This window comes from Moschus berezovskii, chromosome 5, assembly GCF_049115385.1.
Source record: "Moschus berezovskii isolate FMDL1 chromosome 5, NW_MosBer_1.0, whole genome shotgun sequence".
Classification (NCBI taxonomy): Eukaryota; Metazoa; Chordata; class Mammalia; order Artiodactyla; family Moschidae; genus Moschus; species Moschus berezovskii.
This window is the reverse complement of record NC_142464.1, coordinates 125,971,650-126,038,754: the sequence shown is the minus strand read 5'-3', so window position 1 is coordinate 126,038,754 and position 67,105 is coordinate 125,971,650. Positions and strand designations below refer to the sequence as shown.

The 67,105-nt window shown below is 61.2% G+C and overlaps 3 protein-coding genes across 10 annotated transcripts; 1 reads left to right on the top strand and 2 right to left on the bottom strand.

Moving 5' to 3' along the window:
* Positions 1-16,693: 16,693 nt before the first annotated feature.
* Positions 16,694-30,720, bottom strand: SLBP (stem-loop histone mRNA binding protein). Of its 2 annotated transcripts, none has more exons than XM_055434819.2 (8): positions 30,352-30,712; positions 30,117-30,233; positions 24,830-24,934; positions 22,308-22,367; positions 21,883-22,020; positions 21,229-21,378; positions 19,730-19,811; positions 16,694-17,620 (listed from the first exon to the last, which is right to left on the bottom strand). In XM_055434819.2, exons 1-8 carry the CDS (start codon positions 30,621-30,623, stop codon positions 17,504-17,506), a joined length of 1,041 nt encoding a protein of 346 aa, XP_055290794.1. In that variant the 5' UTR covers positions 30,624-30,712; the 3' UTR covers positions 16,694-17,503. The 2 variants fall into 2 exon arrangements, with proteins under 2 accessions (XP_055290794.1, XP_055290795.1); XM_055434820.2 differs by having other exon boundaries at positions 17,598-17,737; positions 30,352-30,720.
* Positions 30,721-32,558: 1,838 nt separating this feature from the next.
* Positions 32,559-38,822, bottom strand: TMEM129 (transmembrane protein 129, E3 ubiquitin ligase). 3 transcript variants are annotated; one of them, XM_088836627.1, is made up of 4 exons: positions 38,684-38,822; positions 34,833-35,307; positions 34,207-34,366; positions 32,559-34,074 (listed from the first exon to the last, which is right to left on the bottom strand). In XM_088836627.1, the coding sequence occupies exons 1-4, from the start codon at positions 38,799-38,801 to the stop codon at positions 33,826-33,828; spliced, it is 1,002 nt and encodes a 333-aa protein (XP_088692753.1). In that variant the 5' UTR covers positions 38,802-38,822; the 3' UTR covers positions 32,559-33,825. The 3 variants fall into 3 exon arrangements, with proteins under 3 accessions (XP_088692753.1, XP_055290760.2, XP_088692752.1); XM_055434785.2 differs by lacking the exon at positions 38,684-38,822 and adding an exon at positions 36,690-37,065; XM_088836626.1 differs by lacking the exon at positions 38,684-38,822 and having other exon boundaries at positions 34,833-36,560.
* Positions 37,224-46,938, top strand: TACC3 (transforming acidic coiled-coil containing protein 3). Of its 5 annotated transcripts, none has more exons than XM_088836625.1 (16): positions 37,231-37,597; positions 39,115-39,277; positions 39,446-39,588; positions 40,943-41,833; positions 42,343-42,409; positions 42,532-42,685; positions 43,824-43,876; positions 44,103-44,191; positions 44,281-44,485; positions 44,644-44,748; positions 45,091-45,167; positions 45,253-45,296; positions 45,591-45,730; positions 46,271-46,377; positions 46,472-46,592; positions 46,717-46,938. In XM_088836625.1, exons 2-16 carry the CDS (start codon positions 39,116-39,118, stop codon positions 46,780-46,782), a joined length of 2,424 nt encoding a protein of 807 aa, XP_088692751.1. In that variant the 5' UTR covers positions 37,231-37,597; position 39,115; the 3' UTR covers positions 46,783-46,938. The 5 variants fall into 5 exon arrangements, with proteins under 5 accessions (XP_088692750.1, XP_088692748.1, XP_088692751.1 ...); XM_055434784.2 differs by having other exon boundaries at positions 37,232-37,597; positions 45,591-45,751; XM_088836624.1 differs by lacking the exons at positions 46,271-46,377; positions 46,472-46,592; positions 46,717-46,938 and having other exon boundaries at positions 37,224-37,597; positions 44,284-44,485; positions 45,591-46,137.
* Positions 46,939-67,105: the final 20,167 nt, after the last annotated feature.

Below are 67,105 nucleotides of genomic sequence, written 5' to 3'. Positions count from 1 at the left end.
CCACCACATAAGCCAGCTGCAAGGCAAGCGTGGCCGCTCACGGGACAGATGACACGTGGGACACGGGGTTCCTGCCAGAACATAGGACCTGGATTTACCTGTGAGAAAAATCAGACAAACCTGATGAGGCAAACTGAGCACAGGGACAGGTAGTGATCAGCAGGGTCAGAGCCGGGAAAGATGGACATTGGGGGCCCACCCCGCCGACCACCCTGGGGGACGCCGGTCCTGGGTCAGAAGGAGGGCTCCGGGGACCACGTCCGACTATGTGTCAGAAAGCAGTCAGAGCCTGCACCTCGGGTCCCGATCCGACCTTGTGCTGCGCCGGACATGGACATGGACGCCAGGAGCCACGCGGGACATGGATGTGGGAGCCACGGGGGACATGGATGCTGGAGCCACACAGCCCAAAGGCGGCACACGTGGAGGGGTCCTCCACCACCACAGACGTGCAGGGAAAGGCAGCCACTCGGCGTGTCTGGGCAAACATGTCTCCTGGGGCGGTCGGGCGTCACCCAGGGTGCAGCAGCCACAGGCAAAGCCAGGGATGCCTGGTGGGGTACAGCGGCACTCCGGGCATCGGGGTACCCCTCAGCACTGGGCGAAGAGCACGGCCTTCCTGATGACGCTCTCACTGTCCTGTCGGGAAGGAACGCGTGCCACCCAGGGTTACCAACACGCGGACTCAAATCCCCACCCCTGGGCCACCCCCAGGAAGCGCCACGACAAGGTGGGGTTAGGACGGTTCTGGAGGCCCAGCCGTCGGCAGGGTTGGCTCCCGCTGGGGGCGGCAGGGAGACAGTGCTGGGGGAGGCCGGCGGTGCTGGCGGCCCTGGCTGGGCCGGCATCATGCCCGCCTCCGCCCCCTCCTCCCACGGCCTCCCCTGGGTCCTGTATCTCTGCGTCTCTCACCCCAGTGACCGGGCTGAGGTCCCCCCTAATCCAGCGTGACTGCCTTTTAGTCCACATCTCAGTTACACCTGAAAGGACCCCGTTTCCAAATGAGGTGCTGGGGGGCGGGGCCTCAGGGGTCAGAGGTCAGGGTTTACCTGAGTAACTTTTTGTGGGGACACAGTTTGGCCCATGAGGCCGAGTCAGTTCCCCTCACAAGAAAACCAGCAAGCAGGATGGAACGTCACAGTGCATGATCCCTGCACACCCCTGCCCACTGTCAGTGTGCTCAGCGGGGCTGCAGCAGCTCAGAGCCCTGGCCCTGGGGGACGCATGCTCTCATTGGGAACAGGCCAGCTGATGGCAGACGCGGAGATGGGAGGGTCAGGAAGCCCGGAGATCCCAGAGTGCCCCCTTGACCAGGGGCACCCTTCCCCCACCAGGCACACCCACAGCAGAGGACGCACCCTCAAGGACAGTCTCCACTTCTCCTACAGTGAGAAACCCAAGCTCATGTCCCCACTTCCAAAGGCCCTGGTCCATCCTTGCAACCAAACCAGGGACTCAGCGGCCCACCTCCCGCCTGCCCTCTCCCTGCCCGCCACCCCAGTGAGCCTGGGTGACTGCAGCCCCTGAGCTGACCCTTCCAGTCCATCAGCAGCCCCAAGCCGGCCTCAACCGGAAGCAGCCACAAGGCTCCAACCCCAGAGCACCCCACATGGCCGCAGGACAGAGGCCAAAATACTCGGGCTTGCCCCCTCTGCCCACCCTGTCCCCAGTTGCACCCTGGCCATGCCGGCATGCTCCAGGCCCAGGGGTGACACACACACAGCAGGGGCTCCACAGGCCGCGCCACGCACGGGCCCGACTGGCCAGGAGGCCCTCTCGGCAGGCCGCTCTGGCCCCTCAGCCTCGGGACTCCACCCACAAGGGACCAGAGTGGGCTCTGCTCTGCCGTTCCATTTCAGCTGGTGAACAGAGTCAGACAGTGTTTGCAAAGTGCTACGGGGGTGTCTACGCAGGAGGGCACGGCAGCCCACCCCAGTGCTCTTGCCTGGAGAATCCCAGGGACGGGGGAGCCTGGTGGGCTGCCGTCTGTGGGGTCACACAGAGACGGACACGACTGAGTGACTCAGCACACAGGGGACAGCAGCACTGACGCCAGGAACGTGGACTGGGGCAAACTCCAGGAGCTGGTGGGGGACAGGGAGGCCTGGCGTGCTGCAGTCCATGGGGTCGCAAAGAGCTGGACGTGACTGGGCAGCTGAACGACAGCATGTGAGTGTCTAGGGCAGCTGTGACAAGGTGCCACATGCTGGGGGCTTAAATGACAGATGCTTACTGTCTCCCGCTCCGGAGGCCAGGCTTCCTAAAGGCGCCGAGGAGAGGCTGCTCCAGGCTGTGCAGCTCCCGGCAGCTCCTTGGCTCGTGTGTGTCCAACCCTCCCCACCCCCTGCCTTTCATTAGGGTACAGGTCATCCTGGATTAGGGGCCACCCTCCTCCAGTGTGAAGGCACTTTAATGCATTCGGCACACAAGCCTATTCCCAAGACACTGGGTTTAGGATTTCACCACAACTCAGCCGACGACAAGCCAAGCCTGTCTTATCACCCCACACATCGTTTCAAAGACCAGCACTGCCGCAATCCTGTGACGCGGGGCTGGGCGCCTGGCCCGCAGCTCCGCCCTGGCCTCTGCTGCGTCCACAGCGAACGGCCCCACACACGGCTCTTCCTGGCTGTTTCTGACTTGGGGAGCATCAGGGCTGAGGTCTTGACACCATGGCCCCCTACCCCGCCTCCCCACCTCCCCACCTCCAAGCTCTACCAAATCCTTGTTATCACGACATCATGTAAATCATGACATCACTATAAATCATGTCCCCAGCAGAGCCACATGGGGAGTCTGTTTCCCAAAGTTTATAACTGCCTCCTTTTCCTCCTATGCAAACTTTCTACACAAGGCAAACTCTTCCCCCAAACTCCCCCAAAGAATTATAAACTTGACAAGCAAGCTTGGGATTTCCCTGGCAGCCCAGGGGTTAAGACCCTGTGCTTCCAACACAAGGTTCAAGCCGGAGTCAGGTGCTAAGATTCCACGAGCCACAGGGCATAGTCAAAAAGTCGGCATTAAAATAAAAAAAGGCATCATTTGGTCAGACACCAGGCTGGCCGTCAGCCCTCATGCTCCTGGGCCCGCGGCCTCAGCTCAGGTCCGGGCGCTGCCAGCTGGGCCCTGGGCCGCGCACGCCTCGTGCTTCCTGGGCGCCCGCTGCCCCTGCTCGCCTCCCTGGGTGCCCGCCGGCCTTCCGCATCTCCCAGGGTCAGGAGATGTGCATGGGCCTCGGGCAGGCTCTTCTCAACCAGGAACCCGAGCCACTGGGGCCTCTGAGGTCCACCCGGGGTCACTGCTGAGCCCTTCCTGCACCCCCTACTCCCGTTTCTGGAACAGCCGGTGCTCTGGTTGGGCGCCTGGCCTGGCCTGGGCCTCCCTGCCTGTCCGTCTCTGACTCCCTTTTTGCTGCTGCTGTTTCCACGATTGTCCATCGACCTCATCTTCCACGCCTTCCAATGGCACGTCTATTCCTGCTCCCAGGCTAAACACCAGGGCCCCACCTAACTGAGCACCGCGCACCTCCATCTGCCCAGCACAACGCTTCCCTCTAACCACTCTCTTCCAGTCCCTGCTGTCCTGTCTGGTGTCCTCAGCCTCCTCTGCTCAGCTTCCGGCCAGAGGGGTCCCCTGTGCCGGTCACCTGGCTCCCCATTCACACTGGGAGGAATGTGCGCGGCGTCTCCACCGCGGGCCGCCCGGCATTCAGGGAGGTCAGCAACAGGTGGATCCGAGTGGACAGCAGGCTACAGACAGGGGGCAAGGGGGACGGGGCACCAGACATGCAGGCCCCCTCCAGCCCTTAAGCTGGACCCCGGCCTTGGCTGCAACCCTGACACTAGGCCCGAGGCTGGGCTCCAGACAGATCGCTCCAGCTCCCCAGCTGGCTCCTGAAGCCTGAAACGGGGAGGAAAACGTCCAGGACCTGCTTGGTCCATTGTGTCAGTCAGAGCAGGGAGGCCAGAGCCCAACCACATCGGACCCAAAAGCGTTGGTCCCGGGGTTTTCACGGAAGAGACAGTACTAAGGCCCTGGTGCCCCAGGCCCAGCAGCGCACCCCCAGTTCCTGTTCCCCGAGCAGTCGCCAGCCCACGGCCAGCAGCCAGTGCCTCCTCCAGCATCTCTGAGCTTCTACTTTGTTTTCTCTCCAAGAGTGCTCAAGTGAAACTTGGAACCCGGCTGGACCTGAGTCTCTTTTACTCCTAAAGGTTTTATTTATTTACGGTATGCTGACTGTGATGGGTCTTCAATGCAGCGTGTGGGCTTCCCGTTGGGGAGCACGGGCTCCAGAGTGGAGGCTCAGTACCTGTGGCTTAGCCGTCCCTCTGCACATGAGATCCCCGTTCCCTGACCTGGGATCAAACCCGCGGCCCCTGGATTGGAAGGTGGATTCTTCCCCACTGGACGAGCAGGGAAGTCTCCCCGTTCTTGAGCTGCTCTCCTTGCCTCCCCAGAAGAGGGAGCAGAAGGCCCCCTGGACCGGTGGGGAACACGGCGACTTTTAGGAGCCGCAGAGGCCTGGTTCCTTTAGGAACACACCCCAGGGGCGTCACTCAGGGGGTGGCCACAGTCACAGAGAGGCCAGCAGCCCTGCTGTCCACGTCTCCCCAGTCCTGGAGCCAGGAGGTCCCTGAGGGGGTGCTCAGACCTGCCCCCAGGTGGCCAAGCTGCCCAATGAGAACCAGTGCGCTGCTCCCAATTCTGGGCCCTGAAACCCTGAGTGGTAACAAATGATGCTTGCTGTTTGAATCCACCAGTTTTGAGGTGAATTTGTTGTGCTGCCATAGAAACCAAAGCAGTGACACTTAGCGACGTGAACAGAGCCAAGCGTCCCCCTTGTGCTGCGAGAGCCAGTCCGTCGCGACTCATGTGTCACCCGGGGGCTGGGAAGGAAAGGGGAGCGTCCTCATGTTCCCTACAAGCCATACAGAGAAGCTGCTGCAGCTGCCGAGATCACCTGACGTCAACGGTTTGGCACCTTCCTTAACGGGGCACTTTCAGTGCCAGGCTCGTGACAACAAAGGAAGACAAATCTCGCCTGCCCTAACGAACCAGCCTCTTGCTAATGTGAAAACCCGCCACTGGAGGGTTTGGACAACGGGAGCTTTAGAGTTGCCCAGAAACCATGTTTGAACTGTGACCTTTGCAAGAAAACAAGAAAAAACTCACATCTTAAAAAGAAGACTGTGGTCGTTAGCTCTCTGCTAGAGTGTGCAGAGAACACAGGCTGGAGAAGGACCACACCCAGGAAGCTCGCTCTGGGAAAGGATATGAGGTGGACTCTGCTCAGCTGGACAGGAGATCCAGGGTCAGACCCACTGGCCCACTCAGAGCTGGGCTCTCCCAGGCCGGTGACTTCATTCCGGGGAAGAACCAGCCCCATCACGAGGCTGCAAGGAATCCAGCAAGGGAACCGGCAGGAAAATGCTGGGCCCACAGCACAGACGTTATGACCACTTATAACAAATACTCCAAAGATTGTCCAAGTCCACGTTCCTTTGAAAAATATTACAGCAGAAAAATCAAAAGGTTTATATAAAAATTTTAATTTGCTTTTTTAAAAAAAAAAGCCAATTGTGAATGTTTGAAATCCACCTGTAAAAAAAAACAAAAGCTGACAGTTGCACTGATTCCTTTATCCACCAGCAAACAGGCCTCCTATGAGCCTGCTCCCTGTGCACACAGCTGCGCATGAGCAGATGGCAGGTCCTGATGCGCCCACTTAAAAAGGAAAAAAAAAAACCTAACGATGGCTCCTTCCCAGTGACACATTCCCAGGGGCTCCCGGAACAGTCTCCTCTCTGTGGTCCCCAAATCCAAAGTACGCCAAGACAACGTAGGGATCCACCCAAAGGGCAAACCATTCACACCACACGTGGCCGCTCCACCCCACGGAGATCCTGAGAAGGGCTCTGCAGAGCACGGCAGGGGGACACAGCGCCAGAGCCAAGGTCTCAGTTCACTGGGCAGTGAACCACAGGAGGAGACGGGCGTAAAGATAGGCCACTGTTCCTAAACAAGTGTATTTCAATTGCAATTGGGGGTGGAATATTCTAGAATGTCAAAATCAAGCTGTTTTCCTGCCTTTTACTGGCAGTGGGCAAGTCTGTGCTTCTCTGCCCAGACCTGCTTCAATGAGGACACACTCCAGATGGTCAGAGGAAGAAGCCGCATCTAAAAGCTCAATTAAATTTCTTAAATGCTGTGAAGCTGAAGCCATTCTTGAAGTCAAAGTAACTTCTCTTGCAAAGCTCACAACACTGAGAGATCATCATAAACTCAACTAAGTCCTGAGTAACACAGTTAAAAAGAAAAGTAAAATTGTGGGCACTTAAGAAGAGGTAGCCCATGATCAAAGGCAGACAACTGGTCAGCTGAACACAGACTGACACTTCAGACCTGCGAGCGTACTGAGAGCAAGGGGGAAATGAAGTCAAAATTAAGAAAAGCACCGTGCCCCTAACACACGCCTGCACTCCCAGGAAAAGTCCTAAAGACCTTTAGAACCCTCGCTCTTGCCAGAGAAAGTGGCGTGGGAATCCACCTCCAGTCAGTCGCCTTCCACAGGTCCCCGGGAGGGTCTGGCCTCCCCGGTCCAGCAGGCCCACCTTTGGGCCCCCATAAGGCACAGTTGATTGCGTCCAACTTCCTGCTTCTCTCGCTGCCAGAGGACAGGCATGGGAGGGGCCCCGACAGCCACTCTGGCAGTGGGTCTGGGCGCTGGGAAGAGGCAGCTTGCAAGGGTGGCACCCAAAGTCGCTTTGGCGAGTGGCAGGGCACCCCAGGCGGGGCCCTTTACAGTCGAACGGCTGGCGGACTGCACGGGGCCCGCAGGCTCTTGGGGCGCCGGACTCCTGGGCAGCAGGGGTCCCAGGGCACAGGAGCCCCAAGGCTGCTGGGGTGCGCGGAGATCCCAGGGTGTGCAGAGCTCTCGGGGCACAAGGATCCCAAGATCTGTGGGGCGCAGGGGGCCCCAGGGTGAGCGAGGTCTTGAGGTGCAGGGGGCCTGGGGCTTGGGGGGTCCTGGGGCACACAAGCCCCAAGGCCAGGGACTCCTGGAGTCCACGGAGATCCCAGGGTGCGCAGAGCTTTCAGGACACAAGGGTCCCGAGATCTGTGGGGCGCAGGAGGCCCCAGGGTGAGCGAGGTCTTGGGGTGCAGGGGGTCCTGGGGTTGGGGGTCCCGGGGTCCGCGGAAACGCGCGGCACCGACGCGGGCGGACGCGCCCCGGGCCGGGCGGCGCGGAGCTGAAGGAACGGGCACCGTCCGGCCCAGGCTCACGCGCGGTCCCGCGCCAGCGCTCCCGGGCCACGCGGAGCCCGGCGCCTGCGGGCGGGAGAAGGGCTGCAGGCTCCGGCCCTCAGGCCGCGTTCTTCCCTCAAAGGAAGCGGCGCCTGAGCGCCCACGGGACCAGAGCCCGCGGCCTCGCTGCTGAGAGCTCCTGGGGGCGGGGCCTCCGCTCGGGTGGGCGGGGCCATGGGAGGGCGTGCTCTGTGGGCGGGGTTTGTGGGCTAGGGCGTGCTCGGTGGGCGGGGGCCGTGGGAGGGCGTGCTCGGTGGGCGGGGCCATTGGAGGGCGTGTTCTGTGGGCGGGGCCTGCGCAGCCCCGGGCGCGTTTCCGCGGCCAGCCGGCGAACGGCGCTTGCGCAGCCCCGGCCCCTTCTGCAGAGTCGGAGCCCCACCAGCCTACGAGGCTGCGAGCGGTGGGTGTCGGTCCCCCTGCCGGACCGCGAGGCCCGCCAGTGACGGCGACCTGAGGCGGCGCGGGGCACGCTTGGCTCGGGGTCGGCGATCTGTCCAGCGCGAAGGGCCTGGTCCCGCTGGCGGCCCGGCCGGCTGTTCGCGGTCCCCGCTGGCCGGGAGAGCTGGCCCGCCGTCACCGCTCTCCCTGCCCTGCCTGAGGCTGGCTGCGTGGCCTTGGGCAGGCCTCCTGCTCTCTCGGGTCTCTCCGCGGCTCCGCCCTGTGGGATCGGTAGGGCGGCGGAGGCCCCCAGGCCGTGGTCCAAGGCTCCTGGCCAGAGAGAAGGCTGGGCACTCGTCTATCTGAACCCAGTGGCAGCTATGGTCGGACCTCGGAGGGGTCTCCAGATAAGGCTGGCGGTCAGCCCCTTAGAAGGGGCCCTGCTCCACCTCTAGCCTTCCATCCTGGGGGGCGGCTGGGATTCTGACCCAGGCCCACAGGCCCACTGTACCCAGCAGCAGACAGGGCTCTGGCACCCCAACTCAGGAGCAGCTCTGAGGCCGGGAGTCTGCGTGAAAGTGAAAGTCACTCAGTCGTGTCCGACTCTTTGCGACCCATGGACTGTATAGAGTCCATGGAATTCTCCAGGCCAGAAGACTGGAGTGGGTAGCCTTTCCCTTCTCCAGGGGTCTTCCCAACCTGGGGATCAAACCCAGGTCTCCCGCATTGCGGGCGGATTCTTTACCAGCTGAACCGCAAGGGAAGTCCATTTGTTTCAAATGAAATGGCTCACTAAAAGAGTGCAGACAGGAGAAGGCTCCTCCCCCAGGAGAGGGGTCGCTGGGCCTGGAGAGGCTTTAGGGACCGTTTGGTCCAGAGGCCTCCCATCTGAGTTCCCAGACTCTGAGCTTCCTGCGGGTAGTGAGAAGGGGTCTGATGGGAAAGAGCCCCCTTCCACCTGTGTGCTGACTTGGCCTGGGGGCAGGGAGAAATTGAAGAGGGGGCTCCAGCTGACCAGGCCCCTCTGTGGGCCCTGGGGCCAGACGATGCGTGACGGGGATGGGGTGGAGGCTCTTTCAGATAAGACCAGGGGGATGGATGCGATGGGGGACAGGCACTGTGATGCAGGTGCCCAGGCTGTCCACAGCAGGCCGGCAAAGCTGCAATTGTCCACACCACCGTCCTCTAATCCGAGTCAGACAGTGCTGGCCAGGTTCCCCAGGACCAGTAGCTCTGTGATCCAGGCCACAGCAAGACACAGACCCCCTGGGGGTACCTGTGCAGAGGAGGGAAGCTGGGTCTTCCCTCAAATGACCACCTCAAGTCACCAAGATCCCACTTCACAGCATAGAAACCCAGAGGAGGTTATGAAACTCAAGCTGGAGGTGGGTCTGGAAACATGCCACTCGGAGCCAGGGTCCAAGTCCTCCTCGGGCCCAGCACCAGCCTTGACAGCCTCCAGGGCCAGGTGGGAGGTGGGTGGTGGTCTGGATGCCCTGGGCTCAGCAAGCCCAGCATCACTTCCAGGTGCCGCTTGTGCCCTTGGGCACCTGGCAGCCTGGGACCTCTCTCCAGGACACACTGCCCTTTGAGCTAAGGGCTCCAGTCAGAAAGTGCCCTGTGCTCCAGGGGGGTGGGCCTGGGAACTTGGGGACCAAAGTTGTGGGGCAGTGCTCTTGGGGAAAGATCCTTCCTCCAGGGCAGGAGGGTTCACAGGCTGGTGGGTTAGAGCCGTCCCAGTGGATAGGCAGTGGGGGTGACCACCCGGGGAACAGCGCGAGCCTGGACTTGGTCTGGATCCCACCAGGCAGCCCGCAAGGCTCTGCTAGGGCCGGTGAGGCCCAGGGCGCAGGGCTGAGGGCTGAGATCACGGCTGAGGGGGACCACAGAGCCCCTGGGGAGCCCAGCCGGGGGAGCCTGCCTCATGATGACCAGCTGAACCATTAGGTGAGGGTGCGGAGACAGGTCTGCCAGGGTCTCGGGCAGGAGTGGACTCCCATCTGGGAGGAGCTCTGCTCATGGAGGTGGCTTCAGGCTGGCCTGCATGTTAACACGGCACCTGGGGAAGCATGGAGCCAGTGTCTGAGGGGGCCTCTGCTGCTTCAACCAGGGTGCACTGGTCACCCCCAGCAACCCAGGGCAGCACCCCAGACCCCTCAGGACATGGCCCACCTGCCCCGAATGGGAGGCCCCCCGTCACCGCTCGAGGCTGTTGTAAAGGTGACTGTCCATGTCAGCTCGCTGGGTCACTGGGTGCCCAGACATTTGGCCAAACACTGTGCCCTTAGGATTGCTGGGAGCGTGTTTTTACATGACAGTGACGTTCAAATGGGTGGACTTTAGGCACAGTCAAGCCAGCGCACACGTGCACACACACAGGCACGCACACACACCCCCCACACACACAGGCACACTCCCCTCCTCACCCAAGTGCACTGTTGGCTCTGGGATCAGTTTGTCTGGGAACCCTGGCCAGCAGAGTGGGTTTGTCACAACCAGGCTCCTCCCACACTTTGCTCTGCCTGTTCAGCAGAAGGCTTTACCTCCTGCTACGAGGCAGCTGCCCAGCTCCCCTCATCCCCTCTGCATTCCAGCCATAGGCAAGTGGAGGGCACCCCTTCCCTTCAGGGCAGAACTTGAAGTGGGTCATAGGTCACTGGGCTGGACTGAGTCACACGGCCACAGCTACTGAGGAAATGTGGCCTTGAGCTAAAAATTCAGTCGCCTGGGCAGAAAGAGAAGGCTGAGCAACGGGACGTGTTCTAGACAGGACGGTGGCCCGTGTTCTACATGGGGACAACAAGCTGCATCCTAGACAGGGACGGCAGGCCACGGTCTAGACGGGGCTGCCCACCAGCACTGGCTCACAAGGAAGCCGCGGTCACCCAGCCTTCGTGGTGGCAGTCCCAGCACTCAGGCTAGTCTGAGGCCTTGAGTCAAGGACCAGGAAGGAGGACACCCCACCCCCACCCGGCGTTGGCCGTCCTGAGGCTGTGACCACAGGGCCAGGCTGCCCGCTGCCTGCCACCTGGAGGGGTGCCTGCCTGGGCGACGGTGACCCCGGACCACAGAGCCTGGCCTGGGAGACCCGCAGCCTCACCTCCTCTCCTTGAAGCCTTCAGAGGGGTTCAGGGTCTCCCGGCCTGCACACTGTCTCGTCCTCCGCTACGGGCGCATCCCAGAATGCAGGAGGAGTGATGGTTGCAGCCGTGCTGATCTGAATGCTGGAGCAGCCCAGCAGGAGGAGCAGGCCCGCACGTCCCGACCCTGGGGGTTTGCTCCAAAAAGTCAAAATAAAAAATATGTAAAAAACAAAAACAAAATATTTAAAGGTATGATAGTCTAATATGGTTTCTGATATAATGTGCTTTTTTCAAGATGCCCAAAGGATCCCTTTTTTCTTTTAAAGTCCAGTCATTTCAGCAGAGGTGTCTCCTGTTGGTCACTCTGAGCCAACACACCCAGGAGCATGGCATGCCCTTCCAGGATGTTTCAGCTCTCTCGTGTTCCAGGAAAACTGTCACGAGCACTCACCACCCCAGGGAAATGTCTTGCAGAGCCCCAGCGCAGGGTCGTGACCAGCGATCTGTCTGCACTGTGGGTGTCTTGGGGCCTGGCGCTGCCTGCAGCAGGACCTCTGCCGTCCTCCAGGAGCGTTTGCACGCGGTGTCCTCGTGAACAGGCCTTCTCTGGGAGCACCGTGCTGGTTCCAGGGGTAGCTGTTGGGTTTGAGGGGTGTCTGAGTACTTTCCAGAGCAGCTGCACCATCTCCCCGCCACCAGCCCTCCGACCGTCCCCCGCGCTGACCTCAGGTATCTATGGCTGATTGATTTTTAGCCGGCTCCCGCCGAGGGCAGCCAGCCGGTTGCACTGGGCATCTTCCCACGCGCTCCACTGCCACCCGCGTGGTCTCCAGTGCGATGCCTGCCTCCCTCACCCCGGCCTGTCCTCCAGTTGTACTGCTCCTCACTGTGAGTTTGGGGAGTCTCTGCCCATGAGGTCCCGTCGTTCATCCTCCTGAGGTCCCGTCGTTCATCCTCATGAGGTCCCGTTTAACCATTTTCCCTTTAGTGGAGCGTGCTCTTGGTGTCCAGCCTACGCACTGCCTGGGCCTAGAAACCTGATTTCAATAAGTTCTATACTTTTGTACTTCACGCTTCAGTCTGAGATCCATTTTCCCCCCCATTATTTGATTGTGCCGGGCATGCAGGATCTTAGTTCCCTGACCAGGGATTGAACCCAGAGGAACTGCACTGGGAGAGAGGAGTCTTAGCCAGTGGACCGCTAAGGAAGTCCTGGGGCCTGTTTCAAGCTGACTTCTGTGTAATGGCAGCTGAGATGCCAGCAGATGTCCAGCTGCCCTGCCAGGGCCTCTCACAGTGGGGTTTGCCTGTGGTTCCAACAGCCCCGCTTCTTGTGGGCAGGCTGGACGGCAACTTGCTCCTGCCCAACCGGAGTGACAGGCCATCAGCGACAGGCCCCCACCATGCCACGTCCACTCACTCTGGTGAAGCCAGTCCACCCTGTGAGGGGCAAGGGCGGCCTCTGGACCGTGATGCCCCCTGACCACAGCCGTGGGCGTGGCTCCTCCCCAATCGAGCCTTCGGATGACATCCCAGCCGAGGGGCAAGGACCCAACTAAGCCGTGAAAGCCAGGGACGGTAAATACCATCTGTTAAGCCAGCCAGCCTGTGGCAACTTGTCCCACAGCAGCTGTCCCAGCCTCACACACCGGCTTGTGTCGGTGGCAGGGCCCCGCTCGGCACTCCCGCCTGAAGGAGGGAAGGCGGTTTCTCCGCCCTTCTCCTAAAGCACACAGTGAGCTCGCTGATGGGCGTCACACCCGGAAACCCCTGGAAACCGCACTGGCCGCATGCCTCTCACGGGCTTGGTGCTCACTCAGCGGAGCAGCAAGCACTGGGCTCCAGGGGCACCCCCTCCCCGGGCAGGCTGGCCATGTCTCAGCCTCTGGGAGGCAGCTTTTTGCCTGTGTGGCAGGCACCCACTTCCTAAAGGTCTGCATTGTTGCTTTCATTCGAGGACCACCCTGCCCTACCCGTTGGTGAGGGTTAATGGATGTGGAGCTTTTGCCGACATCTTCAGTGGGGCCCTCAGCCACCACAACAGCTGCTGTCACATAAAGTCCCAGCGTGCTCTTTCTCTGTGATCCTCAGGGCTGGCCTGTCCACGGGGACACAGTGCGGCGCTGGCACCGACGCAGGGCCGCGTTCCACGTGCTGCATGTCGACGCGCCTGCAAGTGCCAGGCGGCAAGCTCTGCGGACCCCGCACAGTCAGTGCCTTCTGGGAGGTCGGCCATAAGGCCACAGTGCCAGTCTGTGCTGCCGGTACCCTGCAGAGGGTTTTCCAGGAAAACTTCACAGGCATCTCTGAAGTGTGAGTTTTACAAAGTGGGTTAGACTCCAGTAAAACCATATTTTTTTACATAAAAATTACCTATTTTTATGTAATTGCAAAGCAAACATTGACAAGAAAGCAACAAAAGCCTGAAACAAAACAAATCCTCAAGACGCTGTTTTTATTTTTTTTTAATTTGGCTGTGTTGGGTCTCAGTTGTGGCATGTGGGATCTAGTTCTCCAATGAAGGACTGAACCCAGGCCACCTGCATTGGGAGCTCAGTCTTAACCACTGGACCACCAGGGAAGTCCCCAAGATTCTTCCTTTTCTTAAAAAAATAATGTTTTATTAATGTGTTTATTTCTTTGTTGCTGCTCAGGCCCTTCTCTAGTTGCACTGAGCAGGCGCTGCCCTCCCACTGCGGTGCGCAGGCTTCTCACTGCTGTGGCTCTTCCTGTTGCTAGGTCTCGGGGGCTTCAGCAGCTGTGGCTCCCAGGCTCCAGAGCTCAGGCTCAGCATGTGGCTCCTGGGCTCCAGAGCTCAGGCTCAGCTGCTGTGGCTCTCGGGTTCCAGAGCTCAGGCTCAGCAACTGTGGCTCCCGGGCTCCAGAGCTCAGGCTCAGCAGCTGTGGCTCCCGGGCTCCAGAGCTCAGGCTCAGCAGCTGTGGCTCCCGGGCTCCAGAGCTCAGGCTCAGCAGCTGTGACTCTCCGACTCCAGAGCACAGGCTCAGCAGCTGTGGCTCCCGGGCTCCAGAGCTCAGGCTCAGCAGCTGTGACTCTCCGACTCCAGAGCACAGGCTCAGCAGCTGTGGCTCCCGGGCTCCAGAGCTCAGGCTCAGCAGCTGTGACTCTCCGACTCCAGAGCACAGGCTCAGCAGCTGTGGCTCCCGGGCTCCAGAGCTCAGGCTCAGCAGCTGTGACTCTCCAACTCCAGAGCACAGGCTCAGCAGCTGTGGCTCCCGGGCTCCAGAGCACAGGCTCAGCAGCTGTGGCTCCCGGGCTCCAGAGCTCAGGCTCAGCAGCTATGGCTCTCGGGCTGCAGAGCACAGGCTCAGCAGCTATGGCTCTCCGGTTCCAGAGCACAGGCTCAGCAGCTATGGCTCTCGGGCTGCAGAGCACAGGCTCAGCAGCTGTGGCTCCCGGGCTCCAGAGCTCAGGCTCAGCAGCTATGGCTCTCGGGCTCCAGAGCACAGGCTCAGCAGCTGTGGCTCCCGGGCTCCAGAGCTCAGGCTCAGCAGCTATGGCTCTCAGGCTCCAGAGCACAGGCTCAGCAGCTATGGCTCTCAGGGTCTCAGTAGCTGTAGCTCTCAGGGTTAGCTGCTCCCCAGCATGTGGGATCTTCCCAGACCAGAGATTGAACCAGTGTCTCCTGCATTGGCAGGCAGATTTCCTCACCACTAAGCCAAGAGAGAAGCCCCACTTCAAGATTCTTAAACATAAAATATACAGACTGGTGATCAAAAAGGCACACACCCTCCCCTACCCAGGTTCCAAGAAAGCCGCTAACGTCCAGGTCCTCCCCGTTCACCTATTGCCATCATGTGACTTCACCCAGGAGGACTTTCGAGTGGGCCTGCCTGGGACGAAAACGCTCCTGTAACCCCTCCGTTACCCAGAAGAGCCACCGCACGGTGGAAGCACAGCCTTCGGCTCAGGCAGGCTGCTGAGTCACGTGGGAGGGGCGATCAGCTTCTTCCTCCCAGGGAGGCAGAGGGTCAGCAACTTGATGGCAGGGTCCCGACGGGCCAGCAGAAAAAGACGACGTCCTGGTGCAGGAGCGGCACGGGCTGGGGATGACAACCCCGATAAGCCGACCACGGCTATACACAGGAGACAGGAAAATGAATCTCCGCTGGCGACAAGATCACAATCAGCCTGGCACGGTGAAGAATTAATCATGCTGGCCAAACGTAATTGAGTTCTGACACCTCTGGGTTCGAAGTACAAGAGTCAAGAATAAAGACCAGTCAGTCCCAGCCGATCGGTTACTTGTTACACTCACATGGAAAGACCAGATCATGTTAGCAGCACTAACAGGCAGGAACTAAAGTCTGAAGACAGATCTCCTTGGTGCTTAAAAACATTCTAAAAATATAGATGTGACACCAAAGCAGTAGCTGGGGTGACTCTTCTAGAACCTGAGTCAGGTATCATGCCTCCTGCCCCAGACCCCCACCCCAGACCACACCCCTCACCCTCTGCTCCAGCCAGCCTGCCTCCTTCACCCCACTTACAGCCAGCACAATCCATGCTACAGCCACAGATTGTTTACAGTCCTCCCAAGGCCCCCAAGTCTCCCTCACCGTCAGCACCAGCCCGAAGTCCTGGTTCCCGTCGTGGAAACAGGCTCTGACGGACAGACCCCTAAATCCAGGCCCCAAGGTAAAAGTCCTCAGGGTCTGAAGACACCTGAGCGAGACAACTTACCTGCACTCTGTCCCCAGGCCCCGCCACAAACACCCCGACGTGCGATGGGCCGAGCCTGGGCTCACTGCTGCAACCACTCCCGTCTGGGGGACCGCAGAGGGGGCACGCAGAGGGGGCACGCGGGAGGGCTCCTCGGGGACAGGGTCCTGTGCATCTCAGATGGGAAGGCTCTCCACCTCCACAGTCCTGACAGCCTGCTCTGCCTTACTAAGGACCTCCCTCCGCTGGCTCTGGGGAAGGTGGGAGGGACCAGGAAGGGCCCGCCCCCAGCTAGACTGTGCCCCCCGTCCCCCAGGAGCCAGGGAAGCAGGCGCACCTCCACAGCTCTGCCTAGAAACCCCATCCAGCCCATTGGTCAGTGCTTCCCACGCCCCTGTTCACAGGGCTGCCAGCGGTCACTACGGAGCAGGGGTCCGCTTTGCTAGAGTTTCCAGTGCCCCCACCCCTTCCAGGCGCTAAGGCACCCCCAACCTGCGCCACCGGCCGAGCCCCTTGTGAGCACGGACAGTCTGGTCACCGCCCTCCCGCCTCTGGGCCTCTCTGCTGGCCGCACCCTGGGGCCAATGCTCCCGGCTCCCGCAGCACACCTGGCTCCCAGGGCACTCAGGCGTCTCCCAACCTCCACCCTGCCTCGCGGCCCTCCTGCCCTGTGACCTAATGCCACGTTCACTCTGTCCCCAAAAACCTGAGTGCAGGCTTAGAGCGCCTGTGTCCCCCCGTCCATGAGGCTGCTGGACAGTGCGAGGTCCGCACACCTGACGAGACCAGGAAGGGCTTCTGTTCCCCGCAAAGCACTTGGAACCCAGTGGGGAGAGCCCACCCCTTGCTTAAAGGGAGCTCAGTGTCACTTCCAAGGAGGTGGGCACAGCTGCAGGCAGAGCTGCGGGCTGCAGAGACGCAAGGTGGGCGGGGGGCCCCTCGGGCTGCAGGGTGGATTGTACAGCCCTGGTCCCCAGACACAGAAAGGCCCTGGCCTCCTAGTGCCCGCTGGGTACACACTCCCTTCAGGAGCGGACTGGGGCTGAGAGAAGTGCCTGGCTGGCTCCACACCCAAGGTCTAGACCTGGCTTCAGCGTGACCAGGACCCCAGGGCAGAGCTGCAGCCAACTAAAATGAGGTCATTCACCGCCTCCCTGTCCACCCTCCCCATGCACGCGCCCAGGACCGAGGCTGACGTGGCTCCTCCCAGCACAGGCAGCAGCCAGTCTGTCTGGCAACACGGTAAGTCAGTTAAAGAAGGTTCTTTTTATTTTTGCAATGTCATTCCATACAAAAGCAAGAGAAACATAACAGTCTTAAGTTTACAACTGAATATAGGAACAGAAAATCTGTACACATTATCATTTACAGCCATTTTACAAAGTGAATTAACTGATTATAAAAAAAAATTATAATCCCTCTGCTGCCTTAACTTTTGGAGTACTGTAGGTAGAAGGCCCACTTGGCGCTATTTACAAGTACCAAGTTAAGACTGTGTAACTTACACAAAATCCATTAACTTATCAGCTCAGTTTAATATCTTTGACTATTCAGTGCTCTGTATGAGGAAAAATCCCAGCTTGATATGCTGACAAACAGCCAGAAACCTAACGCTTTCCATAGAGATAGTAAAGGAGCCAATTACGAGAACACTCATTCAGATACTAGTAAAGAAAGTCGATGCTAGACTGGTCCCAAGAACCCACAGTTAAACCCAAACCAGCCACCTGAAGAGTAGCAAGTTCACAACTACAAATGTTTACCAGGTAACATTACATTACCTGTGGAAAACCAGTTACAGTACACTTTCCAAGATAACGGATGCTGGAGATTAAGGATTAAAGTTGTTGCAAGACTGCTTCAAGTTAAATTTTCCTCGAATTTAGTTCCATTTACAATTTAAAACATGCAAAGTACATTCCCTATACATAAAATTAACATTTCTTAAGAAAACGGGGCGAGAACAACACTTCACCAAGAGACCGCAAGCTATGAACAGGAACCTCCAGTTACAAACGAGGATGCATGCTGGGCAGCCGGCCTCCAGGTGGCGCCGGTTAGCTCATGGCCGAGAAGTCTCTCAGGGGCTCGGTCAAACAGGCCTCCAAATCAAACTCGTCCTCCGCCTGGCGGTCCACGTGCCTGACTTTGGTGGGGGTGCTGCAGAACATGTCCTGGAAGACAGAAGCACAGTCTCAGCGGCCCTGGGGCACTGGACTTGCTGCTGGAGGGCGCTGAGCAGGGCCGCTCAACCTCTGGGGACTCAGACTCCCCAGGAATGCAGGAAACTCCTGGGAGAGAATACAGAAGTTAGTTAACATCCGCAGATAATGTCAAACTTTAGCTGACCTCTCAGATTCCCGCCCCATGAGGCCTGAGCCGCAGCCGCTCAAGGCACCGGGGGCTGCAATGGGAGCCGCGATGTGGAGGAGCCGCAACGCCAAGGCTCAGAAGCACCGCCAAGAGCCTGAAACCAGATGGGATCCCCCTCAGCTCCGGCCCGACGCGGCCTCACTCCACCCCAAAACAGGGGCTCAACCTGAATCTAAGCTAAGGGCCCAACGTGACAACACCCCACTGAGGAGCCTGAACCCCTCTAAGAAGCCGTCTTGTAGGGGAAAGCAGGAAAACTAAACTACAGGGAATTAAAGAGATGGGGCTATTAAACATGTAATGCTTGATTAAACTCCAGTCAAAAGAGAGAAAAAGCCCTGTGGAAAGCGTGTTACTGGGACCAACAGGCAGCCTGAACAGCCTGCTTACGAGGCAGTGGTATTCTAGCAAGTGGCCTTTTGTGCACAGCAGTGACACTGCAGGCCTCTGTGCTCAGCTGAGCAGCTCTCCCCCTGGCTCCCGCTCCCGCGGGTGACCTGCCAGCTCACCTGCTCCCACCCAGCCTGCTCTCTCACCTCCCACATCCTCCACCTCTGCGTTGCCTCTCCCTGGAGGCCCAGGACCCCTGCCTCTATCTGCACGGCTGCCCCTCCAACCTGTCTGATCACAAGCGCACGATCAGAATCCGTTTGCTGAGCTGGGACAAGGGTCACTCTTAATCCAGATCAAGGACACCACTTGCTGAGATTGTCCGGCATGGGTTTCTCTGTAGTCCTGCCGGCATCTGAATACCCACTAAACTGGGACCCTCCTGTGGTTAAATACCCTGTTTTCATTTGACAAGTTTCCAGGTTACTAGTCCTCAAAAGCATTTGTGGTAACTGTATTCCTTATCAGTTATCTGTCACTCTTCTATGCTGGCGTTTATGTCACTTCTAACACCTCACAATCACAGAGGAGGCGGGGTGCAGGTGGCCCCCGTGACGGGAAGGACAGGTATCTGTCTACCAGGGTGACAGGCGGCAGGCAAGGAAAGGCAGCTGTGCACTGTGAGTTTACCTGCTCCTCAGCTGTTCACAGTACAGACTGGTCTTATATAAAGCCTGAATTTTTCAAGAAAACATTTACTTCTTCTAGTTTTTAACCTGGTTTTCCATTCAGTGGGCAGGATATTTATACATGTAAGTACTGGAGCAGGCTCCGAATAACAAGTGAGAGCTCAAGTCACTCAGTCGTGTCTTGACTTTTTGAGACCTGACAGACTACAGCCCATCAGGCTCCTCTGTCCATGGGATTTCCCAGGCAAGAACACTAGAGTGCGTGGCCATTTCCTCCTCCAGGGGATCTTCCCAACCCAGGGATGGAGCTTGCATTGCAGGCAGACTCTTCACTGCCGAGCCTCTGGGGAAGCCCCTGTGGTAACAAAGGTGCCTCTGCTGTGAAGTGCTGTTGTGTGTGTGGCCTGTACACATGCAGAGAAAAACTCGCACGCAACCAGTAACCACAGATTTAGAGGCGAAGGGTTCTGGACACCACGTTTCATCTTTCAAGGTTTTTTTTTTCCTACCCCAAAACATGTACTTTTTAAAAATTGGCAAATGTGGGGAAACCCCTAGGCCCAAAGCATCTCTTCACTTATGACAACTAGCCAGTGATCCTATACCAGCAATTCACCAGCACAAACTTTATAGCCTAAATACCAGAACCAGAAAAGACCTTTTACTTTTAAATGAACATGGTGGTATCGATTAGTCAGACTAAACCAAAAATCTAAAATAAGGATCCATCAAATCTGACATTTCAATAAAGTCAGAGACAGAGGTAGGGACCCATTCTTCCAAGCATCAGGATCAAATTTCAGCCTAAGTTTCAGTTTACAAACGGGCACGTGTTACAAACAATCAATCTGAAACACTGGTGTGGAGACACGCCCAGGGAAAGGTACTTACGAAGTTGTCCTGAGAGCTCGTCTGGGACTCAGAGCTGCTTTCTGCAGACTCAGTCTCCATCTCCCCGAGGTCCACAGGATGTCTGTGCAGTGAACACATGTGCGTCAGTCACCACGCAAGGGGACCAGGAGGCGCACGGTGCAGGCGGGCACGCCAGGCCGGCTCAGACGCTGCCAGTGCCACACCGCCACGCGTGGTCCCTGCGCCTCCTCCGCCCCGAGGAGGGGATGCCCCCCACTCCTCCCCGTCCTCCGCCCTCCCCGAGGAACGCAAGCAGCAGCCACTCGGGCACAATGCCACCATGCTCAGAGCACACAACGAGCTGCCCACTCCTGCGCGTGGCCAAGTGTCTGGACACGCCCATAAGCATCCCTCTAAGCAGAGTGACAGTAAAGCCCAGTTTGGGGGGACAGACACTGACAAACCAAACTACACATCACTGCTCCTTTTCCAATCTCCTGCTCACAGAGAGAACGGGACAACAGTGACAACTGGAAAGAAACCAGGCTACGACTGTGAAGGTGAGGCCAACTTCATAAAGATGTGTATTAGACATCGTTTCAAGCCTGACAGTTTCTAATAAACGTTCCCGGCTCAGTCAGAGCAGGGAGCTGAGAGAACCACAGACCGGCCTCCATCTCCCCACCCAGCCGGCATCCGAGCCACAGGGCAGAAGCTCAACCTGAGACCTTTTCCACTGGACAGAGTTTAAAAACAAAAACTTTCTATAGGCAAAAAAAAAAAAGAAAACCTTTTACTTTCCCGTTGCTGCTCAGTCACTAAATTGTATCTCACCCTTCTGCAACCCTGTGGGCTGAAACACCAGGCTCCTCTGTCCGTGGGGTTCTCCAGGCAAGAATACTGGAGTTCTTCCTTCTCCAGGGATCTTCCCGACCCAGGGACGGAACCTCCATCTCCTGCACCGGCAGGCAGACTCTCCATCACTGAGCCACCTGGGAAGCCCCTCTTTACTGGAGTGTAGTTGCTTTACGGGCTTGTTAGTCTCCACCATCCAGCAAAGTGAATCAACTGTGCAGGGTGCCTGCTTGCTGCTGTTTAGTCCCTAAGTCACGTCTGACTCTTTGTGACCCCGCCAGGCTCCTCTGTCCATGGGATTTCCCAGGCAATACTGGAGTGGGTTGCCATTTCCTTTTCCAGATCTTCCAAACCCAGGGATCAAGCCCGAGTCTCTTGCAAGCAGATTCCATACCACTGAGCTCCCTAACTCAACATAAACTACTCAAGTTTTTAAAAATGTTTTATCTTAAAAAAACAAACAAAACCCCATGTACCTTTACTAAGATCAGTCTGTTGTAGCTACAAACAGTAAGTTCAACCCAGGAAGCACATCCCTCCCTCCAGCCCCTCCCGGAGCCCACACCAGTGGCTTCAGACACTAGCAGAGAAAAAACAGACACGATACAGGATGACCTGCCACACAGCACCAGAGCCGCTGCCATCACCACAGACAGGGAGGACAGACTCCAACAGAGACGTACATTTCTTGCAAATCACATCCTTCTTCAGCTGGGGGATCCCAAAAATGCAGAGCCACCTTCCAGAGTCTGATCTGCTGGTCCCACGACCGCCGACTGTACTTCTTGAATTTGTTGGGGGTTTTGGGATGAACGCCAGGCTGTCGAAGGTGCCTGCAGGGAGAAAGGGACGATCCCGGCGCACATGCAGACCCACGTGTGAACACGAGCTAAACAGTGCTACCTCGCCGACTGCTCTCCCCTTGCAATCCACGCTCCCGCAAGGGACACCTGCGTTCAGTCCAGCAGCTCCCATGCTCCGTAAAGCCCCCTGTGCAGGGAGTGGGAAGCATGCTGCTGACACAGCCTGGGAAAGGCTCATGGTCTTCTCTAGCAAAAGCTTTACAATCTGTAACCTGAACTTACCTTTCCCTGTCATGTACTTTAATAGTCTCACAGTTATAAGACAGCTATGGTCCCTAACAAACGTTACCTAACATTCTAAATTATGAAAATGTTACTTGTGTTCGTGTCCTTGGTTTCACAGTCACCAACATATTCTTATGTGAGTGCCTGAAAGTCATTACTAATACAGCTCTTAGCAGGTGAGCTACACCCAGAACCAGATTCACCGCCTACTAACGACCTGGCCAGCCCACGCTGGGGGCGCAGGACTACCTGGGGACTTCTTTAATGTAGCGGTCGTAGGCAATGGTGTTCTTCCCATAGTTGATCTGCTTCTGTCTCCGCATCAGGACACTTTCATCCGTCTCCAAGTCGGCTGGCAATGCGGACACAGACTCCTTCGAATCCGAACTGAACAAAATGAAATTAACACAGCAAACCTCACAAATATGACTGCTGCCTAAGAAACTGTGTAAGCAGTGATAGAGCCCCTGCCCCCTGGATCTGCAAGCTGCATGAGCTCCAGACAGCCTGGAATCTCTGGAGATTTAGTACAGGATGCGCATTTCAAATCGGTGAAGACCAGAAAACACAGGAAACACTGAGGAGTCAGTATTCCACATTCACATGTTCACCTTATTTTTCATGAGTAAGTCACAGGGTTATTAATTAGAAAAAAATGATTGCACAGTATTTACCTTCCTGATGATGACTTTCTCTCTCTTCCAAAGTCATTGATGAGGAGTTTCCTTTTATATCTGAAAGCAAAGGAAATAAATGCTGCTGTTTCTACAAAGGTACAGAAATCAACACAATGTTTCTAGAGCTACAAAGCTTCTCTGAGGGTGCAGTCTGGTGCGTGGATGAAGTAACAGTCACAGTAAGGCGGCCGCTTTTCCTTTCAGCCTCCCTCGATCACCATTCTCTGGTGAGAAGATAAAGGCTACTTGCCAAGACCACACACGATACTTAAAGCAACCAGCTCTGAAAGAAAACTGCTGCTGCCAGTTAAACAGTGAGACCATGGAAATTTACATCTCTCTTAACCCTGAAACCTTCAGGAAAAACTAAATGTGAGCTGAAATGAAATCTTTACTTCTAATACCACAATCCCTCATTGAGACACATGCCTGTTGGGCACCACTTACCTTGGAAAAGACTGCACACCTTCCCACCCCTAAACTCCTTCCTTGTGGATACACCGGGAATTTGCTTTCTAGCACAGCAACAACCAACACCCAACTTTGCAAAGGTATGTCACCAACCAAAAACCACAGCACAATATAACCTGGAAACTGCCTCTAGCTAGAAGTTCACGCTAGGGTCCAAAAGATGTCACATATTGTGGTGCCTCACCCTGCGCCAAGTCGGCTGGGGCATCCCAGTGAAGTCTGGACACCAGGAGACAATGAATCAATCTCCTTCTGTGTGTCTAATGCCATCGCATGAGAACTGAAACACTAGTCCCTGAAATCATTTTCTGAAGGATCTCATTCTTTCTGGAACCCTTTCAGGTATGACTAAGAGATTCTCTGGTGGCTCAGAGGGCAAAGAGTCTGCCTGCAATGTGAGAGACCGGAGATCGATCCCTGGGTCGGGAAGGTCCTCTTGAGAAAATGGCAACCCACTCCAGTATTATTGCCTGGAAAACCCCACGGACAGAGGAGCCTGGTGGGCTACAGCCCACAGGTTCGCAAAGAGTCAGACATGACTAAGCGACTTCACTTTCACTTTCAGGTATAACTAAAGCCCATTTTCCAATTTTCAGACTGTTGGTGTGTAGTGTGAGCCAGCTGCCTTGACATACAGCAAGCTCACTGCTCACCCCTCACCTCCTGGTGGGAAGTAAGAGAGACCACCACCATCAAAAGCTCCATCACCTGGTCTGCTCAAAAGCAGCAGCTCTCCATCAGAAAGGGTGTGATCCAGAGAGGAACAAAGAGGAGTCCAACAACAGGAGGGTCAAGACAGACAGGGTCTCCCTGCACCAAACAGGCGCTGGAGATGGTCCCCAGCAAGGGGCGACGGTCGGGGGTCAAGACACACAGCACTGGGGCTCCACAGTCCAGTGGTTAGGACTCTACACTCCCAATGCAGGAAGCACGGGTTCAATCCCTGGTCAGGGAACCAAGATTCTGCATGCCAAGCAGCGCAGTCAAAAAAAAAAAACACAAGGACATGATCAGAGTTGTTATAAACCCTGTGAGCAAACACAAACACTGCACAGACCAAGTCAAACAGCCTAACTTTTCACAGCTGAGAAAAATGAGCGTCTATATAAACATAACTCATTCAAAATACTGGAGCCTGTCAACGCCCAGTGCACTCTTCCACCCAGGCAGGTTACCTGCCCACATACATTTCAATGTCTGAAAGAAATTAAGTGGCCCCTTAAGTGGTCATAACCAACCCCAACGTGTGCCCGTGTCCTTTCCAATGGAGGCAGCTCTAAACACCACTGACCACCGCAGACGTAGAGGAAGCAATCTGGCCCTGGTTCCCTGCTGACACTGAGGACAGACCTTCTCATCTGAATTAAGAACTAACACTCTTGGCTCAATATACTTCAATTAATTTCAAGCCACAGCATTTTAACTCAAGGCTCATTCAGTGGACTGGATGGCATCTATCAAATGGAAGAAAGGCCCCAAACACCAGGGAGAATGTAATCCTGGGATAAGCAGGGGTGAAGAACACCATCATCTTCTGAACTGTAGGAGCTGAGGAAGAGAAAGTAACTTGAAATTGAACTTGAACACACACAACTTTGGGCAGGCCTGCAAAGGGTTCACAGACCCCAAGTCAGGGACTTCCCTGCACTCTGGCACTTCTGAGCTGTTACCTGAGGCAGGTGTCAGTCAAGAGCGCACTCCCCAGTGGAATGGGAACAGCCAGTGTAGCAGGTCAGAGCACATGGCCATAGCTGTCTGCAGCCCAGCCAGCCACTGCCCACCCACAGCCACCCCAGGACAGCCCCAAGACACTGGTCCGCAAACGTCAGTGGGCAGGCTCAACTGAAAGGCTTAAGGCGTGGCTGGACCCCACCCAGTTTCCCATCCAGCAGGCCTGGGGTGGGGCTGGAAAACCCGCATTTCTCACAAGTTCCCAGGAGCTGCGATGTGGCTGGTTGGGGGCCCACCACCACTTTAGGATATGCCTCAAATTTCACATACCCTTTAAAACGCCACAGGTAACCTTTCAAGGGGTCTGAGACACACACCTTGCGATTTCTTTGTTAACGCTGGTCCTCATTTCATCCTCTTCCACTGCACTTGCCCAGTCTGAACGTCGAGAACGGGGCCTGGGGCCTTCGGGAGTAGTGAAGCTGCACAGCAATGAAAAGGCACATTTGAACCACGACACAACTTTCAGTTTCCTTTCAAATCACACGTCACGGGATTTTCCGAGGTTGTTTGGAGAGTGCCAAGAAAACGGGCTCTGGAGTAATCAGCTCCATTTACTCCCTGGGTTCACCGAGTTCCAGCAATTTGCTCCAAGCCTCTCTGAGCGCTGTCTGTTAAACAACCGTGCACTCCCTATGTGCCAGTGTCGGCTAGATCATGAGGACACAGCCCAAGGGGGGAAAGGCAGACCAAGTCAACAGGTATCATCAGCACCAAGAAGTGCACTTATCCAATACAACTTTTTCTGTAAAAAGAGTTTTGTTTTTTTAAAAGGATTTTAAAGAAAGATTTCAGCTACTACATTCTCAGTGCTAAGCAGAGTGACCAACACCTAGTAAATGTGGCTACTATTTACTTCCAGATGCCTCCAATTAACAGTTCAGAATATATCACATCATAATTAAAATATGGGGACTAAAAATATCCTTCAGAGTTCTTACCACATCAGGGCTTGGTCTACTAATAAAGGCACCCCTAGAGTTGGATACATTTAATCTAGGCGCTCAGTTCCATCTAGAACTCAAGGAAATCTTCAGTCAAGTTCAGGCAATTTGAAAGCATGGGGCTTGATGCCAAGAATTCTGGCAGCTAGAATTGTTAATATGTCTGTTATTTATAGATAAGATGTAAACTCACATTTTTATCTTTCTTCCTCAACTTTCTCTTGGTCACTACTGGTACATCAAAAAGAAACTAACTTCAACTGCAACAATAAGCAATTTTATATATTCTAGCTGAAAACTCGGAGAAGACAATGGCAAGCCACTCTAGTACTATTGCCTAGAAAATCCCAGGACGGAGGAGCCTGGTAGGCTGCAGTCCATGGGGTCGCTAAGGGTCGGACACGACTGAGCGACTTCACTTTCACACATTGGAGAAGGAAATGGCAATCCACTCCAGTGTTCTTGCCTGGAGAATCCCAGGGACGGGGGAGCCTGGTGGGCTGCCGTCTATGGGGTCACACAGGGTCACACAGAGTCGGACACGACTGAAGTGACTTAGCAGCAGCAGCTGAAAACTCAATGGCATGCTTTGAAAATGCAACAGCAATAACCAAAGAATAATCCCCTTTCATAATTATCATTCTTCCCTTAGCTACCCCAACCAGAAAAACTCAAATCCTAAAAACAAATTTCCACAATATAAATATGGTTGGCAAGGTCTGAAATAAAATTAATGAACAAGCTAAAATGACTCAGGGTTGTATAGCACAGAGGGAAATCGAATGGAGGTGTGCCCAGGGTTAGACATCAACACTCTCAATAGTGTGTCAAGAGGTCCAGGTCTGCATTTCCCAGCCACAGGTGCCTCAACTTTTAAAAGGTGCTGACAAGACTCTTGAGAGCCCCTTGGACAGCAAGGAGATCACACTATCAATCCTAAAGGAAATCAACCCTGAACATTCATTGGAAAGACTGATGCGGAAGCTCTAACACTGTGGCCACCTGATGTGAAGAGCCGACTCATTGGAAAAGACCCTGGTGCTGGGAAAGACTGAGGGCAAGAGAAGAGGGTGACAGAGGATGAGATGGTTGGTTGACATCACTGACTCAATGGACATGAGTTTGAGCAAACTTGGGGAGATAATGAAGGACAGGGAAGCCTGGCGTGCTGCAGTCCATCAGGATGCAAAGTCAGACACAACTTGGCAACTGAACAATGCCCTTTTACTTCATCTCACATTTTGGTAGCTCAACAGAAACTACCTTTTGTGGAACTGAAACTCATGTTTCAGATTAGGCAAATTACATTCACCACCTCACCCGAGCTTGGGCTGAGAGTACTTGTGGGGAAGTGCTCAAATGGAAGATAAAGATTTACACACTGAGCTAACGTCCCTCCAAAGGGATCAGTTCTTGCACCCACGGAGATGTGGATGGCTCCACTCTCCAAGAACCTGCATGCATTTTCCAATGCCGCTACAGGGGATCGTGGGAATAAAAGCACACAGAACGAAGGGCAGGGGCAACGCACCTAGGACAGGACCACCGGGGCTCACGAGACACAGGAACCAGGCCGTTGTGGCTGTGAGCCGCCAGCGGAGCCCCAGCATACAAAGGCGTTAACGCAGTGAAGCAGTTCCCGAGTTAACACTGTGTCCTCAGTTAAAAGGGACATCACTGCAGGGGTCAAAGCTTGATCTCAAAGACAGCTTCGTGATAGTGCCAGAGGATGTTCAAAGTACTGTACAACTGTGCTCACTTCACACGCTGGCGAGGTAATGCTCAAATCCTTCAAGCTAAGCCTCAAAAGTATGTGAATCAAGAACTTCCAGATGTATAAGCTAGATTCAGAAAAGGCAGAGGAACCAAAGATCAAATTGTCAACACTGGCTCACGGAGAAAGCAATGGAATTCCAGAAAAATATCTACTTCTGCTTCACTGACTCCCTGAAAGACTTTGTGTGGAAAATTCTTAAGAGATGGGAATACCAGACCACCTTACCTGCCTCCTGAGAAATCTGTATGCAGGTCAAGAAGCAACAGTTAGAACTGGATATAGAACAACAGCGGAGAAGGCAATGGCAAGCCACTCTAGTACTATTGCCTAGAAAATCCCATGGATGGAGGAGCCTGGTGGGCTGCAGTCCGTGGGGTCACTAAGGGTTGGACACGACTGAGCGACTTCACTTTCACACATTGGAGAAGGAAATGGCAACCCACTCCAGTGTTCTTGCCTGGAGAATCCCAGGGACGGGGGAGCCTGGTGGGCTGCCGTCTATGGGGTCGCACAGAGTCGGACACGACTGAAGTGACTTAGCAGCAGCATGGAACAACAGACTGGTTCCAAACTGGAAAAGGAGTACAATAAAGCTGTGTATCATCACCCTGCTTATTTACCTTATATGCACAGTACATCATGCGAAATCCCGGGCTGGATGAATCACAAGCTGGAATAAACTGCCAGGAGGAATATCAATAACTTCAGATATGCAGCTGATACCACTTAAATGGCAGAAAGTGAAGAGGAACTAAAGAGACTCCTGATGAGAATGAAAGAGAGTGAAAAAGCTGCCTTGAAACTCAACATTTAAATCATGGCATCTGGTCCCATCACTTCATGGCAAACAGATGGGGAAACAACGTAACAGTGACAGACTTTATTTTCTTGGGTTCCAAAATCACTGGGGACGGTGACTGAAGCCATGAAATTAACAGACACTTGCTCCTGGGAAGAAAGCTATGACAAACCTAGACATTGTATTAAAATTCAGAGACATCACTTTGCCAACAAAGGTCCGCATTGTCAAAGCTGTGGTTTTTCCAGTAATCATGCACGGATGTTAGAGATGAACCATAAAGAAGGCTGAGCACCAAAGAATTGATGCTTTCAAATTGTGGTGCTGGAGAAGACTCTTGAGAGTCCCCTGGACAACAAGGAAATCAAACCTGAATACTCATTTCAAGGACTAATGCTGAAGCTCCAATACTTCAGCCACCTGATGTGAAGAGCCAACTTACTGGAAAAGACTCCAACACTGGGAAAGACTGAAGGCAGGAGGAGAAAGGGGCGACAGAGGATGAGATGGGTGGATGGCATCACCGACTCAATGGACATGAGTTTGAGCAAATTCCAGAAGATGGTGAAGGACGGGGAAGCCTGGAGTGCCACAGTCCATGGGGTCGCAAATAGCTGAACTCCACTTAACAACTGAACAATAACCTAGGCCTCACATCTAGCCCCAGGGCTGTTAGAGCCTCCCCCTCTCTCACATCTTTCCCCAAGTAATCTCAAATCTTTAAGTCACACGCAGCTGACAACTCAACTTGTGCCTCCCAACCCAGACTGTTAAATGCTTTCTCCATTCCATTCCGTTCAGTCGCTCAGTCGTGTCCGACTCTTTGCGACCCGTGGACTGTAGCCTACCAGGCTTCTCCGTCCATGGGATTCTCCAGGCAAGAATACTGGAGTGGGTTACCATTTCCTTCTCCAGGGGATATTCCTGACCCAGGGATCGAACCTGGGTCTCCCGCATTGGAGGCAGATGCTTTAACCTCTGAGCCACCAGGGGTTCTCAATACCTTTTCTTTCCTCATCTGGAAAACTTAAAGCCTCGTCACTGACTCCTTCCCCAGACCAGGTCTGGCCCACACCATCCTCTTCATCTTGGTAACCAGGTTTCATAAGAGACCAAGGTCTCCAGGTCTCAGAGCTAGAGCAGTCTCTGATTTCTCCCTGCACCAGTCCCTTAACCCATCAGCAAGTATCGAGAGCCCTGCCTTGGAAGGCTACCCTAAGCTACACACTCCTTGCACCATCTCCACTGTTCAGTCTTCACCACCCCTCTCACCAGACTTGGCAGCTGCCCCCACCCTTTGTCCTCTAGGCCAGTCCTCATGCTAGCTAAATGCATCCCCACCTGAGGGCCCCGGTGTGTGGATGCTCAAGGGACCCCCTCCCATCTCGTCCCGATGGAGGCCTTCCCAGACCCCGGATCTGAAGAGCATGCCGGCCTTCACTACTGGACACCCACTGTGTGTACTCTTCAGCCACTCCTGTCTCCCTGAAATACCTTGTCCGACTTGCTGACCCACCCATGTCAGAGTATAAGCAGAACAAAAAAGAAACCATGGTTGGCAGAGTATCTTGACCTCCCCAACATGCTGCCCAACCTAGAAAACACTCAAGTAAACTGCAAACTGCATTAGTACGGCCAAGGCTCCTCAGAGGGGAAGCGCCTCAGGAGCATCAGGGTGCAAAGGCGGTCCTGGAGCTTACGTCTTGGTTGCACCCTGGCGCCCACCTCCTGTGACTGCTGCAACACCGAACTTTCCTGACTCTTTCACGGATGAGGCTGACTCGCCGAGTTGGAACGTTCTATGGAGTTTGTGGTGGCCTTCGATGCCATCCGTGGAACCTAGCAGGGCTCCGGACTGAGACTGAGCGCAGTTTTTGTTGACATCCGTCACTGAGACGCCTCCTCGGGTCCTCAGGGACCTCCCAGTCCTGCTGTGTCGCACAGGGGCCAGGACCAGTCAGGGGTGGTGACCCGGGGGCGCCCCGACTCGCCGCGTGCTGCTGGTGACCCCGGCAACCCCCAGTCGGCCAGTCAGGGGCGGGGAACCTCCGCCCAGGCCCCCTGAGCCGCCGCAAGGGGCCCACCTGTCGGGTCTGTGGCCGCTGGGCGGCCTTGCGAGGCCCTCGGCGTCGTCGGGCTTCCGGCGCCTCCCGTCGGCCGTGCGCTTGCGTCCGAGGCTCCAACGCGCGGGGGACGGAGGGCTGGCGACGAGAGAGCGCGTCAGAGCGAGGCGGCCGGGGGCGCCCGCCCGGGACCCCCGTCCGGACCCCGCCCGCCGCGCGCCCGCCCGGGAGCACCCGGCGCGCGGCCCGACCTCACCTGGCGTCGTTGTCGCGACGGTTCTCGGAGCCGGCGGGGCTGCGCGGCCTGTAGGCCATGGCGACGCGGCGTGCGGGCCGCTGGGGTCCGGAGACGCGGGAAGCGGACGCAAGCTCCCCCGGCGCGGCGCCGACTGCCGCGCGCGCCCGCCCCCAACCGCGTTTATCGGGCGCCGCCCCGCCCCCGGCTCCCGCGCGCGCCGCGCCGGGCGAGACCATCGGGCCGGGCCGGGGGAGCCCCTCGGCAGCGCGCGCCGCGCCGGGCGAGACCATCGGGCCGGGCCGGGGGAGTCCCCCGGCAGCGCGCGCCGCGCAGGCCGCCCGGGCCGGGGCGGCCGCCGTGAAGCCGCTGCCCCGCGCACTGCCGCCCGGGCAGCGAAGGGGCTCCGCCGGGGAGACCGAGGCGAGGCCCTCAGAAAAGGTTGTCCCCTCCGCCGTGGACGCGGCCGGGCCGCCGGGCCGCTCGACGCTGATTGGCCGCGCCTTCGCGGGCGGGGTAGGGTATTGGCGGGAGATTCGGAGGCGGGCGGCACGGGCGCGCCGAGGGGGCAAAGGACGCGCCTCCGATTGGCCTGGCGCAGGCGTGGGGCGCTCTCCGATTGGCCTGGCGCAGGCGTGGGGCGCTCTCCGATTGGCCTGGCGCAGGCGTGGGGCGCTCTCCGATTGGCCTGGCCCAGGCGTGGGGCGCTCTCCGATTGGCCTGGCCCAGGCGTGGGGCGCTCTCCGATTGGCCGGCACGGCGAGGACATTGTCCGCGCCGGCGGGAACCCGGAACCCGGAAGGGGAGGCAGCCTTGGGCTGCAGGCTTCGCGCCCCGAGAAGTCTGTGGTAACTCGCTGCCGGCGTCAGCTGCCCAGACCCCTGGGCCTACGACACGTTCTTCACACACACACACACACACACACACACACCCCTTCCCTTGCCTTCCCCTCCTCCCTGGGCTGGGCCTTTGGCCAGTCTCCATACATGAGGTGGTAATTTTGTGTGCGAATAAAGAAGGTAAGAGAGACCTGGGTTCAGTCACAGGGTCGGGAAGATCCCCTGGACAAGGAAATGGCAACCCACTCCAGTATTCATGGCTGGGAAATCCCATGGGCAGAGGAGCCTGGTGCGCTACAGTCCACGTTTTACGGAAACGCCAATTCTGACTCCATGCTGGAACTGCTTGACAATAATACATAAACCCTGCCTCAGAAAACCCTGCTTCTCTGCCTGACTCTAAAGTGCCTTTTCAGAACCCTGACTACCTGTAGAACGTAGGAAGAAATTAACATATACCCTACCTGAGGCTTGCAATTCTAGGAGATATTTCCAAGATTAATGGCCTTTTTACTGTTCCCTCACGTCCCCCATCTCTGACCTATGAAAGAACCTGGCATCCAGACCCCAAAGACATGGTTCTTTTGAGACAGTCTGCCCATCTTCTCTGGAGAAGGAAATGGCAACCCACTCCAGTGTTCTTGCCTGGAGAATCCCAGGGACGGGGGAGCCTGGTGGGCTGCCGTCTATGGGGTTGCACAGAGTCGGACACAACTGAAGTGACTTAGCAGCAGCAGCCATCCTCTCAGTCAGCCGGCTCTCAGAATAAAGTATTCCTTGCCTCAACACCTCATCTCCGATTCACTGGCCTGCAGTGCAGTGAGCAGAGTGAGCTTGGGCTCGGTAACACGTGAGGTCGCAGAGTCAGACATGACTTAGTGACTGAACTATCAGAGGACTATAGTGGAAAAAAAAAAAAATCAAGTATCTCCAAGATATGGTAAATTCCAGTCCACTGGCTTTCAGTGGGTTGCATGTACTTTATAAACATGTTCAGGGTCCAGCAGCAGCATAAGGGAGCAGAGAGCTTGTGCTGTTGAGGAGCTCCCCCAGCCAAGCGGCTGCGCCAGCAGGCTCCACGTGGGACCCAGCAGCAAGCACACAGCTGGAGGCCTTGCCCAGCAGGGCTCACCACCTTGGATCACCAGTGTCCCTCACGTGGGCCCCTGCATCTGGAGCACGTGTATTCTGACCCCCTACCCCACCCCCCAGGACCCATCCACGAAGGTTCTCTGGAAGTGAGTTTTTTGAGACCCCAGCTAGAATATCAGGGGAAGATTCCAGAAGAGTCGGCCTCCCTTTATTCTGAAGAAAACAGGCGCATTAAAGGGGCCACTTCTAAGATGGCCTCACCCCAACTGTTTGAGTATCAGGAAAAACAAAAACTGGTAACTTCATACTAACCTTTTATTCAATGGCATACCACTTTGCTACAGTAGATACATCTTTATAAAACTAAGCAACCGTCTCTTGTAGAAAAGACAACCCCAGGCCTGGCTCTCCCTTGCCGGAGTTTAAAATTCCAGGCTGAGGCCAGGCATGGCTCCTGGCTGCCCTTCTGATGGCCATCCCCTGTGGGTGCCCCCAGAAGACCACGAATCTGGGCTTGCTCACTTCCAAATCCCTGGGCTCGGTGCAGCCTTGGTTGAGTTGAGCCAGCAGATTCCATCTAACCTGCTTAGAAGGACCAAGTTTAGGAGGCTTAGGGCCCCTCCAACAGTCACATTCAGAGCTGCACCCAGGAGCCCAGCACTTTCCTCCCTACCCCCCACCTCCCCACCAATAATTGGGAAGATGGCTGTCATTGCCTTGACTGCTGGGCACTTCCCTTCTGAAGTGGGTGAGCCTGCAGGGAGCCTCGTGCTAGGTCCCCACAATCTTGCTATCTGGATACAAGACGTTGCCGTGCGACCAGGAGTCTGCGACAGCCCATCCCCTGGACTCGTGGGAGCACCAGAAGGCACGTGGTCACAGGCCCCTGGAAGAGGTGGGCAGCCCCACACGCACTCAGCTGAGGGAAAGCCCAAGGTGCCCCTGGGCAGGGGCAGATAGGGCCACTCCACCCAGGAGGGCTGGCTGCGGTCACCAGGAGACCCTGGCTGGCTGCGGTCACCAGGAGACCCTGGGCAATGCTTATGCCCTCCACCGCCAGGCTCCGCACCAGGTCCTCAGGGCGGCCTCGTGGGGAGTGGAGGGCGTCCATGCCACAGGGCCAAAGGCCAGCCTGGTGACAGAAGCATGACAGACCGCAGTCGTAGACAAGTCAGGTCTCTCGTGTAACTGAGGAGCAGTTAAGACTTTTGTGCCCCATCCGTTTAAGGCAAGTGGCTAGGTTAGGGTCACCTGGGGCAGACCAAGGGGTCGCCCAGAACACAGCTCGGGGGGTGCTCTGGAGATGGACCCAACACCACGTTCTGCGTGCCCAGCACTGACCCCTAGTAGGAAGAAAAGAGAGTGAAGGAGGCAGGGGTGCTGAAGACCGCCCACTGCCAGGGGCAGAACTCCAGCGGGAGGGTTCTGCCGAAACTGCAGCTGGGCCCTTCTGCAGCCTCGGGGCACCAGTGAGTTGCCGCACCGAAGAGCTGCCCACAGCAGTGCCGAGGAGGGCCCAGGGGCCCGTCTGCCCCCGGAGGCGGCCGCAGGGTCCCCCGCGGGCTCAGCGCACGGCGCACACGTCCAGGATGCAGAAGCGCGCGCGGCAGGTGGGGCAGGGCGCACGGCTGGCCAGCCAGGTGTCGGGGCGCTGCGGGTCCTGGCGGCTGGCAAACCACTTGCCCATGCAGGTGAGGCACCACATGGGCCGGCAGTAGCACTGCCGGCACTCGCCCTCGGCCGCCGCCTGGCAGGTCTTCACCAGCTTCACGCTGGCCCGCGTCTGCATGCAGCCGATGCAGGCCTCCAGGTCCTGCCGGCAGGCCAGGTGGTCAGAGGAAGCCCGGTCGGGCCGCCCTGGGGATGGGGGTCCTGCCCCACCCCAGGAGAGGCGGTCCATGGCGGCCCAGCTGTGGCAACCCACCTCCCCTGCCCAGCCCCCTACCTGGCTGCTGGGGACCGAGTAGGCCGGGTTGACCTCCACCAGGGAGGCGAAGGTCTCCAGGAAGAGGTCACCTAGGCTCTGGTGGATGACCACGTTGGCTGCGCTGCGGATGGGCGCCCGGAGCTTCTCACACAGCTCGCCGTACTCCGTGGAGTTCAGCCTGTAGAGGTGGGTGCTGCTGGGTGGGGACCACTAGAGATGGCCGTGGGGCCAGAGCCCACTGACCCAGTGCTGCCCATGGGCCTCTCCTTGGGACATGCAGAGGGGCACGGAGGGTGGGAGAACTGCAGCTACGGCAGAGGGCCTAGCCCTCGGCAGGTTCAGGCCCAAGACGGGTCCAGGAGGGGCGGGCTGGCCCACCACAGCCTGAACTAGACAGGAGCGCCTCGGCCCCAGCCCAGGCTCAGGGCTGAGGGAGCCACCGAGCCTCCGTCTAATACAGTGGCCCCCAAACACCCCCATGTGCTCCTCCCGAGATGCCGGGAAGACAGCTCAGGGCAGGCTGGGAAGAAAGGGGAAACGCAGAGGCCCTGAGGGAGGGGCACTCTGGAGGGACCAGCTCCCACCCACCCCGCCCCTGAGCGACACCAAGGGCGCAGCTGCCCCAGCAGCCCGGCCCAGCCTACCGGATGTCGAAGGCCTGCACAGCGGGGTTGGTGCTGGCCACGCGGATGGTGAGGAGCTGCACGGGCAGGTTCGAGTCTGGGGAGAGGTCGTGCTGCTGGGACTCCGTCACGGTCAGGTGCACGTCCTGCTGCTGAGCCATGTGCACGCGGTACGTGGTCACCTTCATCACCCACGTGTCCGTCACGATCACACGGGCACCTGGCACCCCTGTGGCAAACTTGTCAATCCGCCGGAACTCTGTGTTCACGGAGGAAGCCACAGCCCGCCAGCCTGACCGTGGGAGGGCATAGAGGGCCAGGGTGCGGGCCAGTGGGTGGCGGGCCCACCGGTCCCGGGACCAGTAGTAGATCAGGGTGCAGGCGATGGCGGGCAGCATCAGCGCAAGCAGGAGGAAGGCCCGCCAGGTCTCTGAGGTCTGGCTGGGGTAGTAGAGCTGCTTCTCCGAGGCCGCGAAGCACATGCCCACATAGTAGCCTAGGAGGGACGGGGCAAGCTTCAGCAGAGGTTGGGGCTGCCAGGCTGCCAGCCTCCCCGGGTCACGTCCAGAGTGCTGTCCCTGTCCCCTGGTGGGGCTGGGGGAGGCCTCTTCCTTTAATCCCCAGCCTTGGGTCTGGCCCTCTGCCATGGTCAGCTCCCAGGGCAAGGCCATGGTACCCCAGGGCAGGTGGGCCTTGCCCAGCTCCATCGCTGACGCAACTGAGGACTTGTCCAGTGAGCAGAAACCATTCTCATCTCACTACCTTAGTTCTGCACAAGCCACAGACAAGTAGAGGGAATAAAACGAGAAAATGCTAGAAAAGCACAAATAAGCACAAGGATCTGGAGTCACCCAGTGCAGAGCTGCCCACAGGCCGTCCTGGGACTGGATCTCGGCCTCTGGATCCCACCCACTCTGAGGAAGCAGACCAGAGTACGCCCCATCCCAGAACTGGGATGTCGTGTCCCAGACAGTAAACAGAATGACAAGAGCACGTCACAGGGACACAGGAGCCCGCTCCAGGCCCCCGGTGGCCAGAGGGGGGCCAATCTGCATGTCAAAATTAATGAAGTAGACAGTGACCTGCAAGAAAGGTTTGAACTTGCAAAAATAGTAATAAATGCTATTGCTCAAACTGATATATAATAAGTAACTCATGTGGCAATCAATAACACTTCTCTGAAGTTTCAAAAGGGCTTCTCTAGGACTTCCCAGGTGGTGCAGTGGATAAGAATCTGCCTGCCAATGCAGAGGACATGGGTTTGATTTCTGGTCCAGGAAGATTCCACATGCTTCGGAGCAACTAAGCCCGTCTGCCACAACTGAAATCTGCGTGCTTTAAGGCCTGCAACAGAGTATCTCCCACTCCCCGCAACTAGAGAAAGACCTCGAGCAAAAATGAAGAGCCAGCACAGCCATGAATAAAATTATATTTTTTCAAAAGGGTTGGGGTAGGGGTGGGGGCCTTCCCTAGTATTCAGTGGCAAAGATTCAGCCTGCCAATGCAGGAGATGCGGGTTCGATCCTTGGGTCAGGAAGATCCCCTGGAGGCGGAAATGACACTCGACTGCCATCACCCTCTCTGCCTGCCTTTCCCGCACCCACCTTCCAAGGACTGGGACAGGCCAGCCCTAGGGCCATTAGTTAACTCATACCCCGACTCGAGGTACCTGTCCCCCGAGAGCCAGCTCACCACCTGCCCCAGTGAGCAGCCCACCCCCTTCCCCAGGGTTCTGAGCCCGCCTCTCTGCCGGGTACCTGCAAGAGGCAGCACTTCCCCGATCACACGGGCGCTCCGCCCGCGGCCTCGGCTCTCCAGCACGGGAGCCCACCCCCCGTCCCTCCCGCTCCGGGTCCCGGCGGTCGGCCCCGGGCTCACCGAGGGGCAGCAGCGAGTGGCATAGCAGCGTGGCGGCCGTGCGGCGCAGGTGATACGGCACGAAGGCGGCGTCCTCGCTGCCCAGCCAGCCCGACAGCAGGTTCTGCACCGTGAGCCCGGCCGAGTGGAACTCGGTGGGGGTGAACACGAAGCACACGGCGAACACTAGGTAGGCCAGCGTGAACGTGACCTCGGGGCTGTCCATCGCGCCGCCGTCGCCGCCGGGAAACCGGCCGGGCGAGGCCCGCCACCCAGCGTAGCGAACCAGCCACAGCGCCCGGGTCCGGTAGGCGCCCAGCGGCGCGGGGCGCTCTGGGAAACGGAGTCCCTGCCCTCGGGGCACTCGCGGGGCGCTCTGGGAGATGGAGTCCCGCGGAGTATTTTGGGAAATGAAGTTCCCGGGCCCCTCGTTCGACCCACAACCTCGGGAGCCGCCGCTACAGTTCTCGCGAGGGTTTGGCTCTTCCACACGACCCGCTTGGGGGCGGCGCTGCACTCGATCCCATTGCCCAGCTGGGGAAACTGAGACTCGGGGGAGAGGCTCTCGGGCCCTGATTTCCGCGCAGCTCAGGCGCGTCCGAAGCAAAGCCTGGGATTCCTGGGCGACGGCGGGCTCCGCAGTCACCATCCACCCGCGTGCGGGCTTTCCTCTAGGCGCGTCAGGCGAGCCGCCTTTACTGAGGAATCCGGCGTCCACCGCGCCCAGCGTGCCCTAGCCCCGGAAACGAAACCTCCTAGTGGGCGTGGGCTGGCGCTCAGCCTCCTATTGGCTGTCGGCGCCCCGCGCCCCGCCCCAGCAGCGCGCTGATTGGCCGCGCTCGCCAACCGTCGGTATTTGAATCGGCGGCGGGCAGAGGGGCTCGCGGACTCGGCACCTCCCACACTGGGCTCCGCGCGGCGGCCGGCAGGTAAGGGGGCGACGGCGGCGGCGGTGGGGTCCTGCCTCTAGCCGGGCCTTGAGGCTTTGTCGGCCTGGGTCTGCCTGCCGCGCTGGCGACTCCTCCTAGACCGGGGCCTAAGCGGCCTCCGGCTCCGCCCTCCTCGCGGTCTGGGCCGTTCTCCCGCCGGCCCGACCGCAACCGGGAGCAGAGCAGATGGGCTCCCGCCGCCGCCTCCCGAGACGCCCGGTGACTCCGAGCCTGAGTGCAGGCGCGCTCGCTGCCCTGCGCCCAGCGCTGGCCTCCCGATCCCCGCCCCTCTGGCTGCAGCCCCACCCGGACCCATCGCCGACTCCTGCCGCACCTAGTCCGCAGACCCCGCTCACCCTAGGTCCCCAGTCCCTCCCCGCCTCCCCGGCCAGCCCTCTTCTTTTCGAAAGACCCCTCCTCTTGATCAGAAGCCCTCAGTGTTAGTAGAAGCCAAACTCCGGAAGGCTGCCGTCATTGTTCTCCCGCCTTCCCCCGCGCAAGGAGGGGGTCTGCCAGAAAGGCGGCCTCTGTTCTGCCTTCTCTCCGTCCTGTGTCCTGCAGCCATCCAGCCCCCTCCCCTGCTTACCCAGCTGTTCAGGCCAAACCTCACAGTGAGTGGCCCCTGGCTCGACTCCTCTTTCCCACCTCTGACGCAGTGTGTGAGCCTGATGCCGAGAGGGGCTGACCACCCACCCCTGGCCCAGTGCCACAGCCTCTGACTGCCCTCATCCCTCCTACCCTTCTTGTCCTCCACAGGCGGCCCCCACCCCCAAAGCTCTTCGGGGTGGCTTGTCACCCTGACCTCACCTCTTTTGAAAGCCACCCTTTCTCCCTCTGCCCCAGCCACCTGGCCTCCTCAGCCACAGGCCCCAGGGTCCCCACCGCCAGCAAATACCTGTAGTGCCCCCACGAGGCAAATGCCCAGTTCTCTGGTGACTCCTAATTTGGGAATGCCATGGCACTAACCATCGTGAGGGCCTCAGGAAGGAGGAATGAAACTCTCCTGGAACCCCCTGGGCCTGACTGGAGGTCCCTGATGGAGACGCTCAACCCCCCACAGGTGACTCGACACCTGCTGCTCGTTACCTTCTCCAGCTCCTCCTCGGCTGTGCTGCTGGGCCCTATTGCATTCTGTTCTCCACAAACTTGGCAGCTGCTCCACCTGATGGAGGGGCCCAGGCTTCCTCTGCTGCTTCAGTTTCATCACAGATCAGCCCTTTTCTGTCTCTGAACTTTGACCCACAAAGTTCAAGTTGTTTTAATCACCTGAGCCTTCCCTCCTGCCCTGTGAGCTGAAGGCTCCTCCGGCTCTTACTCCTGGGAGGTGGCAGCTCCCCCGGAGCAGGATGGGGACTGCCTGGCAGAGGACACACTGCCTGAGGTCAGACCCACCTGTGCCGAAGGGGGACATCTCCCTGCAGCACCGTGGAGTCAGCCCTGTCACTGTTACCTGTGAGCGTCCAGACAACAAAGGGTCCCCTGCCCTCCTCCTGACACCCAGCTATCTGCTTTTCCAGAATGAGTCTGCATATCCTCAGTGACGAAAATGTCACTGGTGACAAAAGTACAGAAAACTGCGACTTCCTGTTTTCACCACTGGAACTTACCGGAAGACCATCTGTGCTCCGTCTGTCACAGAAAGAGAATGTGCCCCCGAGGAGCACAGCCAAAGCTGTGAAGGTAAGCACGTTGGACCCCTGTGTTCGCTCTATCGTGTGTCACACGAGAGGTCACCCTGCCGTCTGCTCTCCTGGCAACTTACTGAGCTGCTCGGGCAGGGCCTGGTGCTGCCAGAGGGGCGTCAAAGACTTGAATTATTGACTAGGTGCCCTCTTCTCTCCCCAACAGGTGACTTTTCAGACACCTCTGCGGGACCCACAGACACAAAGGATCTTAAGTCCCAACGTGGGCAGCAAGCTCGAAGCCTGTTTTGCTCTGGGTGACCCCACAGGATTAGAAAACTGCCATCAAGTCTGTGCCCAGAAGGAGAAGTAAGTGTGGGGTGTTTGATGTACTGCCATCCGCAGCCTCAGGGACTCGGCAGAAAAGCTCTGCTCGCAGAGTCTGCCACATCCGGTTAGGCTCCTCCTGCTCTCTGCTGTGTGTCCTGCTCTGCCCGGTCTGTCCCTGGGAAGTGAGTCGTGAAACAGAGGGAGCGTGGACTTGACGTTCTGCTTCTCTGTTGTGCTGTGCCAGCAAAGTGACGTTGGTCTCTGTTCCTCTAACTTCATGACGTGCCCTGGCAGGGTCTCCAGAGGGGATGCTCTGTGGCTCTGCTGCTGTGTTAGCACTCTTCGGGAGTCTCCTCCCGTGCTCAGCAGTAAGCCTGGGAGAGGGCTTACGGATAGGCCTTGCTGCTAAAGGCACAGGAGCTGTCTGTTATGTGATTCCGTCTGACGAATCAGATTTGAAACACTTGACTTTGACCAGCAGGAGCGTCTTTGCAGCCTCACCTGGCATTAGGTGTTTGGCTGGGTGTGGCTGTCAGCACAGTGAACACCCAGGCTTTCCTGCCTCTGTCTAGAGACGGGGACCCCGGTGGCGGCTCTTCACCCCACATTAGGCTGAATTTACTCAGCGAGTGCCCCCAAGGGACCCACTGAATCCAGAGTGGGAATCCGGGGCCTTGCTGGCATAAAAGTCAGCCTCACTCTGACTTTTTCCGACTTACACGCTTCAAAGCTTGCTTTTTCTTTTAAACAGACTTTAGATGTGCAGAGAAAGGTATAAAAGCAAACATCTCTAGCACATCCTTCACCTCCCGCTCAAGTAAGACGCCCGGGCCGCACCCGCCTCCCCTTGGGGGGCTCCTTGCGCCTGACTCCCTCTACCCAGACCTCCTCGCTGCTTTTCAGCTTCAGGCGTTTACTCTCCAGTTTGAGACTCAGCCGAATGGGCTTAGAGTGACAAATACTGTCGTTTCTTCAGAGCCCAAAGAGGGGGAGGCCAGGCTGCTGAGACGCCGGCTCTGAGCCGCTCCAGCCGCGGGGATCTAGGGTCCTGCATCTCCCGAAGGCCGCGGCCTGCACCTGGCCTTTCTCCAGTGGGAAACCTGGCCCTCGTGTGTACTGACTGTCCCTGATCACGTAGCTGGAAGGGGGAAGGGGGCTGGAATGGGGAAGCTCAACTCTGACCATTGTCAGTCAGCTTTCTGCTCTGCTCACCTGCGTCTCCAGGGCCCACCAACACTGACTTGTGGGAATATTCTTGTGAAAGCTGATCCCAAGGAGGGCGTTGACAGAATGCTTCTTATTTTTGTATTTAGTTAATGTTTTCACGTGGACTAAAATCTAACTAAAGTACTAATTGGTTCCTTAGTGTTAACTAAGTTTGTTTTCTGAAAAGTCAACAGTTCACGAAGGAAACAGACACCAAAACCACCCATGGAATTCTCCAGAAGCCAGTACCGGCCAACGCCAAGCCCCCCTCAGAGGACATGAGACCAGCCTCTGAAGACCAGCCTCCTGGTGGGCCCCCCTCAGCTCCCCTGGTCAGCCTGGGTCCCTCAAGCTTTTCCCAGATACCAGAGAGTGTTGAAAACACCGAGGCCTCCCAAGGACCAGCGCCCGGCAGCCCTGAGTGCGCCCGGGAGGAGCACGTCCACCCTCGGCCCTCGGAGGAGAGCATGCCCCTCAGCCCCACGGCTCCAGAACAGCCCCCTGGGGTAGCGTCCCAGGACGCGGCAGAGGACCCACTCAGCACTATGGGAGGGGACTCGAAGAGGGTCCCTGCTCCCCCCACCAGGCCCGCCTCGCCCTCTGGTGCCCACCCTCGAGAAAAACCCCTCGTGGACCTGCCTGGAGTGGCCCCAGCGGACTCTAAGGAGGCTGCCAGTTGCGAGGACACAGCCCTGACCAGCCCCAGAGAGGCTGCAGAGGCCACACACCCCAGTGCTCGGGGGGACGAGGCCAGTGGCCAGGCAGCTGGCTCTCTGAGGAGCGGGCCTGTCCGGCTGGAGTTCGACTTCTCTGACGCCGCTGGCAAAAGGCCGCCCCCACTGCGGAAGCGAGGGAAGACCCTGGGTCTCAAGCCCCCCTTGAGGAGACCAGAGGCGAGGCCCGGAAAGGCTCCCCTGGAGGCCGGCAAGGGTTGCGAGCTCGCTCTCCACGAGTCCAACGGCCTGAGCTGGGACAAGCCGGACAACCCAGACTGTAACCCAGCCGCGGACAGTGGAGAGGCCCAGCCCCCAGGGCACCCGCAGAGTGGCCAGGCCACAGAGGCCTTGGCTCTGAGCCGGTGAGCACGGGCTGGTGGTCCTCCAGGGCAGATGCGAGACCAGAGGTGCCACATGTCCCCCAGGTGGGGGCCCTGGGGCCACTGCAGTCCCTGGGGACCAGCAGGGAAGCATCCCTCTGCTGCGGGGCCCCCCGGGGATGGGCGGGATGCTCGTGTAGTCCAGGAGGGCTGTTTGTGCCTCTGGAAGGGCCAGGAATACCCTGGCGCCTCGTCTGCCTCTCACCGCCCGCTCCCAGGCTGCGCTCGGTGCTGAGCGTGGGCCCAGCCTCCTGGGCTGGCTTCAGTTGCCATTTCCTAGCAACCATAGGATTCACTTAGTTTTGCTTTTACTTGAGTTGAAACGACCTCAGGGCGCTTTGCCCGCTTCTGAGGAGCGTGATTCTTGTGCAGGCGAGGTTTTGTGGGGCCCCCGATGCAGCCCTGAGCCTGGCTTCTAGGGGAGGGGTCGCAGGACCCCAGCAGCTTGGAGCTGGGGGTGGGCTCGGGCCCTGCTGATGCCATCTCTTTAGGCAGGAGTGCTCAGATGACACACCCACGACGATGGCCCCAGCGAGGACCCCAGGAGCGGCGGGTGAGGTATGGGCACGGTCACCATGTCTGCGGGGCATCTCGGGCAGGGGGGCTGGTGGGGGAGGGCATGCCGCTGCCCCTGCTCTCTAGTTGTGGCCAGCCCCGCGGTGACCCCGCCTCCCTTTCAGGGGGGGACCTCAGGCTCTTCAGGGAGTTCGGCGCCCCTCAGCAGCCCAAGCAGCGAGCCACCAACTGCACCCACCGACCCCACGCCCCGCGCCAAGAGGGGGCCGGAGCCCATCCTGGACCTGAGTGGAGAGCAGTTCCGGGACCCCGTGGAGGGTACGTGGTCATCCATCCTCAGCGCAGGCACAGGAGGCAGTGGGCCGCCGAGCCGGCCGGGCTGTGTGAACCGAGGCCCCTGGAGAGGAGGAGCCGCCCGCCCACAGAGACACAGGCTCAGCAGCCTTAGTGCGGCCGGGGCCTTTCTGGGCCAGGAGAGCTCAAAGATCTTCATCCCATGAAGACCCCAGGCCTGAGGCAGGCTGGGCACGGGCTGAGGGTCTCTGTAGGGGTCTCTGTGGGGCCCTCACTGTGCCAGCAGGGCTGGGAGCCGGGAGGAGCCTACCTCTGCCCCAGGGGCCCTGGCGCCACATGCCACTGTGTGTCGGTGACGCTCTGCCGTCTCGTCAGGGTGGGTCGGGCTTCTCTCTTGGCCGAGCAGCGTCCCCCGCCGAGGATGGCGCCTCGTCTCCTTCCACCGGCTGCTCTGGCCATCAGAAGTGGGCTGCCTGGAGCACGTGCACTGGTGTCTGTCTCTGGGCGGAGGCCCCTGGGGGCCCACCTGGTGCACTCAGGGAGCCACCGCCCAGCCCAGCTCCGTGGGGTCTGAGGTCTTGCTCCCTGATGTTGAGCTGTGCACGTGCTCCTGACCTTCATCTGCTCAGGTTCTTTGCCTGGTTTTGCTTAAACTGTTTCTTTTTATTACGCCGTACCGATTTCTAATATAATCCAGATAAGAATTGCTCATCAGGTACATGACTTGCAAAACCTGTCTTCACTTTATTGATGGTGTCTTCAGAAGCACAGATGTCCACTTTCAAACCCAATTTGTTCTACTGCTGTTGGGGCTTTTGGTGTCAATTTTAAATATTTGTCTATGGCGTCAGTCACCCTTGAGTTTTTTTAAGCAGAGTTTAGATTATCTGATAGTAAAGAACTTCTCCATAGTGGTTCTCAACCAGCTTGACCTGGCTCCCAGGGAACATTTCTGTGACGCCCCCAAACCCTCCGGCCCCAGGCACCCTGAGCAACCCTGCTCTACAGCAAAGGGCGCTTGGTCCAGGAGCGCGGGGAGGGGTGCTGTGCTGGGCACAGCCAAGTGCCAGCCCGGGGGGCACACGGCTGACCTGGCCATGTCTCCCCTGAGGCCCATGGGGGGCAGGCCGTGGGGGCGGGCGGCTGCTGACCGCCCTCTCAGTCCTAGGTGCAGGGGCCGAGGTGGACTATCTGGAGCAGTTCGGGGCGTCCTCGGTGAGCACCCAGCACTGTCGCGGCCCTGCTGACCAGGGCAGGCTCTGCATCCCTGGAGGCGGCGTCACCCCAGGCCCTTTGCTTGCAGCCACTCTTCCAGCACAGTTCTGCCCCAGCCCCCAGACCACTTGGCTCAGGCCCCAGAGGCATCTCCTGTGGGCTGGGCTCCCCCGAGGGACGGGGCAGGCACGCTGGGGACACTGCTGACCCTGCTCCCCCCTCGCAGTTTAAAGAATCAGCCCTGAGGAAACAGTCACTGTACCTCAACTTCGACCCGCTCCTGCAGGACAGTCCCCGGGGGCTGGCACTCAGCAGGTATGCCCAGCCAGCGGCAGGGGCGAGGGCGGGGGCCGGGCCGCCCAGGGGCCCAGTTAGTGAGTGGGCGTGCCCCTGTGTGCCCACAGCAGAGGCGGGCCGCCTGACGGGCCGCGGGGCCCACCTGTCCCGAGCGTGGGCCCTCTGGCCTCCGAGCAGAGCCCCAGCCACGCACAGAGGGCAGGCGGCGTCTCTCCCAGTCTCCGAGCTCAAGGTGTGGGCGCACCGCTCTCTGGGAGCCCCCTGGAGGCCCAGCTGCTCGACCTGGACTTCCCAGGAGCCCCGGGCGTTCCTGTAAGTGCTTCATCCCCTCTGCTTTAGAGACACGCTTGTTCTAAGGGCCCGGCTTTCACGTGCTGCGGATCTGAAGGCTTCAGGGGGTGGGTGGGGGTGGGGGTGGGGGCGGGGGGCTGCGCGGGGGGAGCTCACGGCCCCACCCGTCTCTCCCGCAGATGCCTGGCCCGGCTCCCTGTGACCTCGGGCCTGGGGCTCCACTGCTGCCTGTGGGGCCGATCGTGGACGTGCTGCAGTACAGCCAGAAGGACCTGGACTCGGCGGTGAGTGCACGGGTGGGGCTGGGGTGGCAGCATCACAGGCTCCACTCACCCGACCCGAACCGGGCGGTCCGGCAGCCGGGTGTCCTGTTTCTACCCATGGCGTGAGGGTCTGCGCTGTCCCGGGGGAACACCCCCCAGCGTCCTCACGGTGAAGGGACAAGGCTGGGGCAATGTCTAAGCGGGTGGAGGCCTGGGCTGGACCCTGCGGCGCCCAGCACCTCCCACCCGCTCAGGCCACCCCGCCCCGCCCCGCCCCTGCGCCGCGCAGGACTCCACCAAGTGGGGCGGGAGAAGTCAGCGCCGGGGGCGGCCCTGGGCCAACGCAGGCATGTGACCGCGCAGGTGGAGGCCACGCAGAAGGAGAACGAGGCGCTGCGGGGCAAGTGCACTGCGCTGCAGGAGAGGCTCCTGGAGATGGGGTGAGTGCACCGGCCGCGCCAGGTGTGTGTGTGCACGCGCGCTGAGCACTCGGCTCATGCCTATGTGCTCCTCTCCTCCCCACAGGAAGATCATGGACAGCTTTGAGCGGACTGTCTACCAGGTGATGGGTGAGTGCCAGTCCCCGCCCCTGCATGGGGGTGGGGGGAGGCAGGCAGGTTGGGTCCCTTCCCTGATGCTGCAGTGTCCACCCTGCTCTGGGGGCTATGCGCCCCCCGGCGGCCTCCATGGATATTGGGCACCAGCTGTGTCCGGGTTGGAAGCCCCGAGTGTAGGACAGGTCTGGGCTCAGTGCCTGCTGCCTCGGTTTCTGGGCGTTTGGAGCCCTGAAGGTCCACCCCAGGAGGTCCCAAGAGGCAGATGCCCTGCCGCCCACCGATCCGAGGTGCTGATCTCTTCTCCAGAGGAGGCTCAGAAACAGGAGGAGCTCACCAAGGCCGAGATGCAGAAGATCCTGAAGGACAAAGCACAGCTGACAGCCGACCTGCACTCCATGGAAAAGTCGTTCTCCGACCTCTTCAAGCGGTTTGAGAAACAGAAGGAGGTGATCGAAGGCTACCGCACGGTGGGTGCTGGACAACCCCGGGGCGGGGGCGGGGCCCAGCAGGAGGGGCTGAGCACAGCCCTGGGGCGGAGCCTGGCAGGAAGCCAGGCCCGCAGGTGGGCCAGGCTCAGCCCTGCCTCTGCCCGCACCCTGGGCTCTCCGCTTGTCACCTGCAACTGGACACGGGTGCCCACAAGGCATCCGTGTGGGCCTGCGCAGAGACCATGGGTCTGTGCTGGTTGCTGCGCTGTTCCCCACCCCCAGGCGGCAGGGCACCCTGCCCCCAGAGCCTGGGGCTGGGGGAACGGGACAGGCTGTTCTGTGGGCCTGGTGCCTGACCCAGTTTCCCCAATGGTGCCTGGAGGGAACCCCGTGGTAGGGCCCTGAAGGGCGGGCAGGGTCCCGGGTAGGGGTCAGGGAGGCCTGGGCTGTCTGCAGGGAAACAGGCGGCTGCTCCCATGTGGCCTGGTCCACGGCTGCTCCACGAATCCCCAAAGAGCTGGGCCTCGGCTCAGGGCTCAGCGTCCATCTTCCTCCCAGAATGAAGAGTCGCTGAAGAAGTGTGTCAAGGATTACATAGAGAGGGTGGAGAAGGAGGCCCAGAAATACCAGGCGCTGAAGGCCCAGGCGGAGGAGAAGCTCCAGCAGTGCGTGGGGGGGCGGGGCAGCGGGGGCTCGGGGGCAGGAGCCTGGGGGTGTCCGGCCCTGCCCGCGGCTCAGCTGGGCCCTCTGCCGCGCTAGGGCAAGTGAGGAGATTGCCCAGGTCCGCAGCAAGGCCCAGACGGACGCTGTGGCGCTGCAGGCGGTCCTGAGGAAGGAGCAGATGCGTGTCCACTCCCTGGAGAAGGTGGTGGAGCAGAAGGTGGGCTGGGCCCCTGGGCTGGATGGAGCGGGGGGCGGAGGCAGCCCTCGCAGCTCGGGAAGCCTCGGGGGGCTCTGGGTTCCAGGCACTGTGAGCGATCCAGGGGCGCGACTCTCCTCCTCAGACTAAAGAGAACGATGAGCTGACCAGGATCTGTGACGACCTCATTTCCAAGATGAAGAGAATCTGATGAGACAGCCCTGACCTTGCCGTCTTCCCTTTGTGTGTGTGTGTGTCTGTCTGTCTGTCTATCTAGGTTTTTCTTCTCTATTGACGTCAATTCTTTTTTCAATTCGTTTTTAAACTAGGTAGCTTTAGGAGAAAACTAAATAAAATTTCCCTTAAATCTAAGCAATGGAGCTGTCCTGCTCTTCATTAAAGGGGCAGTTTCTGGCTGACCTGACCACAGCCGCTGTCCCTTCAGTGCCCTTGGCCTGTCCCTGCCCCGCACCTCGCAGCTGTCCGGCTGGCCGCCAGCGCTTCCTGAGTGTCGGCTGAGTGGGCCCCAGTCCCCCAGCCCAGCCACGTGGTGCTGGGGTGGAAGCCATCTGCATCGATAACAGATCTTGCAGGCCAGCGCCTTCCTGGAAGAAGAAACCACGGCAGCCGCAGCGGGGGTCAGCTCTGTGTCCCGGGTAGGGCTGCGGGCCGCGCAGTGGGATGCTCACAGGGGTGAGGGTTCTGTCTCATCACCAGCAGTTCCCACCTGCCCCCCTCCCAACTGGCAGCCCCCAGTCTCCTGAGACCCAGGAAAGTGCCATGCGTGGAAACACTCACGGACAGTGTGTCTCCACAGCGGTTGCCCTGCAGAGCCCTGCCAGACAGACACATCCGATGCTCCTGACAGGTGAAAGGCTCAGAGGTCACGCCTCAAAGTGGGGGCTCAGAGTCTGCACCCCCAGGGCCAGGGGCCTGCTTCCCAGGAGAGGCTGTCGCCCCCGCTTAGCAGGCCCTGGTCACCAGCGCAGGGCGTGTCTTCCTCCTGGGTCCCTTCCCACAGGGTGGGGGTGGGGGTGGGGCCGGGGGGGTCCCTGGCCTGGGGGTGGTGAGGGCCAGGCGGCCCCCGGGGACCTTGTGAACCGAGCAGGCCAGCCTGCAGGGCAGCGGGACCATGGAGGGGCAGGCGGACCGCTGGCTGGACACCAGTCATGGAAGCTCGAGCTCTGAAGCTGTTATTCCTCACTGACCTGGAAACTGCTGGAGGGCACCCCCAGGGTCTGCACGTCCACCCCAACCCCAGGGCGCCATCCTGTGGGGTCGCCACAGAGAGGCAGCAGACCCCCTTCTTGGGAGCGCAGGCCCCTGGGGGGCCACAGTGGCACGCTGGCCGCCACCAGGGGTTGCTGCTGGCCACAAGCCGCAGGAGGATGGGAACCTGGCAATGCACCCCCTCACTGCCCCGGGCACCCCGTGGCCCCCACAGTTGCTCAGCACGTCTGTTCTCAGCACTCTCAGAGCGACAGGGGCGGGGACTGGGTGGCCGCTCCTCCCAGCCTCAGGCTCCCTGGGGCCTGTACTTGAGTCCCTCCTGTCCAGCCTGCAGGGACCCCTGTGGGTCCTCCAACTCTCCCGTTCTCAGCAACACCGCCAGCAGGACTCTCGTGACCTGAGTCACACGCAGCCCTCCTGCACTCAAGAAGCTGTTGCGGCTCCTATATCAGGGCCAAGCTGCTGGGCTGGGCCTGCAGGACCCTGGCCCAGGCCAGCCGCTCTCGCGTTAACTCCTGGTGGGGGGGTGTCCTTGGCACCCGAACCCAGCCAGGTGCAGGGCTGCGGGGTCCCGGGGCTCCCGCTGGAGTCACTCCGGCTGGCCCCAAGACTGAGCCCTCGAGGCCCAAGCCAGCCACCTCCTGACACCAGGCCCTGCCCTCACTGGCCGCACCTTGCCCAGGGGTCTGTGGGCCCACCCGCAGGGACTAGGGTGAGCAAGAGATGCCTGCAGCGCCGGGCCCCCCTCAATGCCTCCCGCGCGTGCCTGGCGAGGGCGGAGGGCCCCAAGGCTGTAGCAACGTGGCTCACTCCGAGAGGGCCCGCAGGCTTCCCCCTGCTGCTTGCCACTCCAGGAGCCGCCCAGGGTCCTGTCCCCAACTGGGGCCTCTGAGCTGGGCCCGGCGTCTGCCCAGACAAGGCCACAAGGGGCGGCTGGCCACGCTGAGGACACAGGCTGCCGGACAAAGGGGCCTTGTGCAGCTGAATGGGTGTTTATCCTGGGGCCCGAGTCAACTCAGGGCCGAGAGGCCGGGTGGGGGCCTGGCACAGGGTTCCTGAGGGTAAACATGACCTGAGGCGGGCACGCAGCCGCAGCCCTGGCTTCCGCACCCCTGTGCCCGGCTCACCATCACCACGGCCGGGGGCCTCTGCTGGGCGGGAGCTGGGCGGCCAGCAAGGAGGCTGCGGAGGCCACGTGGGCCTAGCCCTGGCAGCTGCCTCCGGACGTACAGTCAGTGAGCCCCTCCCAGCGGTGGGGTGGGACCTGGAACCCCAATACAGAGCCGACGTTTGTGCCCCCCAGATTCAGGGCCTGGAGTCCTAAGGCCAGGAGATGGAATCAGGAGGCAGTGGGCCCTTTGGGGGAAGCTTAGGGCTGGTTCCCGTGATGGGACGGACTGGTGTCCTCATGTTGAGGCCTCTCACCTCCACCGCGAGGACACGGCGAGAAGGCAGCGTCTGCAGGCCGGCAGGACGAAGCCCCGCATCCCGAAGCCAAGTGATGGTTGCCGGATCATGACCTTCCAGCCTCTGGGGCTGTGGGATCAGTGTCCGCGGCAGGGGAGGCCAGAGCAGTTCACGACCCCAGCACGCGGGGCGCTGTCTCACCCAAGGGCCCCCGCTGCTGCCTGTCCTCCGGGCAGCTGTGGCTGCGCCCACGCTGAGCTGGTGCCCGACTCATGGAGATGCCCAGGTCTGTGGGCATCACCGCCTGTCCTGCCCCCAGGAGGGTCCACCTGGGGCACCTGGGGCAGTCTCAGCCCTCTCATTGGGCTCCACCCACACGGCTGAGTGAGTCCTTGAAGGGGACGAGAACTTGGGGGGCTGGCCAGAGTAAGCTGACCACAAGGCTACCCGCTGAGCCAGTGTGTCCCCACCCTGCCACCCCCTCCCGGGGGTCCCCCCAGCCCTCTCCTGCCATGGGCTCCCCCCGAAGTCAAGTGCTGCCTCCATGCATAGTGACCCCCAGCCGAGGCCAAACCCCAAACCCCAACCCCCCTCAGCCCCTCACAGTCCAAGCAAGTGGGGACTGCTGCACAGCCAGGCAGGGGTACGTGAGCTCTCCCTGGGGCTGGCCAGTCCTCCCAGCCGCCCGCCCTGGGGAAGAACCCTCTGGGGGCATCTGTCTGTGCCTGTGTGACCCGGGCATGTCACCCAGAGTTCCCTCCCTGCCCTGGGCTGCCCCGGGTGCAGGGCTCCCGTTCCTGTGTCTGGGGTGGGGGGGCCCAGAGGGGAGGGCCCAGCGGCACCCAGGTCTCGGGGAGACAGAAGCTGGTGGGGAGAAGCCGGAGCATCGCCTGGGCAGGGCCAGAGCAGGGCCCTCCCGACTTAGTCGGGGCTTGTCTGTGGGGGTCCTGCCTGGGGGTGTGGGGCGTGTCCCTGAGGCTGCATGAGGAGTGTCCCAGGGCTGCGTGGGGCGTATCCAAGGGCTGCGTGGGGCGTGTCCCTGGGGCTGCCTGGGGAGTCCCCAGGGCTGCGTGGGGAGTCCTCGGGGCTGTGTGGGGCGTGTCCCCGGGGCTGCAGCGGTTGTCCCTGAGGCAGAAGGCACACCCACGGGGCTGTACGTGTTGGGACAGGCATGCCCTTCCTGGCCCTGGCACCCAGCCTTGGGTCTCAGGCCCCTGTGTGCCCCTTTGGCCGCAGCTCTCCTGACCCCCAGGTGCCCAGCCCCCCATGCACAGACCGGGATGCTGTGGCCACTTGGGAGTCGAAAGCGCAGGCGACCTGCAGGGGGCACTGTTGGGCCAGCCTGAGACTCCCACCGGCCGTCGGTACTGCATGGAGGGTCCAGCCTGGTCCCTGCCCCCGGGGTCTCTGGGACCCTCACTGTAGGGAGTCAAAGGGCCACCTCCCTGGTGCCCTGCCCGGCTGTCTGGGGCATGGTCCTGCCCTCCCATACTCCCCTCTGTTCTTCAGACCACTGTGACTGACCCAGCCCCTCATTTGTGGAGGGCAGGCCCACCCACTACACAGGGGCCAACTGGCAGGCCCAAGCTCAGCGCAGGTGGGGAGCTGACGGGCACCATTGCCACCGATGGTCTGAGCAAGCCCAGGGTGTGGCCATGGGACACAGCAGGACCCCAACCCCATCCTTGTCCAGTGACTTTTCTGAGCTCCCTCAGTGGGGTGGGTGCTGCCCCCCGGCCCGACACACAGGCACAGGAAGTGCTAGACTCACAGCCCTCACGTCCATAATGACCCAGCAGTGGGCCCGGCTTAGGTGGAGATACAGCCCTTGTCCCAGACCTGGTGCTGGGCACCAACTGGACAGTTCAAGGGTGTTGATAGAAGGAATGAATGGGTGGGTTGGCCGGTACCCAGAGACCTCCTGCAGCCTACCTGGATCCAGAGCAGAGAGAAAGGATGAGTCCTGGCTCCTATGGGCAGTGGCTGGGATGACCGGACAGTTGAGCGAGTGATCGAGCCGGTGTGAGTGGAGAAATGAGCAATAAGCTAGTGAGCCAGCGAGCGAGCGAGCAGGGGTGGGGGTGGGGCCTTGAGACAGCCTGGGGCTCGCCCTGCGCCCCGCTCCCTCTCTTGGCTGGGCGCCGTCTTCGCTGCGACCCACTGGATCGTTCGTGCGGCATGGGAACGCTTAGCTTTAGTGTGTGTGTTGCTGAAAAACCAGCCTCTGTTCGCTGATGCTAAATACAAATACGGAGACAGAGTTTGGGAGGAGTAGAAAGGAGGAAATGGCAAGCCACTCCAGTGTTCTTGCCTGGAGACTTCCGTGGACAGGGGAGCCTGGCGGGCTACAGTCCCCGGGGTCGCAGAGTCAGACACGACTTACCGACTACACAGAAAGGAGTGCCTTTGTTACTTTGCCAGGCGGAGGGGACCACAGCAAGCTGATGCTTCCAAGACCGCACCCCGCTTCCTGGGAAGCTGGAAGAGGTCTTAAGGTTTAGGATGGAAAACAGGCTGAAGATAAGGAGGGCTGTAGGTGTGGTCGTGCGTTCTCCTCCTCCTGGCGGCACTGAGATTAGGGCTGGCATCGGGTGATTCCAGGACAGGTTTGGGGGTCCTCAGGGTCACCATCCTTGTGACATTCTGTGAGGAAGACTGCTCGCAGAGGAAAGGAGAGTTAGGGAGTGTTGTCTTGGAAGCCTAAACGCCAGGTGTAACTAGAGGGCACTGCTTTTCAGCATGCAGTCAAGCAAGAAAGTCGGAGGACAACATCTGCAGGGAAAATGGGTGGAGAGAACAGGATGGGTCAGGGCTAGCGCAACAGGGTGCCTCTGTTACTTTCTGCCATAGCACGTGGGATCTAGCTTCCCAACCAGGGTTCGAATCTGGGCCCCTGCATTAGGAGCTCGGAGTCTTAGCCACCACAGAGAAGTCCCCCTTTTAACTGAGATCACACGCCTGGTCTCAGGACTTAATGAAGCTCAGGATGTTTCACGGCAGAAAGAATTCAGTGAGCTACAAAGTGATAGCTAAGAAGTGGATTTATTCAGAGAGAAACAAACTCTGCAGACTCCGGATCATCTCAGAGGGCTAGAGCAGCCTTAGTGTGTGGGGGTTGCCCGTGTTTATAGTGAAAGTGAAAGTCGCTCAGTCGTGTCTGACTCTTTGCAACCCTATGGACTATGCAGTCCATGGAATTCTCCAGGCCAGAACGCTGGAGTGGGCAGCCTTTCGCTTCTCCAGGGGATCTTCCCAACCCAGGAATCAAACCAGGGTCTGCTGCATTGGAGGTGGACTCTTTACCAGCTCAGCCATCATTGTTTATAGGGGTGGGTTATTTCAGGTGCTGCAGTGGTATAAAGGCAACTGAGGCACCCTGAATCCCATGGACAGCGGAGTCTGGGTCTGTGGGGTCGAAGAGCGTCACACTGAGGATGCACGCGTGCGTTTCACAGGCTAATGAGTGGAAGGAGTATTCCGGCTAGTTTGGGGAAGGGGTGGGGATTTCCAGGAATTGGGCCACTGCCCACTTTTTGACCTTCGTGGCGCCTGTGGGCGTGTCACTCAGCTTGCTGATCCATTACAATGAGCTTACTCTGAGGCTCAGGTCTAGTGGAAGTCAGCTCCTCTGCCATCTTGGACCTGTTGGTCTCTAATCAGTTTATCTCATGTCCTTGGGCTCCATTGTTCTTTTAACTGTAGTGACCCGGCCCCTCCCCTCCGTTTCAGTGGGTGGGCGGGTGAGGCTGTGCAAGCGCGGCGGCCCAGTCCCCACAGGGGGCGCCCTCTCCTATCCTTGTCTGTCCACCCCCCATGTGCCCACGCCAAGCGGGGCCACCGACAGGCCCCCCGGCTGCAGGGCTGGGACGGGGGCGGGGCGGCTGGGTCATGAAGGGAGCAGGAGCCTGAGACCCAGAGCCCAGCCAGGCCTGGCAGACTGGCTCCCGTGAGCTCAGGGTGGGACACCAACCTCACCTGCTGTCTGCCCACTGGGTCTTTGCCAGGACAGGGCATCAGCGAGGGCCCATCCTGGCAGGAACCACGGTGTGGGCAGAAGCTGGGGGTGGGCGGGGTGGGGAGGGTGAGGGTCCCCCAGAGCATCAGGGTCACAGCAAGTGGGTCCGAGGGGTCCCCCCAGACAGGACGCCCTTCCCCGTGTGCCTGGCCCGGAGGTGATCCCCATAAGGGTGGGGCCCTGGGGCTCCTGTCTGTCCGTGCCCGCCCCCTTGCAGGGCCCAGGGCTGGGTCCCCAACAGCTCCAGCGGGCAGCAGTGGTGCCGGGGGCCGCAGTGGGGCTGTGAACTCTGGGTAGACTCCCATCCAGACCCCTACCCGCCGCCGCACAGCCCGTGGTCCCCAGCCGTCCGCAAGCGTGTGACCCGAGGCCCAACGACGCGCCACACACGCAGCTGTTGGTTCTTTCGTTCACGAGCACTTTCCCGGCTCCACGCAGTCTTCCCGGCCCTGGGGTCAGCGGGGACAGACCCGTCTCGTCGCTGCCCTGGTGGAGTCAGCCTTCTGGCCGGGGCCGGGTGGGGAAGCGGGGATGAAGGAATGAATGGGCAAATGCAAAGCCCCCGGGGCCGGGGTTAGGGAGGCAGGGCTGCAGCTGCTTGTGGGGCTCCCGGGGCCCCCGGCCAGCGAGGTCCAGCTGCTTCCTCACGGCGCCCTGCCCACCCCTGCACACCATGCTGGCTGCGCACCCACCAGGCTTCCCGGCCTGGGGTGCTGTCCACGCAGGCTTGCTGGGTAGAGGGTCCCTGGTGCCCGAGGGCCAGAGACCACGGCGGTGGGCGGTGGCTGACGCCTACCCCGTACCCTGACCAGGCTCTGCCCCTTCCTGAAGCACAGGCAGACCCCTCAGCCTCTCCAAGCCATGGGAGGTCACGGGCCAACGACCCACAGGCTCCTCTGAGCCTGGCAGACAGCCTCCCACCAGAATCCAGCCCCAAGCCATGGGCCGGGGCCACCAAGTGGGTCCTCCTGCCCCGAGGAAGGGGGCGCCTCTTGCACGAGCTCCATACCGGGGAGGCATCAAGGCACCAGAAACACATGTCCGGCCAGCTCAGTGTCCCCATGTTCCTGTGTCCTGCGTCCAGTCCTCAGGCGGCTCACCACAGAGCTGGGGCAGGAGGGGACCCCAACAGCGGCTCCTTGAGCTGGCCCCGCCTCACCAGCCCGCCCCAGTCTCCGCCCCGCCGCCACACAACTGGGCTTGCTTGCTTCCACTGCCTGGAGGCTCAGGCCTGCACGCCCAGCTCCTCCAGTCTGGGTGGGGGCTGGACTCAGGCACCTGCCCCTCCCACCCCTGGACCACATCTAGAGGACCCTGGGAGGAAAGAGTCAAGGCCTCCGCCTTCACAGCACAAGCCTGGGGGGCAGGCAGGGTCTTCCACGCACCGCCCAGGAGCAGAGGGCCAGGAGCAGTGTCCAGGCCCGGCGAACCCACGCTGCCCGAGAGACCCAGGCCACTCCCCACTCCTCTCCATGAGGGCCCCCCCGTGGGCCGGCCCAGGGGTCCAGGGGCTTCCTAGAGGAGCGGGTGTGCCAGGCGGGGGCCTCTCTCCTGAAGGAGGCACCTGAAGCCCCGCCTGCCCCTGCCAGGAGGGTCTCGGTGTGCCCTGGGGCAGCCAAGTCCAGCCCAAGGGCCGCGGGGCCGGGCGGTTGAGGCCGGGTACCTGTCCCGACGTGCCCACTGTGCTCCCCACTCCAGGGGCTGGCGCGCCTGCCTACACGGAGCGTGATCTCATGCCCCCACCCTGCAGGGCGGGCCACACGGGGCCCACCCCACAGAGAGGAGACTCGCCCACGGTCACGCCCCAAGCCTGCCCTGGTCAGCCGCCCTCCTCCGCTTCCTGGGGGGCGGGCTGCAAGCCCACGTGTCCGCACACAGACGGTGGCCACCAGGCCGGCCCGACGGGGGAGCCCAGGGTGGACCCAGCAGGCAGCAGAGACAGGGCGCCCAGTGGTGCCAGGGCCAGTGAGTGGGGGACTGGTCTTGTCCTGTCTGCGTCCCAGAGGGGAGGCCGTGGGGCCTGGGCGGAGGGAGGCCAGGACGGGGAGCCGCGGTGGGGGAGTGCCCAGGAGGGCGGGCACGCGCGGTTGTTGCTGCTGCCCTGCGCCCTCTTGCCAAGCAGGAAGTGCCAGGGGCTCTCCCCGCGGGCTGCTGGCCAGGCCTCCCCGCACTTCTGGGAACCCCCTCCCTGCAGGCTCGGGGAGCAGGAATGTGTCCTCGCCCTGGCCCAGGCTTGTCTGGCCCCCCGGCGCCCCACCAGAGGCCTGACACACCCTCCCCGGCCAGGGCCAGCCTGGGGAAGCAGCTTCCTGGAGGAAGTTGCCTTGGGCCTTGCAGGCGCCCAGACCAGGGGGAGGCCTGGGGCCAGGACGTGCTGGGGGCCGTGCTGGGGCGGGGCTGGGGCCACGCTGGGGCCGCACTGGGGCAGGAGCAGGGGACAGGGTGCCAGGGCCCAGGGTAGGGCTTCCCTGGCCGTCCCTTCCACCACGCGAGCCGTGGACCCCTGTCAAACCCGGCCCCCCCGGCTCCTGACCTCCGCCTGCTCACAGGGCCCCTGCGCTCAGAGGCCTCGCTGCCCCAGGGCTGTGGTTCTCAGAGGAGCCCCCCGAGTGCTGCCCCCGCAGCTGCACTTTCTGCGGAGCCTCGGGGTCGGGGGAGATGGAGGCTTCTCAGCAGGTGCTGGTCAGGACGCTGACCCCCGGGCAGGGCCACACAAGACTGGGGCAGAGCCGCGGGGACCCTGCGGGGAGGCCCCGGGTACCCGCGCCGGGCTGGGAGGGGCGGCAGCCACAAGGTGGACACGAGAGGCCAGGGCCTCTGACCCCCACGACCCCGGCTTAGGGGAAGGGTGACACGGCCCCACCAAACCTGGAAAACCGTCGGTCCTGCCTGCATCCAGCCTGCCCCACTGGGAGAAGGGCCCCTCCCGATGGAGAAGCAGCCTTGGGGCGGGCAGGGCCCCCATCGGGCCAGAGCCTGTGGTGCACGCTGGGACCCACCCAGCCTGGGGCCTGTGCTGGGGTCCCAGGTCGGGTCTGGGGGCCGGCCTGCTGCCCCTGCCCCTCCCTGAGGGGCTGTGATGGGGAAGGTGGGGCAGGGACCGGTGGCCCCTCGCAGCCCCAATGGGAGCAGCAGAGGGAGGGTCAGAGAGGCCCCTCAGAGCAGAAGGGCCCCCAGGACCCGCCCAGCACACACCTGCACCGTGGGCCCTACCAGCGGGGACTGCCGTCTCTGGGGGCTTCATTGGGCAGGTCTCAGGCCCAGGACACCTGGAGCCTATGGTTTGCAGAGGCAACTGGGCTGCAGGTGGGGCTGGCACCACGCACCCCAGACCCACCCTGGGCCACACACCCTCCCTGGGGGCCAAGATGCCCCTCGAATCTCCCAGGTGGGCTGCTTGGGGGAGAAGGGCCCCATCCCGCCAGGGAGGCTCCCTGGGGTGGGGGATGAGGCCTGGAGGGTGAAGCAGTGGAAGGGAAGTGGTGCTCCTGGGGAGACAGGGAGGACAAAGCTGGGGTCTCGCGTCTGCCGCTCAGCGGCCACCCTTCCCGGGGAGGACAGGGCCCTCTGGCCGGGGGCAGCGGCCCGGGGCAGCCGCGACTCAGCGGGCTCAGAGTGCCCATCCGTGTATGCGATGCCCCGGCCCCACGTCAGAGCGATCTGGTTTCATAACCAGCCTGGACTCCTCCCCAGCTGAGGAGGGAGCAGAAAAACCCAATATATTTTAATTATATCTTTGAGGGCCACGGGCGCAATCGTTTCCAGATGGGGACCCTGCTGATGGCTGCTCCATGCTGGGCCTGGGGTGGGGGGTGGGGCCCGGGCCCCTCTGGGGTGACGGTGGCCCCCATGGCCCAGGGCTCACTGCCCACTCCCCGCCCGGCTGGGAGCAGCCATCCTCAGTCATGACTTCCATTCTGCAGACGGGGAGGCCGGGGCTGGGGCCTGCTGGGCTGCAAAGCCTGATGCGACCTGGGGACCCTTCCAAGCTGCGAGGGTGGCTGGCCCAGGCCCCAGAGGGGGCTAGCAGGAGCCCATGTGTCAGGGCCGGGAGCCACTCGCCAAGGGCCCGGATCAGGAGGGGTCCGGACCACACTGCCCAGGAGAGGCCCATCTCCCAGACCCTGTCCAGCCCCTGCCAGGCAGGGACGCGCCCAGCAGGGGCTGGCCAAGGCCTGGGGTGGTCAGGACCTGGCAGAGGGCACTGATGGGCAGCTGGAGGCCCTAGTTTCCCCCCTACACACACACACACCCAGCCCCCAGGAGCAGCGCACGCCCGGGGTGGACCATGGATGAGGAAGGTTGGTAGGCAGTCAGCAACACGGCTTCCAAAGTCCACCCTTGATGAGGTGTGCCCACTCAGCCTCTCTGGCTCCGCCCGCAGATGCAGCAGTCATGTCTGCCTGGGACCCCCCTCTGTCCTCTGGCACATCCCCACCCAGCTCAGCCCTACTCAGAGAGCAGGGTGGCCACAGGCCCCTGTGTGGTGAGGGGGTATGGACCGGACGGCAAGGGGCCTTGAGGGGCCGCAATCTTATGTCTACCTCCACGTCCGCCTGGGGGCGTTGGTGATGGCCAGGCCGGCTAGTGCTGGGAGGCAAGCTGCCCATCAAACCCAGGAGCCTGGAGCCAGTGCTGCTTCCCTGGCCCTGCCAGTGCCCCGCCTGCTGGTAAAGTGGGCACTGGGCAGAGGGTCCCCTCCAGTGTCCAGGGCGCAGAGGGCTGGCAGCGTCCTGTGGGACCCCGGTGTCCTGGGCTTCTGCCTCGGCCTCCCCTGCTCATGCTCCCGGGGGGAGGCGCTGCCCTGACCCCCACTTTCTGCCCCCTAGCCTGGCCCGTCTCCTCACAAACCACCCCAGAGGGTGGGCGGGCTTGGCCCCAGCCAGGCTCCACTGCCCAGCAAGGAGGCCAGGTACTCAGGAAGACTACGTGAGGCTGCCCAGGAGATGGTGCCCGCCCGCTCAGTGACCCCAGGGTGACCTGGGGGAGCAGAGGCTGGCAGGGTTGAGGCGAGGGCCCGTGCCAGACCCCGGGGCCCCTGCCTCAGACATGACATCATTCTTCGGCCTTTCGCCCGCTGGGAGAAGGAGCAGCAGGCAGGGGGGTCTTCAGGGCCCACTGAGGCAGGCAAGGCGCTCCCCACCCGCTGTGTGCCAGCCGATTGTCCCAACTCTGCTCCAGGCCCCTAGGTGGGGCCCGGATCCCAGGGCCGGAAGCCCCAGCCACGCGGAAACTCTCCCCTCCCAGCGTTTCCCTCCCCGGATCGGGCCAAGTGCTCTCTCCCCTGGGACTCCTGCCGCCTTCCTGGCGGCTCCGAACACCGCACTTGCCCCACGCAGGGCTCCAGGATTCTGGGAGACAAGCTTCCGTTTCTGGGCTCGTCCTCCAGGGACTCAGCCCTCCACCTGCCGTCCACCCACCTCACCGTGCGCCCACCAGCCCCTCCCGTCTCACCTGCAGTGAGCGCTCAGCCGCCTGCACCCGGCCCCCCACGCCCCCACTGTGGGGACCTACTGGGTCCCCCAGCTCCACACCCGCTCCTCTGCCTGCCGTACCTCGCCTCGCCATGGGACCCAGCGTCCATCGAGGGCTTCCCGGGGCCCTCCGTCCACGTGACAGACACGTGCTGATCGTGCACCACACTGTCCCCGGGGCTGCAAGGAGCTGGACACAACGAGGCCACTTTCACTTTCCTCCCCTGAGCTTGCACCACAGGGTCCCAGGCACGGCTGGGGACCAGCACTTCTGCCCTGGGGGGAGGCGGGCGGCGGGCTTTCCCAGGCAGATGGCAGGCGTCAGGTGAGACTTTGGGGGCCAAGACCAGGGGAGAAGCTGGTGACAGCCAGTCCCGGGACGCACCCGCACATGTGGGGAGAGCCTGGGACCCCGAGGACGAGGCTGAGGGAGGCTCACCTCGGAACGGCTGGGCTGGTTCAGGGAAGGGGACGCGTCCTTCTCTGTCGCGGGGCCCCGGGGCAGGCCTGAACGAACCCCTCCAGCCTGGGCCTGCCTCAGGCCCACGGGGTGGGGGAACCTCACAAAAGGCTCCAGCCAGGATAAGCGGGGGCACAGACCCCCCCACCCAGCCCTGCAGCCTGGAGTTCCGGGAAGGCCGGGCCAGGACAGGCCTCGGCAGGATGGAGGGAGCAGCAGGCACGGCTGAGTGGCTTGAGAACGGTCCCCCACCTGCTCTGCCCACCCCGGGGGCTCGAGGGCTGACAGGCCCACCCAGAGCCCATGCCCCCTGCACCGCAGACCTCCAGCCTCTGCCAGCTCTGCCACTGCTGCCCGGCACCAGCCAGGCCGTGAGGGAGAGAGTCAATTTGAAGGTGTCCCCCCAGATGGATTGTGAGGGGGCTGGCTGAGGACGGCTGCCTCCTCCCCTCCTCTCAGGAGCGCTCGGAGGCCCGGGGGAGGGCTGGACACCTGGGGTCCCCCTGCCCAGGGTGCACCTGGGGCGGGGCTGCCCGTCCCGTGACCGTGGGGCACCCTGTGGGCTGCAGAGTGCGCCCGCGCTGGACCGGGTGCCGGCAGGCCGGGCAGGCTCTTCTCGGCCTCCCTGACCCCCAGCCCACACGAGATGGAGCTGGAAAAAGAGGCCTGGACTGAGGAGGCCAACCCCAGAGCACAACTCTGCCCGAGCCGGGACGGAGTACAGGGCGACTCCCGGGATGGGAAGCGGGGTCCTGGCGAGACCCAGGGCACAGCTGTACCCCAGCCCCGTTTCCCCTTCATGAGCACTGGAGAGGGATCAGGAGGGCTGCCCCCACCCTCACACGTCCCCAGGCAAAGGGGTCTCCCTGGGGAGAAGGGGTCACACACCGGAGCCCTCCCCACTGGCAGGCCCTCTGGGGGTCCCCGACCTGTGGAGCCCGCCCCACCAGCCTTTTCACCCCCAAGCTGCCTGAGGGCCTCAGTGCCCCCCTCCTGGCTCCGGGGCCCCCCCCCGCCCCCAACCCCGGCCCCTTTCCCAGGCAGAGATAACCTGTTGGAGCCACACATGAACTTCCCCCCCAAGGCCCTGATTAGCAGCAAATCCCAGGAAGTCCCCGCCCCATCCTGAAACCCCATCTGACCAGGCTCAGCCAGGGTGGAGATCCCACCCATCCGGGGCAGGCCCAGAGGGAACGGTGCCCACTTCAGGGGTGGGGTGCCTGCAGGGCCCATGGCACCCCCACTCCAAGTTGGCTCTGGAGAAGCAAAAGCTTCCCTGGGGGCACCTGCTAACTGGAGACCAAAGGGGGATCCCAGGTACTGGTGTGGCTGGAGCAGTGCCCCACAGGTGCCCAGTGGTGTCCCGTGGGTGCCTGGTGGTGAGCGTCAGCGCCCCACAGGTGCCCAGTGGTGAGGGTCAGCACCCCACAGGTGCCCAGTGGTGAGGGTCACGCCCCGCAGGTGCCCGGTGGTGAGGGGCAGTGAAGACGCTAATTTGTGGTTTCCTGTGCCGCTTCTGCCCTGGTGCCTTCCCCGGGTTCCCCCACAGGCTGGACTCCTCCTGTGAAGTGGCAGGGGGCTATGCAGAGAGAGCGCCGGGCCCTCAAGGCAGAGCCCCCTCCCTGGAGGTGGGACAGAGACCCGCCCCGCCCCGGGAGGCCCCAAGGAGGGTGAGGCCCCCGGGATGGGGGCCAGGGAGACACTGGGAGCAGCAGGAAGGTCAGCAGGGGGCTCGCGGACCGACCCCCATGGCCTTCGCTAAGTGAGGGGGTCCTCCACCCACACCGGCCGGCACCCCTAGCTCTGAGCAGAGCTCAGGCTGCGGGGCTGGAAGAGGGCTAGGGGTAAGCGGCCCAGGGCGGCCCCGACCTGGAGCCTTCCACCTGAAGAACCGCTGTGGGGGACCCAGGCCGGGGGTCCTGGCTGCAGTCACCCTCAGGAGGGTTCCAGGGAAGAGCACCCGGGCACTGGAGGCTCCACGGCAAGGGAGGGTGGGCAGGGGCAGACCCCCGGACCTCGGCGGGGGGCTTTGAGCCTGGCCGGGGGCACAGGGCAAGGGGGGTGTTCGCAGTGACTGCAGGGTGTGGCGGGAGTGGCCCTCCGTTGGCCGGGGGGACGCGCGGGGCGCCTACGGGCAGATGACTTAATCACAGGCTGGCTTTGTCCCTGGGCGTCCGCCCCCCGCCTGGGTCCTCCGCCTGCCACACGCCCCCACCCCCGCCCGGCTCCTAGCAACCTTCAGCGGAGCGTGGGCAAATGTGGGGACTGGGGGCTCGCCGCCACGGGCCTGGGAACAGCCCAGGGGTGGCCGGGGGGTGCGGCCAGGGTGGATCCGTCCCAGGCTGGGCCTGGGGGCCGGCCCCCCGGCCTGGCCCGTGCCAGCCCCCGGGGAGGGTGTCCTGGGAGTGGCTCCGGGCTGGCACCCTGGCAGAAGAGGCGCCAGGGCTGGGGGGCTTTGTGTGCCAGGCCCCTCGCTTCCTGGGCCCCCACCCAGCGGATCCTGTCAGACTCTTAGAAAGTGAGACAAAGGCCCAGGAGGCCCCAGGAGGACCGGGACACAGGCAGGAGATGGGGTTTTAATGACTGACTGAAAGGGCGGGGGCGCAGGCAGCCGCTTAACCCCGTCGGGCCCTCGCCTGGCGCTGCCCACGCTGCCAGGCCCCACCACTGACCCCAACAGGCTGGGGAGGAAGGGCACAGTGTCTCCTCCAAAGAGACCCAGGTCTCGGATGCCCCCAGCCTGGGCAGCCCATGCCAAGTCCCCCACCCGCGGCACTGGGGGAGATGGAGGCCCCAGACACCTGCCTGCAGCACCCCGACCCTGCCCGCCCCACGCTGTGGACGGTCTTCCCCACTGCCTGGCCTGCGACTCCGCCTGCGGAGTATCACTGCAGAGGGGGTACCACGCCCTCCTACACAAAGCCCCCGCAGCACACCCAGGCAGAGGGAAACCAGAGCCCTTGCGGGCCCAAGAAACAGCACGAGCCTTGTATCACCTTGCCTCCATCTCTCCAAGATGGGCGCACCCTGGGGAGGAGGCCGGGTGTGGGTGGGTGTCTCCCACGCTCCTTGGTGACCGAAGAGGGGGTCTCAGGGCACCCTGAGCACCCTGCATGCGGTCCTGCCCAGTGGGGCCTGGCGTTTGGCAGAGGAGCCGCCCACGTCTGCCAGGGGCTCAGCCTCTGAATGGACCATGGGGGCCAGGCGGATGCAAGGAGGCCAGCGAGGGACCCCTGCGATGGCCCAGGAGCGTGGGGAGGAGGCCGAGGTCCCTCCAGGGGTGCCCCAGTGTTTACAGGGTGACCAGATTCCAGGAGGACTCCAGGGATGGGCCTGAGAACAGGGGCGGGGCGGGGCGGGGGCTGGCACCAGGAGCCAGCCTGACCCTCGCAGTCTCAGGGCACCGATCAGGATGTCCATCACGGTGCAGACACGCAGGGAGCACGCCGCGTCCGTGTCCGCGTTCCTGTGCGTCCCCAGGTCCCCAGCATCCCATCCATGTTCCTCCGCGCTCACGCCTCGGGCGCGCCTGCAGGCCTGTGTGTGCTGACCTGGAGCAGGGCCTGGGCCTACAAACGATCACGGACACGTATGTGGCAGCCATGTCCACGTCCATGGGCAGCAGGCCCCTCTAAGAGGACTGGTCACAGCCCAGGGCTTCCACAGAAGCCCCCCAAGTCCTGCCCACAATAGCATGCCCCCTGCCTGGGGTGCTGAGCTTCAGCCTCTCTCCAGGGCCCCCAGTGCCTCTCGGAGAAGGCCTGGCCCCGAACAGGCACCCTCACCCCATCCTCCTAGGGCTGGGGGTCCGCAGGTGGGCAGGGCACCCCGCACACACCGGCCGTTTCAATGAGTGAAGCTACGTCCTGGCTGCAGACCCGCCCTGGACCTGGAAGCCTCCAAGCAGGACGTTGTTACCGGGACGTGATCAAGGCCGCCTCCTCCAGGCAGGCGCTGCTCCCTGGGGGAACCTGACGTCCGGCTGACTGGACGGAGAAGCTGTCAGGGCCGGCTGTCCGGGTGGTGTCCGCGGGCCGCCGGGGCACCAGCGGGCGGCCTGTTTCCACCCGGGGTTCCCCGGGGTTTCCACCCGTCCTCACAGGGAAGGCGCCGGGCCGGGCGGGAGGCGTGCTTGCGGCCGCTGGCGGCGGTGGGGGGGGGGGTCCGGGATAAATGGCCCCAGTCATGTGGCCGAGGGGAGCGCAGAGGAGAAGCTATAAATTACCCGGCCGGGCTGCACCACCGCGCAAGAGGGGCGGGGCCGTGCGCTCCGTAAATCGGCCCTTTCACCACTGGAGGCCGCGCACGAAAGAAAAACTTTGTTTTATTAAAGCAACATCAGGGCTGTGGCCGGCTGGCCGCGAGGCGCCGGCAGCCAGCTTGGGCACCGGGCGGGCGGGGGGCTTCGCCGCACCCGGGCCGGGAGAAAGGCCCCTTCAAGAGGGACCAGCCCCAGCCCAGGGGGCACGCAGTGGCCTCGCCCGAGCCCCCAGAACCTGAGACGTGGCCAGGTCCCCGCTGTTCCCAGAGCCCACGCGGGTCTGCGCCCAGAGCCGAGTGGGGAGACCCCTGCCCCGGGCCACAAGGGCCGACCCCTCTGACCCTCAGAGCAGCAGCGCCCAGGGCCACAACCTCAGGCTGCCCTCAGGGGTCCCCCACCCCAGCCAGGCCTCCACCAGCTCCTGGCTGCTCCAGCTCCAGGGAGAGGGCCGCAGAGTGGCCTGGGATAACATTTAGACAGTTTAAGCAGAAGTGAGTGGGCTCATCTCCATTCCCTGCAGACCCAGGCTTGCTGGGCGAGAGGCGACCCCGGGGCGGTGGGCGGGCTGCTCCCACGAGTCACCCCTCCAGGGTGGTCCTTCGTGGACTCTGGCCCTGCTGCCCCAGCTGCTTGACCCGGGATGGGCTCCCCGAGCAGGGTCCTGGGCCCCCCAGCTCCTCCAAAGCGACCCCTCATCACTCCGAGCCCCATAAAGCCACAGCAGGCACCAAAGCTGGAGCCCCCGCGTTGCCCGCACGCTGCCGGGTGACAGCCGCTGGCTTGTCCATCGGCGTCCCCCACAGGACAGCGCCTGGCTCATCTCTGGTGCGGGGCGAAGGCTCCTCTGGGCTTTCCGGGCACTTCAGCTGGACACAGGGCCCGGTGGGCTTCCTTGTGAGCTGGCGCCCCCCTCGCTCCAGAGTGCCTGTCAGACTGGCCCAGGGCTGGCCCTCCCTGGGTCCCCTCTGGCCCCCCATCCCCTCCAGGCTTGGCGGCTGGCGCCCTCCTGACCCCAGCCCCGCGCTCAGGTGAGTGCAGGTTCTCAGGGGCACAAGGATCTGGAAGGAGGTGCCCTGCTGGGACCCAGGCTTGTGCCCAGGCAGCTCCTCATCTCCAGGGGCCCTGGCAAAGCTCCAGGGACAACCAGGGTCCCCAAGCCCACCTGCCAGGCTTGGTTCACACTGCCCGCTCCTCCCTGCCTCACACCCAGCCCAGAGGACGCCCCCTGGACCTAACCAGGCTGAAATGGGGCACCAAGGCTCAGGCTGGCCACAGCCCCCCTCTGGGTCCTGCCCCCCCTGCGTCCTTCTGGGCGGTGGCAGAGCAGAGGTCCGTTGCAGGCACGCCCCACAGTGGGCCTGGGCGGGGTCCTCAGTGCAGCCCCTGGGGTCTAGGCCTAGGCCAGCACAGGTAGTCTGAGCGAGCATCTGTGTGCCAGGCTCACTCAGGGGTCACCTGTCCTCTCTGGGGATCTGGAAGAAGGGTGGGGGTGGGGGTGGTTCCCAGCTGGAGACACGGGCTCCCCGGGGGTCACACAGTCCTCTGCAGATGGCAACCCCATGGAGCATCGACCGCTCGTCACACCTGCCCTGTGACTTAGAATGGAGCCCCAAGAATAGGACGGGCCGGGGTGGGGCCAGCCTCCCAGGGATGACAGACCACAGACAGCGTGTGAGGGCTCGGGGAGGGCCACGGGGCCGTGGGTGAGGTGCAGGAGCCGGCCTGAGGGCCTCAGGAGCAGCGGGGCTCGAGGCACAGGGCTCCAGGAGTTCCGGCCTCACGGGCACCGCGGGGTCTTGACGCAGAGACCCCGGGAGCCAACTGCCAAGGCAGGGACACCGAGCAGGGCCTGCAGGGCTCCCAAGCCTCTGATGACAGGAACCAGCCTTCACTCAGCCTCTTTCCTGAGGTCCAGTGGGCAGGTCCGAGCCGTTCGTTAGGGGAGGGAGGGGCCGTGAGACCAGGGAGGCAGACAGGGAAGAGAAGACGTGGGCTGAGAGCCTGTCTCCCCACCAGCAGGCCCACGCAACGACATCTGCAAGCTGTTCCGCAGACACCGGAACCCCTCCAGGTGGAGACGTTCATGTTTAACCGCGCTGAGCTGCCCACAGGCATGCAGACCCCACGAGCTGGACGTCAGGGTTGACGATGCTGACGCCTACGCGCCCCGCCACCGACCCACCAGAAGAGCGTCCACCCGCTGACCGCGTCCTCTCCACACAATCCCCGTGAAACTTCTTAGTACCTCTCCCAGCTGGGAGGCATGGTTTTTGGGGCGTTGGCCTGTTGTGGCCCCCTTCGCCTGGCAAAGGCATAAAGCTGTCCTGTTCTAGTTCACCCAGAACTCTTGTCTCCGAGATTGGATTCGGCACCCCAGTGTACAGAGGAGCAGAGCTTTGGGCATCAGCAGAGGGCAGACCCTGGGCCAGGCCAAGTGCCAGGAGGATGCCAGGGAAAGGGCCTGGGAGGTGGCTCTAACCCCTGGGATCATCCAGCCCCCAGCTGGCCACCCATGAGATGAAAGGCCCTGCCCGTGCAGGCCCCATAGTGCCCTTTGAAGGCTGTGGGAATGCCCACAGGGCAGTCAGGTGCCAGGAGCTGGGAGGGGAGCTGCCGGTGCCATGGTTGAGGCCTGGCCACCCTCCCGCAGCCACACTATGGCGCTCCTGTCCTGCCTGCAGTGACAGCGGGCAGCGGGGTCAGGCCGTTCCACCCTCCTCGACCTCCCACCAGAGCCTCAGTCTCCCCAATTGGGACTGCCGGAGAGACAGAGGCTCTGGGAACACAGCCCTGCAGGGCTGGCCTTGCTGACCCCGAGGACCCAAGAGCAGGCCTGCCGGGCAGGCTGGCTCCTCTCTAACCTCTGTGCTCAGGGCCAAAGTCCAAGGACCTGTTGGGGCCACTCCCACCCAGCCCTCCTCTCGGTAGTCAGCACCCGCTCCAGCCATGAAGGGGGAGCCAGTGCAAGGCCAGTCCCTGCCCTCTCAGCAAGACAGGCACTGTGACCCAGGAGGGCATGCCCACCATCTGCCACCACTCTGCTCTGACCCCTCCCTCACCCTCGACGGCCAGAACCCCAGAATCCGGCTGCCACCAGCCGCGGGGGCGGGCGCCAAGGACCTGTGGGAAGGCGCGGGCCCTGTTGCTCCCCAGGGCCGAGCAGGGGCTGGAATGTTTGCATTCGCTGTTTGCCTGGGGGCAGGGCGGGGGGGGGGCGCGGTGTGTGTGCCCAAGGCCCCCTCCGCTCGCCTGGCCTGGGGGCCCAGGCCCAGCTGAGTCCACAGCTCGCGGGTCAGCTGGGGAGGAGGAGGGACCCTCTGGCTGAGATGGGGAATTCCAGGGCGGCTCCGATTCAGCAGCGTCCTCCTGCCTTGCCCTGTCCCCTCGCCACCTCCAGGCCCCTTCCTTGCGCCCGCCGGGCGGACTGGGAGACCCCAGTCCGCGGAGGAGCTCGGCCGGCTCCTCCCCGCCCCCGCCCAAGCCCGGGGCTTCCCAGCCCGGCTGGGAGATTATGCAAATCCCCGGCGGCTCCTTAATTAAACCCCTAACGAGGCGCTGGGGCCGGGCCAGGGGCGGCGCTGAAAGCCGGGGTCACGCTCCGGAGGGGCCCGGCCCGTCTGCGACCGGAGGCCCCCGCGCCCCTCCCGGGGCCTGGGAACCGCCGCGCCGCCCGAGGGGGCGGACCGG

Coding starts and splice junctions, on each gene's coding strand:
- TMEM129 (XM_088836626.1), bottom strand. CDS start 35,518: ATGGAGCTGGGCAAGGCCCACCTGCCCTGGGGTACCATGGCCTTGCCC. Junction 34,367..34,832: donor GTGCAGGCCTTCGACATCCG/GTAGGCTGGGCC, acceptor CCACCTCTACAG/GCTGAACTCCACGGAGTACG. Junction 34,075..34,206: donor ACTCGGTCCCCAGCAGCCAG/GTAGGGGGCTGG, acceptor GCCTGCCGGCAG/GACCTGGAGGCCTGCATCGG.
- SLBP (XM_055434819.2), bottom strand. CDS start 30,623: ATGGTCTCGCCCGGCGCGGCGCGCGCTGCCGAGGGGCTCCCCCGGCCC. Junction 24,935..30,116: donor AGCGGCCACAGACCCGACAG/GTGGGCCCCTTG, acceptor ATTGCTGTGCAG/CTTCACTACTCCCGAAGGCC. Junction 17,621..19,729: donor CGAGCTCTCAGGACAACTTC/GTAAGTACCTTT, acceptor TCTGTCTTCCAG/GACATGTTCTGCAGCACCCC.
- TACC3 (XM_088836622.1), top strand. CDS start 39,116: ATGAGTCTGCATATCCTCAGTGACGAAAATGTCACTGGTGACAAAAGT. Junction 41,834..42,342: donor GAGGCCTTGGCTCTGAGCCG/GTGAGCACGGGC, acceptor CCATCTCTTTAG/GCAGGAGTGCTCAGATGACA. Junction 45,168..45,252: donor GAGAGGCTCCTGGAGATGGG/GTGAGTGCACCG, acceptor TCCTCCCCACAG/GAAGATCATGGACAGCTTTG.